Raw genomic sequence first — 72,089 nt, forward strand, 5'->3', positions numbered from 1 at the left:
AATACTCAAGAGCTTTCTCCTCTCCTTTCTCTTCTCTAACTTTCAACTATGATGAACAAAGATGGACAAAACTTTGTTCTTTTCACCCTTTTTTCTTTTAATAAAACTTCATATTTCATCCATTTAATTCTTTAATACAAAAGACATGATATTCTTATCATGAAACATTTACCTAACCCATTATCATGAAACATTTACCTAATCCATTATCATGGAACATTTACCTAACCTATTATCATGAAACATTTACCTAACCCATTATCATGGAACATTTACCTAACCTATTATCAATTTGTATCAATTTGTACCATAAATTATGGATATCAAGTGTACATTTTGTCTACAACAACATGATGGTTGGCCACTTCATGTAAAAAGGGAGGTTTATCATGCAAATCCTCCTATTTTGCACTCCTATTTATTTGGCCACTTCAATTTAGCCTATAGCATTTTCAAACATTTTCACATAGGTCCTATTTCATAATTTCACTCACAAATGACAAAATCAAAGCATGAAATTTTGTCAACATTCACAGAATTCCCGAAAATTGGGGCGTTACATGATCTATTCTACTGCAACTTCAAAGAAATAAGATCTGTAATTTATACCTTCAATCTGTTCCACTGCAACTTCAGGGAAATAAGATTTGCTATCTTCAGCCTGCTCTACTGTAACTTCAGAGAGATGAGACTCGTTTTGACCTGCTCTACTACAACTTCAGAGAGATAGGATCTGTAGTTTATAGCTTCAATCTGTTCCACTGCAACTTCAAGGAAATAAAATTTGCTATTTTCAGTCTGCTCCACTACAATTTCAGGGAGATAAGGCTTGTTTTAATCTATTCTACTGCAACTTCAGAGAAATAAGATCTGTAATTTATAGCTTCAATCTGTTCTACTGCAACTTCAGGGAAATAAGATTTGCTATCTTCACCGCTTCATCAGTAACCCGAGAGATGAGACTCATTTTGACCTGCTCTACTACAACTTCAGAGAGATAGGATCTGTAGTTTATAGCTTCAATTTGTTCCACTTCAACTTCAGGGAAATAAGATTTGCTATTTTCAGTCTGCTCCACTGCAACTTCAGGAAGATAAGGCTTGTTTTGACCTGCTCTACTGCAACTTCAGAGAGATAGGATCTGTAGTTTATAGCTTCAATCTGTTCCACTGCAACTTCAGGGAAATAAGATTTGCTATTTTTGATCTATTCCATTGCAACTTTAGGGAGATAAGATCAATAATTTCAACCTGCTCCGTTGCAACCTCAGGGAGATAAGATTGATGGCTTTAATCTGCTTCATTGCAACTTCAGGAAGATAAGATTCGCCTCAATTCATAGCTTCAGTCGATCTTGCTACACTGTCCTCTGGGGGACATGACTCGTAACATTGATTTCTTGAGCCTATGCTTATGCCAAATGATTAGGATGTCATGAATGAATCAAATTTTCCTAACTGGATGTGTATGGGTGATGTTTGCATGAATGCAAAAATGTTATTTTTCTTTTAATACTTAATTTGATATTACTTGCTGTTCATCAAGGTTTTATCATTGACGCATTACTCTCTTTTTTCCTTCAGTTGGTATCACAATTTGGGGTATTCTTTTCCCAATGTTCTTGAATTTGGGTAATTCAAACTAATTAGTCCCGTTTCAAGTCCTTGTATCATTTAAAATCATTTCAGAGTAATATGCAAAATTCTTTTTGAATGTCATTAGTCCATTAATCGTTATTTCAATGAAAAATACTTGAAAAAGATTATCGTAATGGACAAGACGGAATTTTATTGAGAAAAAACTCGAAATGAATAAGGTAATCAAGATAGCAAATTTTTCTAGGATACAAAATGAATAAAGATGAAAATAGGTGCCCTAGATATTGTAGCATGAGTTTCTCTATCCAAAACTTCTTGAAGACCTTTTGAACTTTGTATTGTTTAGAAGACCAAGAGTACTTTGTTGATGTCCCAAGATGTAGCATCACTCCTTCTTGTTCATTCAGAGAAGACAAAATTATTGTATGCCCCATTTCTGATCAAAATTTGAATTGCCCATTCTTGGGTTTTCAACCCAAAACTCCTCTGGTCTCAAAGCGCCTATTTGCGGGTTTTCACCTTGGCCTCTCCATGTTGTTGTTGTTGTTTTTTTTTATTTTTTTATTTTTTAGGTAAAGTACCTCTTGATCAAATCTGAATTTATGGGGTTAGGCAAGCTTTTGCCATCCATCTCAGTCAAGACCATAGCTCCTCCAGAGAAAGATTTCTTCACCACATAAGGTCCCTCCCAATTTGACTTCCATTTTCCTCTGAAGTCCTTTTGTATGGGGAGAATCTTTTTCAAAACAAGGTCTCCTTCACAAAATTCTCTAGGTTGAACCTTCTTGTTATAAGCCCGCATCATTCGTTTTTGGTACAATTGACCATGGTGAATAGCTTTCAGCCTCTTTTCTTCAATTAAGTTCGACTGATCATACTGTAACTGGATCCATTTTGCTTCATCTAACTTTAATTCTGACAACACTCGTAGAGAAGGAATTTCAACTTCGATAGATAAGACTGCCTCCATTCCATAAACCAAAGAGAAAGGTGTTGCCTCGGTAGAGGTTCTGACTGATGTTCGGTAGGCGTAAAGGGCGAATGGTAACTTCTCATGCCAGTCTTTATAAGTTTCAGTCATTTTTCCCACAATCTTCTTAATGTTCTTATTGGCCGCTTCTACCGTGCCATTCATTTTTGGTGTTTGATCTTGAATTGGCTACAGACTTCCGCTATCATACTGTTATTCAAGTTCAGCGCATTGTCTGATATGATCCTTTCAGGCATTCCATATCGACATATGATCTCTTTCTTTAAGAACTTGCTGACTGCTGATTTCGTGTCGTTTGCATAAGAAGTGGCTTCTACCCACTTGGTGAAGTAATCGATGACCACAAAAATGAATAGATGCCCGTTAGATGCTTTCGGCGAGATCAACCCTATGACATCCATGCCCCACATAGAAAAAGGCCATGGAAAATTCATGACATGAAGAGGTAAAAGCGGTGCATGAATCTTATCTCCATAAATTTGACATTTATGGCACTTCTTGGCATAATTGATGCAATCTCCCTCCATAGTGGACCAATAATATTCGAATCTCATGATTTGTCTGGCCATTGTGAAACCATTAGTGTGTGTTCCGCAGACACCCTCATGGACCTCTTCAAAGATTTGTTTAGCCTCGACAGCATCCACACATCTTAAGAGCACCTGATCCTTCCTTTTTTTATATAGGATCTCTCCGTCTAAGACATAGTCACTGACTAGCCTTCTCAATATCCTTTTATCATTTTCTGTTGCTTGGCCTGCGTATTCACGATTTCTCATATATCGCAATATATCCTGATACCAAGGGTGATCGTCTTTTTTTTTTCTTCATCAATGTTGTAACAATGAGCCGGAGTCTCATAGATACTCATTTGGATAGGTTTCATATCATCTTGCTTATTTACTTTGATCATTGAAGCTAAAGTTTCCAAGGTATCAGCCATTTGGTTTTCATCTCGTGGGAGGTAATAGAAAGTAATATCGTCAAACTCCTCAATTAACTCTAGAACCAGCCTTCGGTAATTGATCAACTTAGGGTCTCTTATCTCCCATTCACCTTTGAGCTGATAGATCACTAATGCCGAATCCCCGTATACTTCTAACATCTTAATTTTACGTTCAATGGCCGTACAGATTCCCATGATACATGCCTCGTACTCTGCCATGTTATTTGTGTAATCAAAATCCAGTTTACTAGTGAAGGGATAATGATCTCCGTTTGGGGATATCAAAACTGCCCCGATTCCATTACCCACAGCATTTGAGGCTCTGTCAAAATTCAGTCTCCAAGGATGTTCTTCTTGAAAATCTTCTTCAGTGGTTCGACATACATTATATCTTCATTTGGGAAATCAAAGCTCAAAGGCTCATAATCTTCTAAAGCCCTATTAGCCAAAAAATCTGCTATGGTGCTCCCTTTTATAGACTTCTGATTCATGTAGACTATATCAAACTCAAAAAGTAAAATTTGCCAACAAGCCATTCTTCCGTTCAAAGTATTTGACTTCATCATGTACTTTAGAGGGTCTAGTTTTGAGATGAGCCAAGTTGTGTGGTATAACATATATTGTCTCAGTCTCCGGGTTGTCCAAATCAAAGCACAACACAATTTCTCAATCGGTAAATATCTTGACTCACATTCGGTGAATTTCTTACTGAGATAATATATCACTTTCTCTTTTCTTCCTGACTCATCATGTTGGCCTAACACGCATCCATGGAGTTTTCAAACACTGCCAAATACAATATCAGTGGCTTATATGGGCAAGGTGGCATTAGCACTGGGACATTGACAGGTAATGCTTGACCTTATCAAAATTTCTTTGGCACTCCTCATCCCATACACCTAGGTTATGTTTCGTAAGGAGACGGAATATCGGATCACACTTCTCCGTTAGTTGTGAAATGAACCGAGCGATGTAGTTTAACCTTCCTAGGAAGCCTCAAACTTTTTTTTGAGTGCGTGGTGGAGGTAATTCTTGTATGGCCTTGACTTTATCTGGGTCAATCTCAATCCCCTTTTCACTGACTACGAATCCTAACAGCTTTCCTGACCTGTCGCCAAAGGAACATTTCGCAGGATTGAGCTTTAGCTGGAACTTTCTTAATCTTAAAAATAGTTTCTTCAAGACTTGTATGTGCTCCTTTTCTATTCTGGATTTTGCAATCATATCATAGACGTAAACTTTGATCTCCTTATGCATCATGTCATGGAACAGAGTTACCATGGCTCTCTAATATGTTGCTCCTATGTTCTTCAGTCTGAATGACATTACCTTATAACAAAACGTTCCTCATATGGTCACGAATGTGGTTTTTTCCATGTCTTCGGGATGTATCTTTATCTGGTTGTACCCCGAGAAACCATCCATGAAGGAGAAAAGTGAGTAACCTGCCGTGTTACCACTAATGTATCAATGTGAGGCAACGAGAAATTATCTTTTGGGCTGGCTTTGTTCAGATATCGATAGTCCACGCACATCCGTACTTTTCTATCTTTCTTAGAAACTAGGACTATATTGGCTACCCATTCTGAGTATTTAACGACTTGTAAGAAACCGGCGTCTAATTGTTTCTTGACCTCCTCCTTTATCTTCAACAAAACATCAGGTCTCATTCTTCAGAGTTTCTGTTGAACTGGCTTGCACTCTTCCTTTATAGGGAGTCGGTGTACCACGATATCGGTATTCAACTTGGGCATATCTTGATATGACCATGCGAAGACATCCTTGAATTCTTGTAGTAACTTAATGAGGTCTCGCCTTGTTTTCGCGGCGATACAAACTCCAATCTTCACCTCTTTTCCCTCTCCTAAGCTCACGATTTCTACCGACTCCTTGTGAGGTAGGATTTGTTTCTCATCTTGTTCTACGATTTTTAACAAATCCGGAGATAAGTTACAGTTTCAGTCATCTTCAAAATCCTGAAAATCTTCCTGTACACATATCTTGCTCAAAAGGAGACTCTGAGTCAGTAGCAGCGTTACTCATATCATTGATATCTAGAGACATGTTATAGAGATAAAGAAAAGTCCAAAGAACAAAAGAATCTAAGAATATTTATTGGTGGTATGATTATGAATGAAATAGAAAGAATAAAAGAATATTTACTCAAGATGATACGCAAAGATGTATTTTTATTGAAATAACGATATTGGATAAGAGTCTATTTTACAAAAGGATTCTTATTGCCTCTAGACTTAGAGCAATAAGCTTGTTTTGGACATTACTATAAATTAATTTTAAAAGTTAAAGGGATCTCCTTTGCGGTCTAATTGTTTAAAACGCTCCCAGGCATGTATGGGCAAATGCCTAATTGATCTTCTTCCTTTGTTTCTTCCTCAGATATGGCGTTAATGCTCAAAGCAGACCCTTTCCTTATCAATTTTCCTTCAGAGTAAATGGTCCCTCCTGATACGAATGTTCTGGATATATGAAGAAAGGTCATTGGCTCCCATTTGACCTCTTCCCCACTTAAACGTGCTATTCTCCTCTCTTGTTTCTTCTCTATCTCCTTTTTCTTCTGCCTTGCATCTAGCTTGTGCCTTAAGCCAAAACGGTCTCATTTTTCCATGAGCATGGGTACCTCGATCCTTCCTTGTAGGCTTCTTCCAAGCCCCTTTCCGGGCAAAGCTCATTTCCCAATTGTCAATTGTAAGCCAATCCTTGTAATTTTGGAGATTTTGGGCATTGGGACCTTGTTCCCTTCGACGATGAAGGTCGAGTTCACAAATTGTAATGATCGGAAAGAGAATTCTATTGCTTTATCATCTATCCCCACATAAGGTGCATCGCTGGTAACGGATGCAATAATATCTTCTTCTACATTTATGGTCACCAATCGGCCTTCTGTTATCAATTTGAGCTTTTGATGCAGCGATGACGGCACTGCCCCTACTGAGTGAATCCAGGGCTTCCCTAATAAGCAATTGTAAGAAGGTTTGATGTCCATTACTCAGAAATCCACCTCGTACGTGCTTGGACCAATTAAAAGGGGTATTTCGATCCTTCCCATTACCTTTATCTCAGTGCCATCAAATGACCTTACTATATTTTGGCACCTCTTCATGTGGGAACTATCCACTGGCAACCTATTCAGTGTGGATAGGGGTAGGACATTTAGTGTAGACCCATTCTCAATCAATACTCCCGGTAGTGTATGTCCTTTACAGCGGGTGGTGATGTGTAGCGCCTTTGTTGACCCTATTCCCCCCAGCGGTATTTCATCGTTATTGAAAAATATGAAATTATCGGCGCTTATATTATTGACGAGACGGTTTAGCTTGTTGAGAGAGATATCATCTGCGACGTAGGTTTCGTTTAGTACCTTCATTAATGCGCTCCAATGTATCTCCGAGCTCAAAAGTAAGGCTAGCACTGAGATATGAGCCGACTGCTTATGTAGCTGTTCTACAACGCTATATTCACTGTGCTTTAAAAACTTTAAAAATTCTTTAGCCTCCTTTTCAGTCACCGGCTTATTGACAGGTGATTCAGGTCTGGTTGTCCTTTCCTTCCTTCGCTCATCTATTGGGGTCTTTCCTTTAACAGCCAGCCTCACACCTACGTGATCATAACGCTCTCATTGCGTGTATAGAAACCTACATCTTGGTTCTCCCTTGAAGCGTTAGCCTGGTTCTCCCCACCCGTGATCGTCACATTGCAGTCGTAATTCCAGGGAACCCTTTTACTATCCTTGTAAGTGAAGGATACCAGCTTCTGGATTATGACTCTTGGCGCCATTTTTACTCCTGCTTCATTGTTCTTTGGTCACGAAATTATCACCATAAGATGATTAACTCTTTGGACCCCTTCTGTTGTTCCTTCCTCTGAGGTGTAAAACTCTCCTTCTTCTGATCCTTTGATTTCTTCGTAAAATTTCATCTCCTTATTGTCCATCAGATTTTGTAATGTGGACCTGAACTTATTACACTCTTGGATGTCATGACCCTTAATGGCATGACACTCGCAGTATTTCCTTGCTTCTCTAGGCCTTTCCCCTGAATGTTATGTAATCAAACCTCTATCGATTATTTGTTTCCAAACCCATTTCAACGGGGTTTTTACCTCTGATACATCCATCTTGGTTCTCCTCCTTCCATTTTTAATTATCGAGTTTACCCCTTTGTCTGAATGACTGGGTAGCGGATTCCCTGCCACATTAGGTCCTGTGGGCTCATCGAACTTCACAATGCCCATGTTTATAAGCCTTTCGACTACCTTTTTGAAAGCAGTGCAGTTCTCAATCGTGTGTCCCGAAATTCCAGCATGGTATTCACATTGAGCATTTGCGTCATACCTCTTAGGGAATGGAGGTTGCAGGGGTTTCAAGTAGTAAGGTGACACCACATGGGCATCGAATAAACTTTGATACAACTCTCTATATGACATTGGGATAGGCGTAAACTGGACTCTTTCCGTGTTAAGCCTTGGGTTTGAATCTTGTCTTGCAGATCCCTGATGTCTGGTAGTCATTGTCTTCGATTGGCTCACAGTGACTGGTTTGGAATAACTCTTATTGTATACGCTCGCGTTGTTCACCTCATTTTCTTTCCTTTTTAGAGCTGATTTCTTGGCATTTTCCCCTGTTTCGATCTTCCCACATCTTATCACATTCTCTATCATCTCTCCTGACATTACTATGTCTGAGAAGCTATTAGTAGCGCTTCCTAGCATGTGGTTGATAAATAGAGCTTTCAGAGTGTTGATAAAGAGCATAGTCGTTTCTTTCTCCATAAGAGGTGGTTGGACTTGTGTCGCCACCTCTCTCCATCTTTGGGCGTACTGCTTGAAGCTCTTATTTTGTTTCTTCTCCATGTTTTGTAACGTGATTCAATCGGGTGCTATGTCTGTCACGTGGCCATATTACTTCATGAAAGCTTGTGCCAAGTCTTTCCATGAATGGATTTGAGCGTGACTTAGTTGGTTGTACCATTTGGCCGTAGACCCGACCAAACTGTCTTGGAAGCAGTGGATCAATAGTTGATCATTGTGAATGTACCCTGCCATTCTTCCACAAATCATGGTGATGTGAGCCTCTGGACAGCTAGTTCCATTGTATTTTTTATATTCTGGCATTTTAAACTTAGGGGGAAGGACTAGGTCTGGAACCAAGGTCAAATCTTTAGCGTCGATCCCACAATAATAGTCTGCACTTTCCATCACTCTGAACTTTTCCTCTAGCCACTTGCATTAGTCTTCCAATTCTTTCGAGAGCCCCATTCTTACTCTCTCTTCTTCTGCCATGTTATCCAGATCAGAGATTATAGGATTAATAGGGTTATCCCCTGGATTAGAGCCTGAGCCTGTTTGATAGTTGATTGGCATTGAGGTATCGGCCTGAAATTGCTGGGGCCTGATTGTAACGGACGACCTTCAAGTGTGCAGCTCGGGTTACATTTGAGCATTCGTCAAGGTGAAACCAAGGGATAGAGGGGATCTTCAGTAATGGATGGCCTCTGTGTGTGTGTCTCATGTTGCATTTGAGCGTTTACCGGGGTAAACCCAGGGGGGTAGAGGGAATCTCCATTGTTATTTCCCATATCGGCCATAGAGCCCTTTCCTTTATCCGGCCTACTAGTCAGTAGTCGGGTTAGTTCTTCCATCATATTTTTTTGTGATTCCAGTATCTGGTCCCTCATTTCCTGCTGGATTTTAGCTAACTGTTTTTGCACTTGTGCTTGCACCTGCTCCTGTATCTCTTTCTGCATTTGCTCCAGTCTTTCTAGTTTTTTATCCATTGCTTTAGTTTTTCTTCTTGTGCCGTAAGGATGTGTATTTGAGAGATTTTCGTCGGTTTCCAGATTACTGAAATATTTTTAATTAATTAGAATCTTTTCATGGCCTTTAATGCATATGATGTAATGTAATACAAATTCATGAATGTAAAGGAGGCATCAATTTTGATTCAATTCCATTTAAAAAACTTCACTAGAAAATAAAAGTCTTTATATAAAACTGAGTTACAAATAAGACTTTGCCCTAATGCTCAGAGCCTTAATTTTCCTAAATAATGAGGCTAGCTCCTGCCCCCGATCTGACTCCAACTCGTACTTCACGCTCAGTATGTCCGCTTATACCGTTAAAGCTTACAAGTAATTGGCTACCTCCCGAATCTGGGTCACGGCTTCTCCCATGATGTAATCCCTGTTTCTGACTTGATCTTGCACATGGTGAAGCTGTTCTTTCCAACGCTCCTCACTTGCTTCGAAAAACTGAATCCACATATCACAGTTTTGTAATAACGCTTCTAATTCTCCTACTTTTCCTTTCATTTCTTCTACCTTATTCAAGCTTGCTCTCAACTCCATTGCGGTATTACGGCTTCGGTACTGATGAAGAGACTTATCGAGCTTTGCCACTCTAGCCCTTAATTTACCTCGTTCACTTCTATTTTCTGACAGACTCTTCTCTAAATCCTCATTTAGTGCCTTAGTCTCTCAGAATTTCCTTTCCCATCGGTCGGCTTTGGTCTTTTCCTCTCGAATTTCCTAGCGCCATTGTTCTGAATTTTTACCTAACCCAGCAGTCCTCATAGACAGGTGTAACTTCTTATAATCTATCTTCAAACTGTCCAGATCTTCTTCAGCCTTACTTTTCCCTTTTCTTAACTTTTCAGCTTCTGACCGCTAAACATCAACATCTAATCTCAGATGCATCTTTTCTTCCTCTAATTGTTCGATCTTTTTCCCAAACTCAGAACTCTTCTTCTCGAAGTCTTGCTTTATAATTTCCAGCTCTGACGGGGCGACTTGTAATTGTTCCTCCATTGGTCGAGTGTTTTCTACACTTGGTCTAGGAATATTGTCATTGACTCTTTTTCTAAACCATCTATTATATTCAGGTGTCACCATGGAACCAATAGCCAACCTCTTCATCCAACAAGTTTGCTTCCAAGCATCTGATAGTTCCCGAACTTTCTTCTTATAGTGGTCTCCTTTATAGGAGAATTCACATTGAGCAAGTCCGTAAGTCGTGGGTACAAACTCCCTCGATTTGTATTGCCTTAATGCAAGCAATGTAGTATACCCAGTAGCTCCCAAATTCCTAACAACGACATGCAATCAAAGTTCCCACATCAATATAGGATCTCATCGGGAACCATCCAAAATGCTCTCCACTCTATATCCCCCTCCTTGAGGTTTTGAAGAATTTCCATCCACTTCTTCTCTAAGATATCCTCTCTCCTTTGTATGACTACCTCCTCTTTTAACGGGGAATAAGCTTCAGAAAAGACCCAATAAGAAACCTTGTCCACCTTCCAAAAGTTTCCATGAAACTACACCATCAACAGCTGGGCACATCCAATAAACCGCCCCTCGCCTGACTTTCGACACATGCTCAAGGATCTGAACGTCTCAGCCAATATTGCATGTACAAGTGTGATTCCCTTCTCAAGATGATCGAATAAGTCAGTGACTGCCTCATCTACGTGCCTTAAAGCTTTAGGAAAAATTACTAATCCATGATGCTTAAGGCGAAGATATCGACCTTCTTTCTTTCATCCGGATGTGTTAAAACCAAATCTCTCAAATTCTCCCAAGGGATACATTCACTATCTCCCTTTTGTTGAATCTGAGCAGTGACCCAAGGCTCGCTCATTCCTGAAATATTCATCAATTTCTTCGCGAAAGTTTGACCATTAAAAACCTTGGCATAAGCTTTTCTAACTTGCACTTTCGGACACCTGAGCTGGGTAGTATATTCCTCCACAGTAGACACTAAATCCACTTCCCCAAAAGTGAAACACTTGTAAGTAGAATTCCAAAATTGAACCATAACTCAAAACAGGTGCTTGTTCACCTTAATGTCTAGCAAGTAAGATATATCACCATAGCTTTGATAGAACAATTGTTTGGTTCCTTCATCCCAACGAGCCCAAATATCTCTCAACTCTTGCAACTCATTCTGTACTACATTGACGCGAGTGAATTCTTGTAACTCTGATGTATATCCTTCTGCCAAGCTATCCCTTTTCTCTGATTGTAACTTTTCTAACCATGCGCGGACGGCCGCATTATCCTCAACTTTATTAAGAAATTTATTCTCCATGTTAAACTTTCTAACTTAATAATCGAATACGAATCAACACCTCCTTTAGTATGCAATGTCATGCAAAACACAATCAAAACAAAACACCAATTAGTATCAAATATAAGTGATAAAATACAAGCACAACAAAGATAATTACAACACACATACGGGAAAATACTAAGGCTTGATGCGGCTCTACCCAAGAATAGCTCTTAAGGTTTACTATATGTGGTTCGGTTCTAGAGAGAAGGTACCTGAACCAGCTGATTCCTCAATCCTCACCCATTATATGCTCATATGGATCGAGTTTGGTTCAGGGGAATACATTTCTCTATGACCATGCGGAGATGAAAATCTCACGAAATCATAGGTACGGATGCAACCCGGAAGCAATCCACTAGCCCATACGGAGGTGAAAACCTCACGAAAGCATAGTTTCTTGCCCCCACTTAGAAGGTGTGACCACAGCAGTTGTGCAATGCAATGCAATATCATTCTACAAAATCCGAACCATAACAATCATTCAATCGAATGCAATCGGAAAAAATCATGATTTTTAAAACAAATTTTCAATTCTTTGACAAAGGACAACAAATAATCAATTTTATAGCTTGACTCTCTTGTTCAGTCCCCAATGGAGTCGCTAAGCTGTCGAAACCATTTTTTAAAAAGAAAAACGGGGATCGACTATGGTTTTGGAAATGAAAACGAAAAAAAGGGAGTCGCCACCAATCTTTTTTGTTTAGGTGTGATCGGATCACCTAAAAATTTTGTCATTTTAATAAAACATTTCGATTTACTAAAATAACAATTTTGGTTTATGATATTTGAAAAAACGGGTTCGGGAGCCGGTTACGTACGAGGAAGGGTTAGCACCCTCGTTACGCCTAAAATTGGTACCGAATTGATTAAATACTGCCCTTATGTCTAAGATTTAAAAATATTTTGGAATATGGTTCTTTCTAAAACATTTGGTTCAAGTTGGTCGTCAAAATTCTTTCGTTTCAAAGGCATACATCATCACATCCAGCACGATAGGACACGATTCTTTATACCTTTAAAAACACGATTGATTTTTGACTTCCAAAAGCTTATACATTGAAAATTACAACAGGACGCCCAATTATTTAGCCTAACGAAAAACCAAAACCCAGCATAGTAAGGCACGATTCCTCGAACTTCCAAACATTGGACATTGCCTTGCTTTAAAATTTTCTTTGTTTCTAAAAATTTTATCAAACATGAGTTTTAAAACGACGTGGACTATTTGTTTATGTTAAAATAAAATGATTTATTGGGTAAATGTAACGAGGCTTGATTCATGAGACGATGATATGAAAAAAATATAGTAATAAGCCTAGAGCAATGATACATGAACACAACATTATACGAATAAATAGCGATAATACAAAAATAAGAAAAAACGAATTAAAATACACACAAAGGCAATAATCACATAATATTTAGATAATGACATTGGCAAATAAGAGAATGAATTAAATGATAAAAAGGTATAATGCAAATCAAGATAAATAAGATGTAAACAAATTTTAATGAATTAAATGATAAAAAGATATAAAGCAAATCAAGATAAATAAGATGTAAAAAATTTTAGGATGATAAAAATGAGTTTAAAATAAATAATAAAAAATAATTTTAAAATTTATAATACACAAAGCAAATTTTAAGAAAAAAGGATACCTATGAATAATCTTAAAATAGACAATATGTATATATATAAAAGTGCTAGATTAATAACACATATAAAAATTTAGAATAAAATAATAAAACCTTTTAAAATAAATAAAAGATGTTTAAAATAAAGTAACAATTTAAAACAAATAATAAAACAATAGTACATAAAAACAAGTTTAAAATAACATATAAAGCAAGTTTTAGAATAAGTAGTACGAGATAACTTGAAATAGTTAACACATAATTCAATTTAAAATACAACAAAATGATATATAGTAACCTCAAACGAATAGTTTATATAAAAGAAAACAATTTTAAAATAATGTATAGAAGCTCAAGATAAACAATATATGGAAAAAGAACTTTAAAATAATATATATATATATATATAGAGAGAGAGAGAGAGACTTAGAATGAATAATGATAATAAACAGATTTTTTAGAAATAAATAAATGAATAAATAGATAAATAAATGAGCAAGTTAAACAAACTAAGGACCAGATTAAAATTGGAACAAAATTTGAGTGCTGATTTACAAATAAAAAAGGGCCACTAGGGACTAAATCAAAATGAGCTTAAACTCGCGAGGACAAAATAGGACAATACCCCAAGTCATAATACGCTGCGTTTCATATGTCCAAGCCAAGGATCGAATTGGAAATAAAATAAAATAATTGGGCGAGATTTTAAAAAGGGAAAAAGAGCAAAATGGGACTAAATAAAGGGTTAGAAAAGGCGGAGGGACCAAAGTGGATATTTTCCCACTTAACGGAAATGCGTGGACCCCTTGAAACGGGTCGGGTCGTGCACGGGCCTACTTCAAACAACGCCGTTTCGGCGTAAGAAACCCATGTGCAAAACGGCACCGTTTTTTGCATTATTATTTAAGCCAGTTTTTTATTTTTTTATTTGCTTCCCCTTTTTTTAAAAAATTTCAGAGAACACCCCCCCATTTGCATTTCTTCTCTGCTAGGGTTTTATACCCTTCCTCTTTGAGCCGTCATCAAACCATCGTGAACCCGCCGTGGCTTCCACCGTAAACGGTGGTCCAAAGCCTCATGGAATCGGGTTTTTGACCCTTTTGAAGGGCGATTCGATGGTGAAGCCTCCCCAGATCGAAGAAAACAGAGGAGAAAGAACCCCCCACCTTCTCCTTGCGTTGATTCCGACAACGGGAAAGAAAACTCCAGCGACGCAACCCCAGGTTTGGGTAAGTTTTCTTTCTTTCTCCTTTTATTTATATTTTTGTAAAAAAGAGGATTTAAAAAGTAGAAACATAAGTAAAAAAGGGAACCGAAAGAAAAAAAAGAACAAGAAAATGAGATTTAAAATCAACCTTTTGTTTTTGCTTTTTGATTCCTTAATCGTCTGTAACCTTACAATGTTTTTGTTTCTCGGCTTATATAGGCAAAAATACACTTGATTTAACGTTATTACTATTGCCTATGTCCTTGTTATTTCTTTGCTTCTTTTCTACTTTCTGCTCCGTGGTCTTGTTTTGCTTCTTTTTTTGCTCTCTTTTGCAGGCGTACCATGGGTCAACGGGGCTGTAGGAAGCTGTTTTGGTGCAACAGGGCTAAATCTCGGGTGCCGTGCATGCTTAGGGCACACATGGAGGGGGTACGACACACCCGAGGCAAGCAAAAAGGGAAACGGCACCTAGGGTTTCTTAGTTTAGTTGATGGTGTTTAATTTTTGGGCCAATCGAGCCTTGTAATGTTGAGCTTGTATCTGGATTAGATTTGTAAATGGACTGTCTAATTTTTTTTGGGTTTTATTTTATTTTTTTGTTTTTTTGTTCTTTGTTTATATGGGTCGGGCAAATTTGGGTACTTACAGTACCAAAAGAAGCATTTTATTTTTTCTATACATTTTATTGATTTTTATTTTTATCATTTTTCACCACATGTCACGTTGTGTTTACCACATGTGATGACTTTAATTTTAAAAACTAAGGGTCATTATTTTTATGATTTTTATAAAATTTTACATTTTTTATTTTTAATATTTTATAAAAATATTAAACATTATTAATATTTTATGTTTTATTAAAATTTAATAATTTTTCTAAATTTTTATTAAATTTTTCTAAATTTGTTTATTATTTTTCTAAATTTTAATAGCACCGTGGTTTAATTGCTTTTCTTTGAAGAGATTTAAGGGTATTTTTGAAATTTCAAGTGCTCAATAAAAGAAAGAAAGAACTTATTTATTTTTTAAAAAAAATTGAGGAGGTTTTACAGTTTTAAACCTTTTTATTCCTATTTCCTTTTCCTTTCCCTTTCAATGTTTCAACATATTCTCCTCTTATATATTGTCATAGATAACAACTAGTTTGTATTTTCATGTGATGTAGATGTTGACTTTTATATTAAATTTATAATGTTTTTATAATATTAAAATTTTAATGATTAATCAATTGAAAAGTATTATAATTACAAAATATTTTTAAAAATATTTAGATTGTGTTTAATAAACCATTGAAAATATTTATTTCATTGAAAATGAAAATTTTCAACATTTAATATTTTAAATGTGTTTGATAATTATTTCTAATTTTACTTAATATAAAATGTTTAACATGACATGTTGAATAATATAAGTAAATAAGTAGCTACTTATCACTTAATATAAAAATATTAAGTTAAGTTAATTTTATTTTATTAAAAATTAAAATAAATTATACTTTAAAAAGGGATAATCAAATTGACATATCTATCTTTCATCCAAAACTATTTGAATATTAATATTATATAAATATTTTAAAATTATTATTTACTTTTATAATATTAATATAATTTTTAGTACTAAATATTAATATTATATTAATAAGTTTAAAATTAAAAATTAATAATATTTTAAAAATAAATATTTAGTTTTATTAAAAAATAATTATATTTACTACTTGTATTTAGTAATTTACCAAACAAATTTCTTATATAAATTCAATACTTATAAAATTTAGCAGGAAAAATTTAAAACTTAATTTTTAACACTTAAATTTTCAGTTTATCAAACACATGCTTAATTAATTTAGAATCAATTTTATTTAATTTTAAAATATTTAATATTAAAAATATATAAAAATTCATTATGATTTGAATATTAATATTATAATTTATAATTTAAGTATTATTATTAATAATTTCTTATAGGATACTTGTTTTTTTATATTGTTACATTAATTTATTTTAATGTCAAAATTGTTAATATTCAATTGTTTTAATTTTGTATTTATATTTGTCGAAACCATTTTTTTGAAGAACGGGGAATCGACTAGGGTTTTAAAACTAAAATGGAAAAACGAGAGTCACCGCCAGTCTTTTTTTACTGAGGTATGATAGGGTCACCTCGAAATGTGGTCATTTTTAATAAACAGTTTAATTTATCCAAATAACTATTTTGGTCTACGAAATCCAGAAAATGGGTTCGAGAGTTAGTTACACACGAGGAAGGATTAACACCCTCGATACTCCCAAAATTGGTACCTCGTTGGTTAATTAGTGTCTTTGTGTCGAATGTTTGAAAATTTGGAAGAATTTTAAAATACAATCCCTTTTTATTTAAAAGGCTTGAATAAATTGAAATGAAGTGTTGAAAGCTACTCCTGTCTCGAAGCAATAAAATGTCACGTCCAGTAAGCTAGGATACGACATCTAGAACCTTTAAGAACGAGCATGCTTTTTATTTAAAATTCAAAAGGATATTCGATTACTTAAAGTAAATGAGAAAAATCGAAACCCAGTAAGTTAGGATACGATTTCTCGAATTTTCAAATACTGAATATTGCCTTTGTTTACAAAAATCTTATCTCACGGTAACAAAATGTCATGTCCAGAAAACTAGGGCACAACACCTCAAATCTCTGAGAATAAGCGTTTCGTTCAAAACTCATATTAATTTTACAAGAGTATTCCATCGTTTAGGTTAAATGAGAAAAATTGAAACCCAGTAAGTTAGGGCACGATTCTCTCGAATCCCTAAATACGAAATATCGAATATTTTAAAAAACAAACTTAGTATGTCGAGTAAAAATTTATTCGAACTTGTAAAATGTAAAAGAACTAATGACATGTGCTAATATGCTTAACAAGATTATAATAAAATACAATGATATAAATGACAATAATATGAACAAAGATATCAAAGTAAAAAAGAACAAACTAATTAGAAAAAAGTATAAGTAAAATAAACAAATATAAGTTTTAAATAAAAGATTTGAAAATAAGAAAAACAATATTAGAAAGAATATGAAAAATAAACAAATAAATAAGATACATAATACAATATTAAATTTGATGATTATAAAAGTAAAAGAAATAATAGATTAATAAAGAATAAGTATAAAATTTCAGTATAAAAAAAGGAAAGAATAATAAACAGTAGGTACAAAAGATAAAAATATAGTAAAAGCGATAATAATAATGATACTAAATAATAGTTGTAATAAAATAATAATAACAAATATAACAATAAAATGTAATAATATTGAAAATACTAATAGTAATAACATATTAATAATAATAAAATATACAATAAAAATATGTAAATAATAATAGTAAATGGTAAAAAGAAAGTACCATAAAATAAAAATAAGTATAATAATAATAATAATAAGACAAATAATATAAAATAAATAATAGGACAATTCTAAACAAACAATACTTAAAGAAAAACAAGTTTAAAATAGATGCTATAAAAGCAATCTAAGTAAATGATATAAATTAATTTAAAATAATTATTATGCAACAAATGAGTAAATAAATAAAGTAATATACCTAAAATATATAATAAAAAAGACAAGTTAAAGTAACATATACAAAGTTTAAGACATAATATTTAAAAAATTTAAAAAAGATTTGAAGATGAATGTATAAAAGGATAATATGTATATATATACGTTAAAATGAATAGTGTATATATAAAAACTTGAAACAAATATAAAACAGTTTTTTAAAAGGGAATATATATATACATGTATAAATAAATAATATAATCAATTTTAAAATACCATGTGATATAATTTAAATTAAATAATATATAAAATCTAAAATAGATAATAAATAAAACAACGTATTAATATATAAACAGTTTAAAATAAAAGGGGTCAAGGGTTCAATTGAAATCAAAATAAAAATATGGGGTATTAATCCTCAATAACAAAAGGCCAATAAGAACCCACATGAAACGCGCTTAAACAGGCAGGGGTTCATAGGGAAAATATCCCACACCACTAAACGCACAAGTCTCTTTGGCGAACCAAAAGACCGAATTGAATAAGAAATAAAGTTAAGGGGTCAAATTTAAAAAAAAATAAAGAACTAAATTAAATGATCTAAGAAACACGGAAGGGCCAGGGGGTAAATATCCTATTTAATGGAAATGCACAGGCCCCCTCCTTCCCAAACGCCGTTTGCTTCTGTTTTATAAACAAATTTTGCTTATTTTTTTACTTCACCCCTTTCCTTTTTCTTTTTAAAAAATTTACAGAGCCCACCTCCCTATTTTTTCTTCTTTTCCTCTGCTAGGTTTTCAAAGCCTAGCTTGCGCCGAAATAAAAAGAAGCAAAATAGGTTTTCAATCTTTCTCTGCTAGGGCAAAAGAGTTAGCCCATCCTCGCAGCTGCTCCGTTGTGCGCACACCAACGATGGCGGCCGAAAAAAAAAATCAACGGTAAGGGTATTCCCTCCCTTTTTCTTTTTGATTTTCGAATGTAATAATAAAAAGAAAAAAAAGATGAAAACAGAAATTGAAACCAAACTAAGAGCAAAAGATAACCTTTTGAAATTTTCGTTTTTGATTGATTTTCGTATATTTTTTGAATCCCCCCCATCTTTTTTGCATCCGTTTTTCAGTGGCTTTATAGCCGAAAAATAACAATACAATATTATTCCTCGTTACTGTTTATGTCTAGGTTCTGCTCTCTGTATGCTCTTGTCCTTGCTACTGTTCTATCACTGTTTCTGCCTTTGTTATGGCTACTACTTTCGTTTCTTTTTTGCTCTCCTTGCAGGCTTTGAAGGAGGTAATGGGATGGAGCAGAGGAGTCAAGCCTCGGGACGAAGCGCAGGTGGTGCGCCCGAGGAGGAGCGGCGGTAGCTCTTAGGCTAAGGTTTCTTTTTTTTTTTTTGCTGAAAGTTAAAGTTATGGGCTTTTATGCTAGGTTTAGTTTGGGTTTGGGTGAATTTTAAGATTGGGTTCAATTTCATCAATTGGGCCGGGCGAATTTGGGCCTGTACAATATTTACTCTACTTTAATCAATGAATATAATTAACTCTAATTATATTTGAAAAATATAAATTTATTAATGTGATAAATATTATTAATATGTGTTATTTTAAAACTATATTTTATGCTTAAAAATTTAATATTAATTTATTTTAATATAATAATTTAATTAAGTAAAATCTTAAAATAATGAGACAATTTTTTCCTTATAAATTTTGATATAATTTTGATATTAAATAAATTAAGTAAAAGGTATGAAATAACTTAAAAAATTTAAAATATAAGAAATAAAAGAATAATTTACCTTAATTGTAAATAAATGCTTGAAATAGTAAGTAATATTTATCCAAAAATACAACTGCAACATAAGTATAACTATTTTTTTAACCTCGTATTATTATAATATTTATAAATATGATTAAGTAAATTAATTGATAAAGTAGATTCAATTTATTTTGTTTAATTCATATGTGGATTCAGTTTTAGTTTTAGAAAGGATCAAATCCATTCATTGCTTTTCACATCTAGACTTGTTAGTAGATTGGGTTATCAGTTCAGGTTTGAAAGTCCATTTAAAAAATAAAAAAATTGAATAAAAATACGAAATTCGAAAAATGAGCTTGAATAAAATTTAATGCTTGTTTTTTTTATATGAGTCGGCCTTGGGCAATATTTTTTTGGCTCAACCCTGACCCTATCTCGACTCGAATATATTATATTCTAAAAATAATTATATTAATTATATGTGTTAAATAATAACTATATATATTTATAGCAAGTCACTAACCCAATAGCAATTAAATTTAATTATTACCCAAAACCTAAAAAATTTAACTAACTAAATAACTCAACCCAAAATATAAAATTTATAAATTACATTTAATACAATAAAATATTCATTATATTTATTTGTGTTTTAATATAATAAAATATTTATTATATTTATGGTAGTGTTTTTAATATAAATATTTTTAATGTGTTAGAAAACTTTTATTTTAGTCTTGTTTAGTACATTTAGTGTATTAAATATATATTTTAAAAATTAAATAAGTACTAATCTAAAAAAATCAATCAAATATGGGCGAGCTCGATAGGACTTGAGTTTATCTTCCTTAAATTGGGCTAGGCTTGGGCAAAAATGTAAGCCCATTTTTCAGGTCGGTTGAGCCCGAGCTTATAAAACTGATTTAGATACCTTGCATGGGCCTAACCCATGAACACCTCTAATTACACCCATCCTCCCGTTGTCAGAGCCTTCTCTTAAATCGATAATAATAAAATATATGTTACTCTACCCAACTTCAATATATATAGGGTAAATTATCTAGTTGGTCATCCAATTTTTAGAGCACTTTCATTTTAGTCATCTAAGTGCTAAATCTCTAACGGTAGTTAACTATATACACCACATCATGTTTGCACTTTCATTTTTGTCGCCAAACTTTTAGGTCGTTTTCATTTTGGTCACCCCAAAAATGTATTTTTTTTAAGTATTGATTTGAGTAGAAAAAATCAAGAATTAAAGTGAAAATGTGGTAGAAACTAACAATAATACGCATAAATTATACTTGTTTATCCCATTGCTGAAAATTCTAAAACTGGGTTTTGAAATATAAATTTTAAATATTAAGATTCAAAATTATAGTAGCAAATTGGTTGACATTATCAATGGATAAAAAGGTTCAACCATTTATTTGATTTATTTTGATGTTTTGAAATTATTTTAAAAATTATCAATGAAAATTAATGTCTTTAGTAGTTGTCTATGAAACCCAAATTTCTTTTGATTATATGATGTTGAATCTTCTATGCTAAGTTAAAAGTAAAGACAAATCCTTCTAATTAATTAAATTAATTAATTTTATCTTCCATTCCAAACAAAACTCATAATTTTTTATCACTTCTTTACCAAAACGAAGAACAAACAATTAATTTAATTAATTGCAATTATATTATTTTGTTAAGGATAATCTAGAAACATAAAATAAAATTTTAAAAGATGAAATTAACTAATTTTAATATTATAGTAACAAATCCGTTGACATTATTAATGGACAAAGGATTTTAAAATTTTACTAAATATATTTTGATGTTTTGAAATTTAAAACTTCAATATTAAAAAATTAGAATTTCGCAATAGGATAAAAAAGTACAATTTGATAATTTTTGTGTATTGTTTTAGTATCTATCGCCTTTTCACTTTAATCATTGATTTTTTTTACTCTGATCAATACTTAAAAAAATATAATTTTGGTGACCAAAATGAAAATAACCGAAAAGTTGAGGGACCAAAATGAAAGTATAAACATGATGCAACGTGTACAGTTAATCGCCGTCAAAGATTTAACGCTTGGCTGACTAAAATGAAAACACCCTAAAATAAAATAAAATGCCCTAAAAGTTGTGTCAACATGTATATATGTGTATATATATATGCTACCTTTTAACATGTGATTGTTTTGAACACAAGAGTCATGATAGAAAATACCTCAACAATATAATAGGAATGTGACCGACATGAGAAAAAGACCAAAATATGATATAAACGAGGGTAAACAAATAGGAATACATGGATTTGGTTAATCGTTTTACAAACGTCTTCTTTTATACATGAATAAATGAAATCATTGGTGCTTGTTTATGAGAAATTGGTATTCTTGTTCGCTTTAACCAACTCCAACACCTATAGTATTTTGAGTTAAAAGTGTAGTATTTTAGATGCAAAATGCGTGCTTTGACTTGTAATTAAATCTCAACTATGAAGTAAATACTTTTCTAGAAGACTAAAGGGTATGCTTATTTTAGGCTTAATTAACAATTTTGAGCTAAGCTGGTAGTATTTTAGATACAAAATGCATGTTTTGAACTTGTAATCATATCTCAACAACGAAATAAACAATTTTCTAGAAAACCAAAAGGTATGCTTCTTTTAGTGGAGATAAAATGCTGGTTTATACACTAAAGGCATACCAACACGATCATAGCACATTATCATCATCTTCTCTGCCTTTTCCACAGAAGGAACACTGAATATCATTTGTTAAATGTTTCCTACCTCTCTCCATTTGTAAAGGGTTTATTACAAAATTGACCAAAGGAAAACTCTTATTTTTTGTGGCCCTTTGAAGTTCCATATCCTCTTCATCTTGGACCAAAATCCAACTTAGGGTGTCATCTCTATTTGTAGGCTAATTTCAATGAAGAAATCCCTTTCTCATCCCACCGCCACCCAAGAGTATCATTAGCACCAGTTTCAACAAGAGGCATAATGGCTGCTATTTCTTTCACCATTGTTTGGGGGTAGATCAGCCCTTATTTTATTCCAGTCCCACTCTCCTTCAAAATTAATCATTGATGCCATTGGGGTGAAGACCCTTAAATTTGTATTAAAAGACAAATCACTAGGAATCAAGGGACCATAATCACGGATTCCACAATCATCCAAAAACTTGTTGTTCAACCATTGCTAATATGCCATAAAATTCTATTTCTAACAATGTCCCATGCTTGGTTAATTCCTTTATCCCAATTTCATCAAGAATCCATTCTTTTAAACCCAAGCCACCTTCCAAACTATATTTACAAACATCATTCCACTTCACCAAATGAATGGTCCAATGCTCTTCCAAATTACCTCAAATAAAGCTTCAAATGATTCTCTTCATCTCCATACATACTCCCTCTTATAATATTGAAGTTTCCATTGCATAAGTAGGAATAGAGGCTAGAATTGGTTTGGCAAATGCAATCCGCTCAACTTGTTAGAGTATGCCCAAAGACCAATGATGAGATGATTGTAAGAACATACTTGTTTTACCTTATTTATTAATATAAGACATTATCATTATTATTTCTATTTCTTTTTTGTGTATATAAATAAACTGTTTTATAATAATGTCCTGAGAATAATATGATGACAAAGTGTTGTCATTGACATTGGATGTCAAAATCAATACATGAGTATGTGCGTTTGAGAACAACATATTGGACTGACCTGTTACGAGTATTTTTTTTTTGGATTATTATGTAATAATCACAACATTACTTATAGTGATTACTATGTATACGATCCTTAGACTTGAGATCATCATTATCCTAACATCATGAGTTGTATATTTGATACAATCAAACGTCCACCATAATTGATTATTCTATAAAGGCTGATGTTGGATATACCACAATCTACGTAGTGGGATATGATTGATCAATATAGGATTTGTCCCTCCTACATAATGGGAGCAATATCTTCGGCCACTTGATTGAGTGAGACTACAATGAATGACTATGCTCGAATTAGTTTATATGAGATATCATACTTATTTGTTTATCATAGTCTACTTAGGATATCAAGAAACATTAGATGGACTATGCAAGTGTGACTATTCCATGACTTGTGCCCATTCTAGATATAAAGGACAAAATGATTTAATACATGAAGGGTTAATCACAAAGAGGTTATGTCGAATCATGACTTCTTGTAACTTAGGTAGCAATGATGCATTGCTAGATGCCACTCATTGTTTGTAATAATAGAATCATTCTAGTATTACTGCTAATATTGCAAGAATCTACAGGGTCACACTCTATGGTTGAAATGAACGGAATCGAAACATAGTTGGTATTGTATTTAGCTGTCACATGAATTAAATTGATTATAGGATTAATTTAATTAGGCAATTAAATATCGAATGAATTATATGTACAAGTATGTTGTACACATAATGAGAACATGGTTAAATTAATATATATGAATTTGACTCATATAAAATTTGACTAAATATAATTTACCAAAATCCTTGTTATAATTATGTAATTATAATTTACGATTAAATATTATTATAATTATTGTAATTGTAATTTTTTAATAAACATTATTATAATTATTATATTCGGTTAATTATTAAAATGAATTTTGATTCATATTAAAATATCAAATATTCTCAAATTAGAAAATATAGGGTTTTAAGAAAACCAAATATACCTAAAAAAAAAGTATAAGGTCTAGCAGTCGTTATATAGTGAATTCTCTCTAAAATTTTTAAGAGAGTTCTTGTCATTCGTTGTCACATCGGGTGGATTACGTAGAGGCCGAAACTTTTCATAGCGGCTTGGAATTGACATACAATTACGTAATCAGTTTCACAACAATTATCTTTGGTTTTCTAGACGATTAAAGGTAATCGTTCATACCCTTCTCACCTCAATTCGGTCCTCGTACATGGATCCTTGTATGTGATCACCGCCATAGGGTGTACCGATGTTCTTACACAACTAACAAAAGCGGCATTATTATTGGTTAATCTGTGGTTTACTCAATAATTTAGCATGAAAGGCTTGGGTGAAGCTAATTATATTCTAAGAATTCGAATACTTATGGATTGAAAGAACAAAATGATACATTTATCACAAACTTCATACATAAATAAGATTTTGGAACATTTTGCAATGGCTAATGCGAAGAAAGGCATACAACCTTCTGTGTTAGGTTTTCATGTTGGGCCCCAAACTTGGTCGAGACGGTTTGACCCGAATCTGGAACATCACATTAGTCACTAACGTGACCATGCCACATACCACCATTTACACCATAACATGTACAGGCATAATAATCAATCAACAGTTAAGGTTAAACATACATGTAATAGTTCGTTTTCAGTGGTGTTAGAAACAGTGATTTCAGGACCACAATTTTGACCAGTGAGTCAGTAAATATTATTTATTTAATATTTATAGGTCATTAGAGTATCATATTAAAATTTGTCTAGTAATTTTGGTGTTTGGATAGTTAATTTTAAGAAAAGACTAAATCGTAAAAGATGTAAAAGTTAATTGCTATTAGTTTATATATGTTAAATGGATATGAAAACATGAATTAAGGGATTTCAAAGGTAATTATACCTAAATGATTATAGTGGATGATTATGTACATTGTATAATAGTTATAATGTATGATTAAGAAAAGGGTAATTAAGTAAATAAATAAATATTAAAAATATGATAAAACATAAGAAAAAAACCATCATCTTTTAGTTTTCTTCTTTTGCCGAATTTTTAACACCATTGTTAAGGAAGAAAAGCTTCAAAACCACAAGACATTCAACCATTTCATGTGAGTTTTTTCTAAGTCCATTTTTAGTAATTTTTATGTTTTTTGAGATCATTGTAGCTTAATCTAGCTAACTCAAGGACTATTTTGTAAAATTTTTAAATGCTTTGGAATGTGCCATTTATTATTTTTGATGTTCCTGAAGTTAAATGATATGTTTATAAGCTTGGTTGTTAAATAAGACTATTTTGTAACGTGAATTTGGTAAGTTTTAAGTTTAGGGACTAAAATGATAAAATAATAAATTTAGGGTGGAACTATTGTAAAATTTCATTAATTATGGGTTGTAAGAGAGTTAAGGAGAATTCGGCTATCATAAATTGGGCTTGATTGTAATAAATGTGTAAGTTTCGGTTTTAAGGACTAAATTGAAAAAAAAAGTAAAAGTGTAAGTAATAATGTCAAATGTTGTTAAAGGATCAAATACATGAATTTAGACATTTTAAGGTCCTGGAATTGGTTAATTGAGTTAAATAATTGTATAGATCAAGAAACGGATCAATCGATCGATAACCGTAGGAAAGGAAAAGTCATCAAGTAGTCCTCGATGTGGCGTTTGTAGTTGTTTCGTTAGGTAAGTTCGTATTAGGTTTATTTCAGTTATTGATTGTTTGAATTCAAACTGCATACGTGTTTACATATATTTGACATGGTGTATTGAGGTAAGTAATGAATATGGAGATGAAGAATTGAATTGTAAAGTATGTCAAATGTAAATGTATGAATTGAATTGTATAATCATATGAAATGTATACAGTCAAGTTAAATATGGTATAATGTCAAAGATGAAAAGAGTATGAGATATGAATTAAGGCTCATGTGAACTTAGTGAATGATTATGATACAAATGACATGTCAGTAGGGTTATCAGACATTATGTGCCGGTGATTATAGTTATCAGGTACTTTGTATTGGTGTTACAGTTATTAGACACTCACTGTCGATGTTATATTATTAGGTATTATGTACCGATGATGGATACTATACCGATGGCTAGAATCTAGCATTTGTTGCATATTCTTAACAGCTTGTGTAAATAGCATCAAGTATTAGTTAATGTCCCAATTGGCAACTTGTGTGAGCATTATTTCTCGTGTATCCAAAGTGAATTTACTATAGTTATCAAGGCAAAACAGTTCATGAAATGAATAGAAACAGAATCTTATGGCATGAAATGTTATGTAGTTTTTGGTTGTGATTTGGTATGTAAGTTATGCTATCTTGAGATCTTGATGATGTTATATTTTCATATCTAATCATTTGATATGGTAGGAAATCTAAAACATGGCAAGGAATACTAGTTATATGTTAATTTTGAATTGTATGCATTAAATGACAGGTATGCGATGTTTAGTTTTATGACCTTACTAAGCTTTAAGGCAGCTTACCTCGTTTCGTTTTCTTCATTGTAAATTGTTAGATTCAAGCTATTGATGGGATTGTCTTTGGAGATCACATTATCTGTCAACTCTTTTGGTAGCTATTTACTTATTTTGGCCCAGTTATAAGTGGCATGTAAATAAGGTTATAGTAATGTAAGTATAAGAAAACTTTGGTTAAGCTTTATGTGATCTTGAATATGAATTACGTATTTGGATGTAAACCTTTGTTGGTTATTTTAGTTGGTTGTGGTGTTTGATGGCATAGGCTTGATTTGGTACATATAATGCATTTTGGCTTGTTGAATTGACATTTATGTTTTAGGTAACTTGTGAACTTTGGTTGGTGTTATGTTAGTAATGGAAACAATGATATTATGTGATTGATTAAGTATTAGCTTATTAGTATGTATGATATTGAATGCTCAATGGTAAATGTTTGAATTGAAGTGTCAATTGTGGCATATTGGTTAGGCACTTAGGATGGATGTTATTTGGTATATTTTGGCAGGTTCTTAATGCATTTGGTATATTTTAAATGGTTGATATTGTATGACTTGTGGAATAAGTGAACATAGGTGTGATTGCTTGGTTTAGAAGGCATGTTTAGGTGCACACGAATTGTGACATAGCTTGTCACATGGCCGCATGCCATACATGGATGCAGGGCACGTCTATGTGGATTGTTGAATTTAGGTGCAAGACGATCCACACGATCATAGTCTATTACACGGCTTGTTGACACGACCGTGTAACCTAGGATTACATAGTTAGGCAACACAACCATGTCACATGACTTCACACGGTCATGTGACCCCTATTTTCACTTTTCAACCAAATTTTTTTTTATAAAAGTTTCAGATTAGTCATGTTTTGTTCCCAGGCTAGTTTAAGAGCTTTGTAAGCTCAATTAAGACTCGTTTTTTATTGAAAATCATTGGATACTTGTATTTATAACGAATTATAGATTGATTGATTAATTATGTGGAATTTATGGACATTATTGATAGTTGACTATCGTAATACCTTATAATTTGATTCCAATGATTGGACCGGGTATAGGGTGTTACAATACAAACCCTATAATCATACGTTTCTAGTAAAAATCATCAAAATAACACTCTGGGGTAAAGTTGTCATTTTTACATACAATATGCAAAATATTCGTAAGACATCAAATTTGCATGCAATCAATTTTTAACACCTATATAAAAGACAATATTTGAAAGAATAAACTAAAACAAAAAGGTAAAACTTAATTACTTTTAAAACAAAGGTTTAAGGACCCAATCATAAATTTAGTAAAATATTCAAAAAACTCTTTTTGCAAAATTGAAAAGTAGAATCATGAAGTTAAACATATAAAACTTAGTCATGCAAATTTTCATAACATTTCATGACATTGAAGGACTCCAATTACATTGTATAAAAATCAGGACTCAATTACAAAGATAAAAAACATGGTTTAAACACTCAGTGTGTCACATCATGATGACGCAATCGCCATGTCGCAACGTGCTTTCGTAAACACTTCTAGTCCAAACGACGCAAAAAAGAATGTCCTGACATCGATCCCTCATCGTGATGTCATACAAACGTTGTTACGATGTCATTTGCAATTTCTGCAGAAATAGCTTAGCAATCTGCATATGACACTCTGGTACAATACTAAACATACCATTTCGTGTATTTTGACCAATTTCTCACTTCAAACATGTTATATAGCATGCAAATATCATTCAAAACATACTCACTTACTATATAAAATAGAATATCTAAATTGGACACCCTAATTATTTAGCTATGCTAACATGCATCTCTAAGTTCACATCTTAATTACTCATCAACATATCAAATTTTGCATTCCATGCATTTCAACTGTTATTCCAAGTCAATAAAACATCCACAAAACCAAGTATAAAAGTCCTTAAACAGTCTATAATGTCCATTTACACTAACAAAAAGTTAATGCCTAAACCCCTTAAGTATTGTCCCACATTGCCTTTATTTTGCTAGTTGGAAAACATCTCACATGCTTTAACACTTAGCCTTGTTTTGAATCACTTGGCTCACACACTTCTCCATCCTCGAATGCACGATTTCTTTGCAAAAATTTCAACACGGTGTGAGCTTAACAAAGCTCAGTGAGTGCTCAAGAAATCTACAATTAAACACACTATCAAATGTTAAAAAGAAGCATGCTAAAGCAATAATTATGATTGTGCTTTAAGCAATAATTCATATCATTTCAAGTTGATATATTGGCATTTTGTGTATATGAAACATGTATAAAACATAATGCATTGGATAAACGGATCTCAAACACACCAATAACTTAGAGAGTCTAACGTAATTGTAGCACGAAGCTAACACTTCCCAAACACACCATGCAATCTCGGTGAATGGAGTAGAGCTCATTATTCTCTTATCTCTCCAAACACATCTTAGGACCTCAACACCCTAGCATGAATATATGTGTGATTACTCACTTATCTTAAGGCATGCCAACTATATCCAATGGTTCCAAAAAACTATAATGCCAACATATATTTTTATGCACCTTTTACTCATTGTTTTATGCACACTATCACTTGTCAAAATCACATTTGCACATCACTATCACAATTAATTTTAATGCATATACAAGTTCTAACACATTTCTCAAAGAGCCATATTCACTATAGATCACATAAGTGTGCATAAAACCAACATGCCACGTATAATATTATCTCACAAACACATACCATTTGTTGTCATATCTCACCATATATCATGTATCACTTTATGCATACATTATTTACAAAATAACATAAATTAAAATAAGAAATCTTAAAATTTGAACTTAGGATAGGTGATTAGGCTAACCTAAGCTCCTATTTAACACATTGAATTGTGCTTAGAAGTAGCGATTCCAATCCACTCACCAATTCACTTTTGCTCAATTGCCAAAAACTCAATCGAGCTTTTTCTTGCCCTTCGATTTGTTCGTAGAAGCTCCTAATGGATTTGAAACTTTGCATCATAGTAAACTCAATATATACACATCATTTACAACCTTAATCACAACCAAACGGTCACAAAAATGTAGATCTATCATATTCTTTCTTAAACCAAAAATCTAACTAGTTTTATTGAAATCTTTGATTTTATCACTCATCTGTTGTTTATAATCCCTAAGCATGTTTCTAAACATCTAAATTATCATATTAGAGTATATATAAATCTTTATTTCCATCTAATTTATTGGATCTAACTTTTTCGAAAAATTTATCATGCATAAACATTAAAAGAGAGAAAACTCTCAATTCTTAAAACTCCTTGAACGATTTATTAAATTGAGTTTACCAACCTTCTATTTAGTTCAAAACAAGTTTAAAATCATTTAAAACCCGCAATTTAACTTAGAATTTCAGATTTCACCATTTTTAGCTAAATTTCAATTCAAAACTTTAGATCTATGTAATTCTCAACATAGTTAATTAAATTTCGAATTGTAAAAACAACAAGCTTAAATTTATCATTAGGAATTAGAGTATTACATCAATTGAATAAAAATGACGAATTTATTCTCTAATTTGATGAAAACATATGACTAGGAATGAAGAGATTGATGAACACAAGGATTTTCTTTAAAATTGAAAGGAATTTTGGTGTTTGGAAAGCAAGAAAATCAGATTTTTTTTGGTTAATTTGAGAGAAAAATTCTAATTTCTATTTGAGAAAATTTTTGAATGAAAGATGAAAAAAAAAGGGAAGAGACGTGGGTTGTTTTAAATAGGCAAGGTGAGGAAAACAAATTTTAAATTTAGGGAAATTTACTTTTGAAAAAATTTCAGTTTTATCCCTTTTCCAAATCAATCCTTATTTAATCACCTTTTTTTAATTATCTTAAAATTCAATTTCATTTTTAAAATACGTTTTAAAATAATTAATTACCAAACACTTAATCATAATTTCTTAATCTAAATTTTTAAAACCAAATTATTTTTATAATATTTTATTTAATTATACAAATAATTTCTAACCTAATCTCAATATTTGAATTGAATATCCGGTTCACTAACCCGATTTTACTAACCTGATTTTTGGGATGCAACATTTCATATTTTTTTCGGATGATTGTCCTAAGATATCTACTTTGTAATAGGATTGGTAAGTCAACAATAGTTGACTCCTAATGTTAGACACTAGGATTAATAAATCAATTATATGCTTGTATATTCTAGAGGGGACCTAACACCTATTGGAAATACAGATTCAAACTTCTAGTTATGTAGGGATTCAAGGAAATCGATATTGGACTATGTTTTTGTCCTAAGTGATGGAGTCATAGTTTGGAGAAGTGTCAAGCAAAGTTATATTGTTGTCTCCACTATGGAGGCCAAATATGTGGCTACTTCTAATGTTATAAAAGAAGCAATCAAGCTTTGAAAGTTCTTAACAGATCTTGAATTCATTCCTAGTATGGAAAAAGTCATTTCATTGTATTGCGATAATAGTGTGGCAATTACTAATTCTAAGGAAATAAGGAATTATAAGAGGACAAAACACTTTGATCTTAAGTATCATATAATACGAAAGGTAGTAATAGACAGAATAGTAAATGTAGTTAAAGTCACATTTGAGGACAACCTTGCAAATTTGTTTACCCAGACTTTGGCAGTTAGGAGTTTTGAAAAACATGTAGAAGGTGTGAGAATAGGAAATATGAGTCATTTACTTCACTAGGGCAAGTGGGAGATTGTTAGAATTTTGTTTCATTAATGTAGTGATGTCGTTATTATGCTTGTAACTTTTTGAACAATTTAGATAAAAAAAAAAGTTCCATAATTAATTTATTATCTTTCGCATGATTGTCCTCAATGGTTTTTTGTATGAAAAGAAAATTGAAAAAGAAAGGAAATATAGGCTCATTGATTACTTAAGACTTAACTAATATTAAGTTGCATTATAATGATGTATTATGATATGAGAAGACAACTTATATTAGTAGGCAATCTAAGTAGATTTTAGCCTGAAGAATCAAAATGAGTAATTGATTCGAGGGACTAGTATGTTTTCTATCTAGTCCAATTTGAGAGATACATTGTCTTGGGTACTGAAGCGTATGACAACCAAAAGATAGACATAAGTGTGATTGTCTGGATTAACAATACATCAGATAGGACCCAAGTTGAATTTATCATGGATCCATTTATGGATTTATTCACTTGTGACATTCATAGTGTGGCTTACTTCAATATTGAGTATGTGACTGACCATTTGTACCTAGCTCATATATTTTAATACATTGAGAGTTTGTGTTTAATTAGTATTAGAGCCAAAAGTTGGTATGTTGGGTATATGACTTAGGTATGACATGGTTTCACTTATAATAGTGGAATTCATAGCTTGATGAAAGATTAAATGATATCCTCTCATTGATATTGCATGAATTATGGAAAAAGAACATGGCTATGAGTCTTTTTTCAGGGACGATTGGTTGTTATTACTATCTGTTAGTAATCTTTTTCATTGTAGAAGATAAGATAAGATCATATTGGGTGAATGGATTTAACCCATAGAGATTAAAAATATCCTATAAGGGTAACACACTAATGACAAGGTCATTGGACAAAGCATAAGTATAAGTTGTCTTGGTAATGGTATATAATGGGAAGATCAATCATTGTACTTTTTGTGGATTGACTTTATGCCTAAGTAATATTGTAATTAATAAACAAAGAGTCGAAACTTAATTACAAATTATTTAGACCCAAATTATATGTATCCAATTAGTCCCTCTACTAGCTCAAAACAACATTGTTTTCTTTGCGAATTAGAATTGATACGATAAATGAATGAAAATGATGAATGAGAAAAACATTGCATGAATTACTATATGTAATAAATGTATTTTCTCGTAAGGAACAAGAGATAACTCAAAATTAACTTAATTTCTTTGAATTATTATTTAAATGATTGTAATTAAATATTGAGTACAAAGTGAAAATTAAATTAATTAGTCGTCAGTAGTTTTATTTAATAGGACAAATAAATTTATTTATTCATAAATTCTAATGTGATAAAGTCGTAATGGCTTTGATGAATTATAATTGTGTTGAAAAATAATTTAATTAAATTAATTTAAAATAAATAAATAAATAATATTTTGTGAGTAAAAACTTCTTGTTAAGTTGAATAATTATATGAACATGTATAATTGCACCTAATGTATGAAAGACCCAATGAGGCTATTACCATTAAGGGGTGGGCACATACTTGGAGAATCTCAATGCGTGTGTTGTCCAACATATTGAGTCCTAGATAACTCTGGATTTTCTACTAAGATATTATTTTTCCTTCTTTTCTCATTTGTTCTAGTAAAACTCTTATGTTTTTTCCCTGTATATAAGGACTATGGGGTAGCAAAAAAAATATATAAGTAATATGTAGATTTTTTGTCGAAATTTAGAGAAAATTTATTTAGCCTCAAATAAATTCTATTTTTCATGAGTATTTGAGATACAAATTTTAGTTTTGGTTTCACGTAGAGAATGTAAACTTTTTTTATTGGAAAGTTACGATTTTCATTCTATATTTAGTTTTAAATAAGAGTCTAATTTCTTAACAATCGAGAGTTCAAGAATAATAGAAAAAATTATTTAGTCAAAAATCATAATTTGGTAGGACTCCTTAACTCAGACACGCATATGCTAAATTTGATAAATTTTATTACCATAAATAATACAATAAAAATTCGATTTAATTTTTAAAATTTTACCCTACAACAAAACGCTTTTTATAAATAATTTTTCCAATGCAGAGTTGTGGTCTTCCATTAAAATGTCCTTTCCTAGACTCGTTCCCCGGATTTCTCGGTTTTCTTCTACATTCATTCCCCAGACAGCTTCACCTTCCTTATTGTTCATAGGTTGCACATCACCTTCTGTTACATACTTCGATTGTTAAAATCTATATATATATATATATATCAATTTGTAAAATAATAAAATATAAAATTATAAAAATATAAATCTATCTGTAAAACAACCTCCACTCCTTCATCAAGCCTCTCAATTGCGGTACCATCGCTACCATTGTTTCATCCCCTCAATTTTGACAACAAACTTGAACTTTCCATCATAGAGAAACACCGCCTTGCAACAACTCTTCATCATCCAACAACAATTACAACCTTTGACCTTGATGATCACGAAAAGCTTGTCGTTCAGTTTTGATGTTGAAGCTTTTACGTTCTTTAAACAACATATAGATTTGGGTATGTGGGTTATGAATTCCAGGCTCATCGAAACGCCTTTTTCTACATGTTATCATCTTGAAAACAGTAAAACATGTATTTTTCGAACATTTCGTGCTTAGTGGTGTAACGTGACATTAGGTTTTAGGATATAATTCAATTTTTAAATTTTTTTTTAGGTAAATTGCATAAGTTTTCCAAAAATTTTAAAAAGCCTAATTACATTTTTCCAAAATTTGAAGGTGGCCATAAATCTTACATTCCGCCTCTATCTGCACCAGCGAAACCACAATAGAGGTCGGCCAGTGTGTGAGGAAAATCTAGGAGACTGGTCTACGAGGGATGCTTGTTTACACTGTCAAACATACGAGCGATAGCGTCGGTTTTTTTTTTTTTAATTATCAGAATTAGGAAGCTTTTTACAGAGTGTTGAATTTGCCAAGTCGAGTCCACCTTCATCCGTAATTCTTTAAGTTTTCATTAGCCTATGCTCATCGGATTTTCATTTTGTCAATAATCTTTTTCTAAAAAAATACAAATACTAGTGTCGAAACCTTTTTTTTTTTGAAAAACAGAGGTCGACTTTAAAACGAAAATGGAGTCGCCACCAATCCTTTTTGTTTAGGTGTGATTGAGTCACCTTGTGATCGATCATTTTAATAAAGCATTTCGGTTTATTAAAACAACATTTTTGGTCTACGAAAAACTAGAAAATTGATTCGGGAGTCAATTACCCGCGAGGAAGGATTAGCACCTTCGCAACACCCAAAATTGGTACCGTATTGATCAATTAACATCCTAATGTTGAAAATTTGAAAAAGATTTTAAAATACAATTCTTTTAAAACGTTTAGATAACTTGAATTGGATATTGAGATTCTCTCGCTTAGAAGGAATAAAATATCATATCCAGCACGATAGGACACAACATTTCAAACCCTCGATACAAGATCATCTTATAATTTCCAAAACTCATGCATTTGAAATTTCAAAAGGATATTTGACTATCTGGTCAAACGGTAAGTCGAAACCCAGCACGATTGGGCACGATTTCTCGAATTTCCAAACACAAAATATTGCCTCGTTTTAATTTAAGAGAACATGGACGAAATTTCAAAAGGATATTCATTTATTCGGTTGAATGAAAAATCGAAACCCAGCACGATTGGGCACGATTTCTCGAATTTCCAAACACGAAATATTTTCTTATTTTTTAGAAATCCTTTTCTCGGAATACAAAATGTCATATCCAGTGAGTTAGGACACAACACCTCGAATTCCTGAGAATAAGCTTTTATTTGAAACTTATACGTTTTGATTGAAAAAGAGTACCCAGTTACTTAGATTCAACGAGGAAAATTGGAACCCAGTAAGTTAGGGCACAATCTTCTCGAAGATGCCAAATACCGAGTATTGCCTTATTTTGAAAACTTTTGAATAAAATAATTTTACAACTTAATTAATGCTATTAAAACACGTCCCTTTAGCGAATAAAATGCAATGGAATAATAATGTACAACGCAAAGTAATAATTCATATACAAAATGTTATAATAATAAATCACAAATAACAAATAAATACAAAGTAAGAAAATCTAAAATAAAATATAAAACAATTCTAAGCAAATAATACATAAAAAGGATTTAAAATGGATGTTATAAAAGCAATCTAAAGTATATAAAATAATTTAAAAAATAGTATTCATTCAAGATAAAATAATGTATAAAACTCTTTAAAAATATTATATAAACAATTCAAAATATATAATGTGTAAAAAGTTTGAAATACATAATATATGAAAATATTAAAGTAAATAATGTATAAAATTGAAAAGAGTGTTATATAAAAAGCTAAAATAGATAATAACAAAAATGTAAAATAAATAAATAAATAAATAGAATGTTAATAACAAGAGTAAAAAACATATATAAGAAAAAAGTAATAATGAAAATAATATTAGTATATAAATAGAAATAAAAATATAATAAATAGAAATATAATAATAGTAGAAATATAAATAGATAAATAATAATTAGATAAATAATAATAGTATTAGAATAACAAAATAAATATAAATAGAAACATAAAAATAATAGGAATAATATATTAAATTAGTTAATTTAATAATAAAATAGTGAAAATAAAAAAGGATTAAATCGAACCTTAAAGCAAAATTCTAGGGCAAAATAGAAATAAATAAAAGAAAATGGACCAATTTGAACGTGCGAATAACGAGGGACCAAAAGGGAAATAATCCCCACCCTTCAAAACACACAGCTTCAAGGAAGACCAAAATATAGTCAAAACAAATTTTAGGGCAAAAATTAAGAATAATGAAAACTTAATTGCAAAACAAATAAAAACAGAAGGGCTAAAAGCAATAGGACGAATTTAGAAAAACAAAGAAATTGAAATTAAATGGACAAAATTTCCACGTAATTGAGAGAGAAAAGAAAATAATTCAATTTTAATGGAAATAGGAAAAGAGAGAATAATCCAATTTCAAATTGAAGTAGGAATACCAAAAGTCCTCCAAAAGTAATTTGTTTCTTTCAAAGAACAAAATACCCCTATTTATATACATGCCGTTTACTAAAAATAGCCTAACTAATTTAATAATATAATAAAATAAAATAAAAATAATATCTTCCTATTTTTAGCCTTTTACCAAGTCAACAAAATTTGATAACCCATTGGGTTTCTCCATCTTTTTTATTTGGCCACAATTTAATGATTGTCTTTCAATTTGACCCTTTTTGGCTTGTTTTTTACCGATTACATCTTTTGGCTTCAGTTATTATTTTTTCGGGCCCAGGCCAAAATTGACCTATTACAACTGCCCCTCTTTGCTCATTGTCGTGTAACGAGAATGGAGCAAAGACTATAAAAGGGCCAATTTTGCCTGGACCTGCTGAGTCTCAACTTCTTGATGCTTCCTTTCTTCAAGTAGCCTCGATTGCAACTTCAGGAATGTGGGACTTATATCTTCAACTAAAGTTTCAAGGGGAAGAGACTTGTAGCTTCGATCTACTCCACTGGAACTTAAAGGGGATAAAATTTGGTAATCTTCAATCTGCTCCACTACTGCTTAGGGAGATAAGATCTGTAATTTTTAGCCTGCTCCACTACTACTCAGGGAGATAAGGCTTACCATTTTCGATTTGCTCCGCTACTACTTAGGGAGATAAGATCTGTAATTTTCAACTTGTTTCCCTATTACTTAGGGAGATAAGATTTGTAATTTCAGTCTGTTTCCCACTGCTTAGGGAGATAAGGCTCACCGTCCTAGATCTGCTCCACTACTGCTTAGGGAGATAAGATCTGTAATTTTCAGCCTGTTACCCTACTGCTTAGGTGGTTAAAGCTCACTGTCTTCGATCTACTCCACTACTACTTAGGGAGATAAGATCTGTAATTTTTAGCCTGTTACCCTATTGCTTAGAGAGTTAAGGCTCACCATCTTCGATCTGCTCCACTACTGCTTAGGGAGATAAGGTCTGTAATTTTCAGCCTGTTACCTTACTGCTTAGGGGGTTAAGGCTCACCATCTTCAATCTACTCCACTACTGCTTAGGGAGATAAGATCTGTAATTTTCAGCCTGTTACCCTACTGCTTAGGGGGTTGAAGCTCGCTGTCTTCGATCTGCTCCACTACTGTTTAGGGGAGATATTTATTTTCCAGCCTGTTACCCTACTGCTTAGGGGGTTAAGGTTTGCTGTCTTCGATCTGCTCCACTATTGTTTAGGGGAGATCTGTATTTTTCAGTCTACTCCATAGCCGATATATGAAGATAAGACCTGCAATTTTGAACCTGCTCTCCTGCTACCTCAGAGAGATAAGGTTGGTGGCTAAAATCTGCTCCATAGCTGATACATGGAGATAGGACTCGCCATTTTCGATCTACTCCATAGCTGATACATGGAGATAAGATCTGTAATTCTCAGTCTGCTCTATAGCTGATACATGGAAATAAGACCTGCATTTTTCAACCTGCTCTCTTACTACTTCAGAGAGATAAGACTGGTGGCTAAAATCTGCTCCATAGCCGATACATGGAGATAAGACTTGCCATTATCGATCTGCTCCATAGCCGATACATGGAGATAAGATCTGTAATTTTCAGTCTGCTTCCTTGCTACCTTAGGAAGATAAGACTTGTATCTTTAACCTGCTCTCTTGCTACCTCAGAGAGATAAGGTTGGTGGCTAAAATCTGCTCCATTGCCGATACATAGAGATAAGATCTATAATTTTCAGTCTGCTTCCTTGCTACCTTAGGAAGATAAGACTTGTATCCTCAACCTACTCTCTTGTTACCTTAGAGAGATAAGACCGGTGGTTAAAATCTGCTCCATAGCCGATACATAGAGATAAGATCTGTAATTTTTAGCCTGTTACCCTACTGCTTAGGGGGTTAAGGCTCGTATCTTCAACCTACTCTCTTACTACCTTAGAGAGATAAGGCCGGTGGCTAAAATCTGCTCCATAGCTGATAAATGGAGATAAGACTCGCCATTTCTGATCTGCTACATAGACGATACTAGAGATAAGATCTGTAATTTTCAGTCTACTTTCTTGCTACCTCAGGAAGATAAGACTTGTGAATTCACCGATGTCGCTACACTGTCCTCTAGGAAGTATGCCCTGTAGGCTCAGTTTCATATGCCTATGTTTATGCCAAATGATTAAGATGCTATGATCAAAATGAATCAGATGCCCCTAATCAAATGTGCTATGAATGATATGATTGTAAAAATGTTATGAGAATAATTCCTTTTTTAAAAGCTTAAAGTATCATCACTCGTTATTCATCAGAGTTTTATTACTGTTGCATTATGCTGCCTACTTACTCGGCTAGCCTTTTCCAACAGAAAACCTGTAGAAACAACCTATTTTGCTCAACTGGCTTACCCCACTGTAGTTTCAAAGTCTCTTCCACTGTACCTTCTGGGACATAAAGTTTGTATTTCCCACTGCAACTTTAGGGGAATAACATTTGGTTTCTTCTATCCATCCTGCTGCAACTCAGGGGTATAGGATTCGTACCATCTTCTTTAATCAAACAATCTGCTACACCCCTCTCTGGGTAACATGACCAGATGCGTATACAGAATATCAATTTTATTTTTTGAGCTGATCCCATCTAATGCTTGGGCGAACATTGCTCATAATTCATCGAGGTTGTATCACAATTGCAATATCTTGTATCTAATACTTTTAATAAAAAATCTAAAGAGATAGTCACAATTTAGACTCATCTTTCCAACCCTTAAGTTTGGTAAGTTCTAAGCAACAATCCTATTTCAAGTTCCTGTATTATTTAGAAGCTTCTAAAGTAATATGTAGAACCTCTTTTGTAAAGGTATTATTAGTCTATTAATTATTATTTCAATGCAAAATGCTTGAAAAAAATCATAACAATGGATAAGAGAGAAAATAATTGGGAGCATAGCTCAAAACAAATATGTTAATCAAAAGATAGCAAATGTAATAAGAAGGAAATTTATTGAGGCGTATCTTGAAAAGAATAAGGTAATCAAAGATATCAAATCCCAAAAATGGGTAAAATGAAACGCTAGGTGCCCCAGATATCCCAGCTTAAGCTTATCTATACCAACTTCTTGAGGACCACTTTGAGCTCAATCTGTGTTTAGGGGATCCGGAACACTTTGTCGATGCCCTCAGACGTAGTATACTTCTTCATAGCAAGACCACTGTATGCCCCACTTTGATCCAAATTTGAGTTGTCCTTTTTGAGTTTTCAACTTAGATCCCCTTTGGCCTCAAGGCGCCCTTTGCGGGTTTTCGCCTTGGCCTCTCCTGTTTCTTTTTCTTTTCTTTTGTGTTTTTTTTTCAAACTGTTAACTGTGACTGAATCTGAGTTCACCAAATTGGGCAGGTCCTTTCCATCCATATCAGACAATATCAATGCTCCTCTAGAACAGGCCTTCTTTACTACATAAGGTCCTTCCTAGTTTGACATCCACTTTCCTCTAAAGTCCTTTTGTATAGAAAGGATCTTCTTCAATTCCAGGTCCCCAATTCTCTAGGATGAACCCTCCTTTTGTCACAAGCCTGCATCATCTGACAGTGTCAGACATCCTTCAAATTCGACTGATCATATCGGGATTGGATCCATTCTATCTCATCTAACATTTAGTTTTGGAAAGACTTGAAGAAAAGAAATAATGGACAAAACGCTTCCAAAACCAATGAGAAAGGTGTTGCCCCGATGAAGGTTTTAGTCGACTTTGATAAGAATAGAAGGTAAACGGTAACTTCTTTATGTCAATGTTTACAAGTCTCAGTCACCTTCCACAATATTTTTTGTTGTTTTTGTTTTTTCTTTCTTTTTGGCTACCTTTGCTGCACTATGATATGTTGTCTGATCCTTGAACAAACTGTAATCTTTTAACATTGTGCAGTTGTATTAGACATGATCTTTTTTGATATTACCTGTCGGTACCCCTTTTTTATGACTATCGACCTTGTAACATTGGCATATGAAGCGACCTTCACCCTCTTCGTGAAGACATTGATGACTACCAGGATGAGTCGGTGTATATTAGATGAGAATGTCCTGATAACATCCATGCCCACATATAAAAAATCTGTGAAGAAATGGAGATGGCACATAAGTCTTCTCTTCCTTCATTTGGCATTTATGGCATAACTGATACAATCCCCTTTCATGGTGGATCAACAGTACCCAAACCTGATGATTAACCTGGCTAACGTAAAACCTTTAGCATGTGTCTTTTGAGCACCCTATAACATCCTTACGTTTTAGTAGCCTAGGCATATCTTGATGTGATCATGCGAAAACCTCTTTGAATTGGGAATAACCCAATGATGTCTCGTTTTGTCTTTGTGGTGAGCTAGGCTTCGACCTTCATCTCTTTCCTAGGTTCGCAATGTCCACTGACCCTTTGTAGTATAGAATCTGTTTTTCATTTTGTTTTACCATTCTTAACAAATTAGGATGTAGGCTACAATATCTGTTATCTTTAAAGTCTTGAGATTCGCTTAAACACATATCTCACCCCAAAAGGGAGTCAGTTACAACATTGCTCATGTCGTTGATATCTGGGGACATATTGTAGGTACAAAGACATATTTCCAAAGAATAAATGATTCTAAGGATGATTATTTATATGATATGATCATGAATGAAGAATAAAAGAATATTTAGAAGATAATCCAAAGAACAAAAGAATGTATATTATGAAATGGAAAAAATAAAAAAATATTTACTCGTCAAAATGCATTTTATTGAAATAAAAATTCTGGACACAAGCCTATGTCACAAAAGGATTCTTATTGCCTCTACGCTTAAAACAACAAGCGTGTTTTGAATATTACTCTAGATTAGCTCTAAAAATACAGAGATCTCTTCCACAATCCTATTATTCAAAATGCCCCCAAGTACATAAGGGTTTGGAAACTTTTATTCTTCGATTCCCTTTTTGGATATGTCATTCAGATTTCCAGATATTCCTTCTAGGCTTTTGACTTGTTCAAGGCGTCACAACTCTTTTGTACCCACTTTCAAACATCGCATTTACTTCATTGTCAGCATGATTAAGTTCTAAGGAATCATCAAACTTTACAATTCCCATTTCAATGAACCTTTTGACCAACGTTTTAAAGGTAGTGTAATTTTCAATAGTGCCATATTATTCCCGCGTGGTATTCGCAATGAGCATTCTCATTATACCATTTTGAGAATGGAGGTTGAACGGGTTCCGAGTAGAGCGGGGACACCACATGCACATCAAAAAGATTCTGATACAATTTCTTATATGACATTGAGATAGGCGTAAACTTTGGCCTCAAGTTAAATTCCGCCTTGAAGAGCCTTGATAACTAGTGGTTACAGCCCTTGGCTGGCTTACATTGACTAATTTGGAAGGCATGCTCATGATATTTACTTCATTTTCCTTGTTTCTCGGGGTTGACCTTTTGGCGCTTTCTTCCGTATCTATCTTCCCACTTTTTACCGCATTTTCAATCATTTCACCGATCATTACTATATCTGAAAAGCTCAGAGTAGCGCTTCCCAACATATGGTTAATGAACGGGCTTTCAGAGTATTGATAAAAAGTATCATGGTTGCCTTTTCCAAAAAAGGCGGCTGGACTTGTGTTGCTACCTCTCTCTATCTTTGGGCATATTACCTGAAGCTTTCATTTGGCTTTTTTTTCCATATTCTGTAAAGTGATCCTATCAGGAGTCATATCTGTCACATGATTATACTATTTCATGAAAGCTTGTGCTAGATCTTTCCATGAATTGATCTAGGTATGACTCAATTGGTTGTACCATTTGGATGCTGCCCTGACCAGACTTTCTTGGAAACAGTGAATCAATAATTGGTAATTATTGACATAGCCTGCCATTAGTCTGCAGAACATGGTGATGTGAGCTTCGAGATAGCTAGTCCCGTTGTACTTCTTAAACTTTAGAGTTTCGAATTTGGGGGAAGCACTAAGTCTAGAATTAAGCTCAAATCCTTAGCATCAATTCCACGATAATAGTCAATACTTTCCATCGCTTTGAACTTTTCTTCTAACCACTTGCATCGGTATTCTAATTGTTTCGAGGGCTCTACCCTTGTCTTTTCTGTTTCTTCATCGAGATCGGAGACAATGGGATTAATTGAGTTATTCCCCGGATTAGAGCCTGAGCCATCTTGGTAATTCATAGGCACTGAATCACCAACCTGAAACTGTTGGGGCCTGATTGTAATAGATGGCCTTCGTGTATACGCCTCAGGTTGTGTCTAAACATTTGTCGGGGTAAAACTCGTGGGGTAGAGAGGCTACTCATTATCCTCTCCAGCATTGATCATAGAGCTTTTCCTTTTTTCTAGCCTCTTAGTCAGCAATTGGGACAATTGATTCATCATATTCCTTTGAGACTCTAGCACTTGGTCTCTCACATCTTGCCGTATCCTTACCAGTTGCTCTTGCATTTGCATTTGTAACTGGACTTGCATCTCTCTTTGCATTTGTTTAAGTCTTTCCAATCTTTGGTCCATATCTTTTGTCTTAGCATGGGTACCGTAACGACGCTTGGTTGGTAAGTTTTTTATCGGTTTCCAGATTAACTGAAAGGATTTCAATTAATTAGGGTCCTTTTTGTAAAAATCTAATGCAAATGATACAGTGCAATGCAAATGCATGGAATGAATGCAAAAGAAAGAAAGTCGTCGATTTTGAATTCAATTCTATTAGAACAACTTTTCTAGAAAACAAATTCCTTTACATAAAACGGATTACATATGGTGCTTTGCCCTCATATTCCCAAGCGAAAACACCGATCCCTTTTCTTCGTAAAAGTCAAAGCTCGCATGCTTCCAATAAATGCTTCCATTAACTCCTTTTGCTTGATCTAGGCCACGACTTATTATCCTTGCGATGTTGACTAGCTCCTTTAAGAAAGTCGGGACATGACAGCTCTTGAACAATCTTTATCAGCTTGAATCCTCGGGCAAAGTCTTATTTTCCTCCGCAAACTATCAGCCTTCTTTTATTGTGTTTACTTGGACCATATTCAGACAACCGTATTATAATCCACTTTATCAAAAATGTTGTGTTTATTCGTTTTCTCATGACAAACTGTTCTATTTAGCAATCAAATATGAATCAACACCTCCTTTCTATGATGATGCAATGCAATGTAGTCATAAATAAAGTAAAAACAAAACATGTTAGTACAGAATAAACAAATAACAAATGAAGCACCTATTCGGGTGACCAATAAATTTGGGCATGGCTCTACCTAAGGTGGGCTCCTAAGTCTCTCTATATGTGGTTCGGTTCTAGAGAAAAGGGTACCTGAACTAGCAGATTCCTCAATCCTCACCCATTATAGGCTCATATGGACCGAGTTCAGTTCAGAGGAATACATTTCCCTATGGCTGCACGGAGGTGAAAACCTCACGGAGACATAGGTACAGATGTATCCCGAAAGTAATCCACTATCCTGCACAGAGGTGAAAACCTCACGAAGGAAATGGTTTCTCACTCCCACTTAAAAGGTGTGACCATAATGGTCATGCAATGCAATGCAAAAGTATTCTATGGCACTTGAACCAAAACGAATGCAGTAAAAGGATCATCTGTTAAAAACCAAATTTTAAATTTTCGACAAAACGACAGAAAATAGTCAATTTTGTTGCTTGACTCTCTTATTGTCCCTAGCGGAGTCGCCAAGCTGTCGAAACCATTTTTATTTTGAAAAACGGAGGTCGACTTTAAAACGAAAATGGAGTCGCCACCAATCCTTTTTGTTTATGTGTGATCGGGTCACCTTGTGATTGATCATTTTAATAAAGCATTTCGGTTTGTTAAAACAACATTTTTGGTCTACGAAAAACTAGAAAACAGATTCAGGAGTCAGTTACGCGCGAGGAAGGATTAGCCCCCTCACAACACCCAAAATTGGTACCGTATTGATTAATTAACGTCCTAATGTTGAAAATTTGAAAAAGATTTTTAAATACAATTCCTTTAAAACGTTTGGATAACTTGAATTGGATATTGAGATTCTCTCGCTTAGAAGGAATAAAATATCATATCCAGCACGATAGGACACAACATTTCAAACCCTCGATACAAGATCATCTTATAATTTCCAAAACTCATGCATTTGAAACTTCAAAAGGATATTTGGCTGTCTGGTCAAATGGTAAGTCGAAACCCAGCACGATTGGGCACGATTTCTCGAATTTTCAAACACAAAATATTACCTCGTTTTAATTTAAGAGAACATGGACGAAATTTTAAAAGGATATTCATTTATTCGGTTGAATGAAAAATCGAAACCCAGCACGATTGGGCACGATTTCTCTAATTTCTAAACACGAAATATTTTCTTATTTTTTAGAAAGCCTTATCTCGGAATACAAAATGCCATATCCAGTGAGTTAGGACACAACACCTCAAATTCCTGAGAATAAGCTTTTATTTGAAACTTATACGTTTTGATTGAAAAAGGGTACCCAGTTACTTAGATTCAACGAGAAAAATTGGAACCCAGTAAGTTAGGGCACAATCTTCTCGAAGATGCCAAATACCGAGTATTGCCTTATTTTGAAAACTTTTGAATAAAATGATTTTACAACATAATTAATGCTATTAAAACACGACCCTTTAAGTGAATAAAATGCGATGGAATAATAATGTACAGTATAAGTAATAATTCATAAACAAAATGTTATAATAATAAATCACAAATAACAAATAAATACAAAGTAAGAAAATCTAAAATAAAATATAAAATAATTCTAAGCAAATAATACATAAAAAGGATTTAAAATGGATGTTATAAAAGCGATCTAAAGTATATAAAATAATTTAAAAAATTAGTATCCATTCAAGATAAAATAATGTATAAAACTCTTTAAAAATATTATATAAACAATTCAAAATATATAATGTGTAAAAAGTTTGAAATACATAATATATGAAAATATTAAAGTAAATAATGTATAAAATTGAAATGGACGTTATATAAAAAGCTAAAATAGATAATAACAAAAATGTAAAATAAATAAATAAACAAATGAATAAATAGAATGTTAATAACAAGAGTAAAAACATATATAAGAAAAAAGTAATAATGTAAATAATATTAGTATATAAATAGAAATAAAAATATAATAAATAGAAATATAATAATAGTAGAATTATAAATAGATAAATAAAAGTAGATAAATAATAATATTATTAGAATAACAAAATAAATATAAATAGAAACATAAAAATAATAGGAATAATATATTAAATTAGTTAATTTGATAATAAAATAGCGAAAATAAAAAAGGATTAAATCGAACCTTAAAGCAAAATTCTGGGGCAAATCAGAAACAAATAAAAGAAAATGGACCAATTTGAATGTGCGAATAACAAGGAGGAACCAAAAGGGAAATAATCCCCACCCTCCAAAACACACAGCTTTAAGGAAGACCAAAATGTAGTCAAAATAAATTTTAGGGTAAAAATTAAGAATAATGAAAACTTAATTGCAAAACAAATAAAAATAGAAGGGTTAAAAGCAATCGGACGAATTTAGAAAAACCAAGAAATTGAAATGAAATGGACAGAATTCCCACGTAATTGAGAGAGAGAAAAAAAAATAATTCAATTTTAATGGAAATAGGAAAAGAGAGAATAATCCAATTCAAAATTGAAGTAGGAATATCAAAAGTCCTCCAAAAGTAATTCGTTTCCTTTCAAAGAACAAAATACCTCTATTTATATACATGAAGTTTACTAAAAATAGCTTAACTAATTTAATAATATAATAAAATAAAATAAAAATAATATCTTCCTATTTTTAGCCTTTTACCAAGTCAACAAAATTTGATAACCCCTTGGCTTTCTCTATCTTTTTTATTTGGCCACAATTTAATGATTGTCTTTCAATTTGGCCCTTTTTGGCTTGTTTTCGACCGACTGCATCCTTTGGCTTTAGTTATTATTTTTTGGGCTCAGGCCAAAATTGGCCTATTACAACTAGAAATCAATAGTCAAGTTTATAACTAATTTATGAGGTATTCAAATGAAGATTTCTCTACCAACACATAAATAGGGCCGAAACCAGAAATTTTTTAGGAGTTAAAATTAAATTGTAATTTTTACAATAGCAAAAAATACAATTCCACTATTTTTATAGTCAATATCTTTATAATTTTTAATAGATTAAATCAAATTTTTATATTTTTAAAAGGGTTAAAGTATAATTTTACTTTTATTAATTTAAAATTTTAAAATTTTGAAAGGTCTAAATGAAAATTTTTTCATTTTAAGGGCCCTGCCAACCCCTAGTTTTGCCCCTGCACATAAACTTCAAAAATTCTAAATTAAGATCTTCATTTCCCTTTAAATCATTTACTGTGTTTAATTCTATTTAGGAATATTCAAGGAAAACAAAGGGTTCAGTAAATTTATAAATTTTAAATTAAAATTTTAACTAATTTTTATAATTTTAATTTTTTAGAATTTATATTTCTTTTCTTATAATTTTCTAAATTTTAAAATTTTGAATTTTTATATATTTGTTTTTGGATTTTTAGATTTGTCTAAAATATATTATCAATTTTTTCAATCTTCTATAATTTATTTGAAATGTTAACTATTTTTATTTTTATAAAATTCTTTTGAATATATATTTTAGATATTTTAAAAGATTTATATAATCATCGATGAGGTGAAAAGATATTACATGACAGATTTTAATACAATCCAACAACTTTTTTTTAATGCAGTTAACTCGATGAATTAAAATGATGAATAAAATTAAATTTTAAATAAAAATTAAGACACCAAAATTAAAAGAAAAATCCAAATCACGAATAAAGCATTATTTTGAAGGAGTTGAAGCAATAATAAGATTGAAATTGAGTGACAAAATTATGTTTACTATTATTTCTTGGCCCAAGCAAGAAGGCAGGAGAGTTAAGGAACATAATATTTGTCATCGTAGGTCCATGAGTCAGGGCACGTGTTTTCCCATTGGCTCTAAGAGGCCCATTATCCTTTTCAGATAATATGGCTCTATTCGTGTTAACATAAAAAAATTGTACAAAAAATATTTTCAGCTTTCTTCATATCTATTTCATTTAAAATAGAATGGTCAACATAAAAGATTTTCCAATAAACATAAGATTATCCCTTTATTCTTATAAACTGTCTTACCATTTTTTTTTTCGTAAGTCATTTTTCAAACTGATAAGGCTGTTCACTGTAATACCCCCATACCTGACCCAAAATTGGATCAAAACACCGGGATGATACATTCTATACTACCTTCTTCACTTATCAAATATTTTCTTGTAAACTTTCATAACTTTTCTATTTAGTCCTTTTTTGTCATAAAAGTTCAATATTTACTAATTAATTATATTAAATCAATTTTTTTTTGTTAAACTTTAATCACATAATCTACCTCAATGCCTTGTTTTACATATCAAATTTATATGTATTTCAGTTCTATTATTTCATCCACATATTTTCTCAAGTTTAACAATATAGTCATTGTCATCATAAAAATTCTATATTTTTCATAATTTCACTTTTACAATACTTTATGCATAACTCATCTTCTCATAACACATTCATTAAACTTTTATCATAATTTCCTTATTCACATATTAAATTTTTTCACACTTAAACACTTATACAATTTTCAATTTAGACCCTATTGTCATGTAATTTATTTTTCATCATATAAGCACTTTAATCAAATAATTCATTATAATATCTTATTTCACATAACAAATTTTCATGCATATCATTTCTCTTGTTTCAATTATAAATTTTACAAAATTTACAATTTAATCCTTAACATCAAGAAGATTCATTATTTACTATAATTTCACTTTAATATCACTTTGTAATCAATTCACTACTTCATTTAAACTCTTTATCATAAATCTCAAATGTATGTTTGTTTTATTGAAAACAACTTTTATTAAATATTTTCAGAAATCTACCAAACAACATAAAATATTAACTTTTTAGAAAAGTAAGTCATTTTCAGTTAAACAAACTAAGCCTAAATATGAAATGGACTTATGTTGTAAAATGAAATCAACTCAGCTGTAAATTGGTTGGAAATCTAAATTTTCACAAGCCAATACGATGTTTTGATCTTTTCACTCTCATTAAGTATATATATCATTTTAAATTTATCGAATACAAAAAATATAAATACTATCAAAATAATTTTTTATTTTGTAAAATAAATGAGCTTTTAATAATATTCTAATTGAATTGAGATTTGATTGAAGAGTAACACTAATTTAATCAATCTTTTAATATATAGTATAAATAAATCAATATTATTATTAAAATAATTTTTTCCTTTTCCATATAAACAATTGTGAAAAATAGAATGTTGGCAATGACAATATATTGCAAAGAAAAGAGAAATAAAAATAAAGAACGCATAGATTTTTATGTGGAAACCCTTTCGGGAAAAAAACCACGGGCAGAGGAGAAGAAAATTCACTATGTCGAATTTGAATAATTAGAAGAGGAGTAGACTATGTCTATTTATAGGCTTGTAAAACCATATTCTAATAGAAGTGTAGTAAGATTGAAACACCTTATTCTAATCAATATCAAATAGATAGACTTTAATAAGGTTTAAAAAATCTTATTCTAAAATAAAATAAAAGAATTGTAGTTCTACATGGATTTTACTTTTATTTTATTTTATTTTACCACTATATTTTATTTAAATAAGGACTCGGGTCACTTAATTCTAACAATCTCCACCTTGACACGAATTCTCATGAACAAGTTTTTCATCGCGAACTCTCAACGAACAAGTTCCCCACCTCTTCCATAAAACCCTTTAAGGGTTTAACTTCAACAATGAACACCAACTAAGTCTAAACAATGCTCAAACTTGGTTACAGAAAGTGACTTAGTCATCATATCTGAATGATTTTTATGAGTACTAATTTTTCTCACAATAATATCGCCATGAGCAATAATATCACGAACAAAATGATATCGAACATCAATGTGCTTTGTTCTCTCGTGAAACATTTGATCTTTTGTAAGGAAGATGGCACTCTGACTGCCACAAAACACTGTACTGATTTAAAGGTCTTCATTGAGTTCACTAAAGAATCCCTTCAACCAAATAGCTTCTTTACATGCCTCAGTAATTGCCATGTACTCACCTTCAGTGGTGGACAAAGCGTCTGTAGTTTGCAAAGTGACTTTCCAACTGATTGCACAACCTCTGATTGTAAAAACATAACCTGTGAGAGATCTTCTTCTATCAAGGTCTCCAGCAAATTTAGGATCAACATACCCAATGATTCCATCTCTAGTTCTTCCAAACTGTCAGCAAACATCAGTAGTACCTTGCAAGTATCTTAAAATCTATTGAACTGCTTTTCAATTTTCTTTACCAGAATTCGACATATATCTGCTAACTACAATGACTGCATATGATAAATCTGGATGTGAACAAACCATAGCATACATGAAAGATCCCACTATACTAGAGTAGGGAACATGTGACATATACTTAATCTCATCATCTAATTGTGATGAAAAAGTCGATAAAAGTCTGAAATGGGCTGCTAAAGGAGAACTAACAAGCTTAGCACTCTGCATATTAAACCTGCAGAGAACTTTCTCAATGTACCCCTTCTGACTTAGGTACAATTTACTTGCTTTTCTATCTTTAAAAATCTTTATACCAAGTATCTCCTTTGCTGGTCCCAAATCTTTCATCTTGAATTCTTCACTTAGTTGGGCTTTGACTTTTCTTATCTGTCATTTATCTTTCACTGCTATCAACATGTCATCAACATAAAGGAGTAGATACATAAAAGAGCCATCACTGTTTTTTTTAAAGTAAACACAACTATCAAAGTTACTTCTTTTGAAATCATGAGAAGTCATAAAGGAATCAAACTTTTTGTACCACTGTCTTGGTGACTTTTTCAAACCGTAGAGGGACTTTTTTAGCAAGCAAACATAGTCTTCTTTTTTTGAGACTGTAAAACCCTCTGGTTGTTGCATGTAAATATCCTATTTAAGTTCTCCATGCACAAATATAGTTTTTACATCTAACTGCTCAAGCTCTAAATCATGCATGGCCATAATACCAAGCAAAGCTCGAATCGAACTATGCTTCACAACTGGGGAGAATACATCTTTGAAGTCCACTCTTGGAATTTGACTGTAACCCTTTGCAACAAGTCTTGCTTTATATCTGGGTTCTTCAACTCCTAGAGTCTCTTCTTTCTTTTTAAACACTCATTTACAATGAAAAACCTTTTTATCTTTAGGAAGTTTCGCAAGATCCTATGTTCTGTTTTTGTGGAGTGATTCCATTTCCTATTGCATAGCAAACATCCACTTTTCTGAGTCTTCGCAACTAACCGCCTCAGAATAATTAGATGGCTCTTGATTTGCATTTATATTTTCAGCCACATTTAAAGCATAAGTAACTAGATCAGCCTCGCCATACTTCTTTGAAGGTTTCATTTTTCTTTTAGTTCTGTTTTTGGCGATTGAGTATTGTGGTGAATAAGCAACTCTATTCTAAATTTTTGTACTAGCTTGAGGAGTCGACTCTGTTGTAGATTATGGATTAATCTGATGCTCAACCTGCTTTTGATTTTTTTTATTGGAAGAGTTTTTAAGAGATAAGTTAGGTAGCATAGCAGCTTCATAAAAAAACAACATCTCTGTTAATCACAACTTTTCTATTTTCAGGACACCATAACTTAAACCCTTTTACACTTGATTTATAACTAAGAAATATACATTTAGTGGATCTCGGTTCCAATTTTCCATTATCAACATGAGCATACGCAGGACAACCAAAGATCTTTAAATTAGAATAGTCAGCAGGATTACCAAACCATACCTCTTGTGGAGTCTTTTTCTCAATGGTAACGGATGGAGATCGATTTATCAAAAAACATGCAATAGAGGCTGCTTCGGCCCAAAATGACTTTGGTAAGTTGGCATTTGACAACATACATCAAACTTTCTCTATAATCGTTCTGTTCATTTGTTCTACAATGTCGTTTTGCTATGGAGTATGACAAACTGTCAAGTGTCTCACAATCCTTTCTGACTTGCACAACTTATTAAACTCATCAGAACAAAACTCTAAGCCATTATCTGTGCGGTGGTATTTTATTTATTTTCTCATATGTTTTTCAATAATAGTTTTCCAAGACTTAAATGTGGAAAACACATTGCTTGTCTTCTCCAAGAAGGACACTCAAACTTTTTTGGAAAAATCATCAATAAAAGTTAGCATATAATTAGCTCCACCTCTCGAAGGCACTCTAGATGGGCCCACAGTTCAGAATGAATATACTCTAACATTTTTTTTCGTGTGATGGATTCCTCTAGTGAATCGAAATCTCTTTTTCTTCCCAAAAATGCAGTGCTCACAGAACTTTAGTTTGCAAATTCCTTGTCCATCAAGAAGTCCTCTTTTGCTCAATTCTACCATGCCATTCTCACTCATATTCTCTAGGCGCATATGCCAAAGTTTAGTAATATCATCATCTGACAAGGAAGACGAAGCGACAGCTGCATCACCAGTAACAGTAGACCTTGCAAAACATATAACTTGGCAGTCTTTCTCTGCTTTTTCATCACAGCAAACGAAACCTTTAGAAATCTTCAAAACCCCACTTTCAGCTGTGTATCTGTACCTTTTTGAATCAAGAGTACTTAACAAAATTAAATTTCTCTTCAATTTTGGAACATGTCACACACGTCACTAAGTGTTTTGAAAACTTAGTTAAATATCTTAACTTTAATTATTCCAACACCTACAATTTTACACGAAGTATTTTTTCCCATCAAAACAACACCTTCAGACATTGTTTCATAAGTTGTAAACAAATCCCGACTAGAACTCATGTGAAAGGTGCGGCCCAAATCAAGGATGCACTCCTCGCTCACTTTAGAATTGTTGATAGAAGTGACTAGAAGTTCACCATCGTTGTAGTCTTCTACAACATCAGTTTCACTGGATTTTTTTGGTTGTTTTCCCTTTTGATTCGTAGCCTCCCATTTGATCTTGTTCTGTGATGCATAGTACTCAGATTTATTGTGCCTTTTTTTTTGCAAAAGATACAAGTTTTACCTCTACTTGAAAACTTTGATCTACCCTTAGATTTACTGCAAGGACTCTGTTCCTATGTCCTTCTACAATTATCATTAGTATTCCATCTTATCTCCCACGAACAATGAGACCCTCTCCTTGAGAGTCGGTTTTAACCACAAGATGCTTCATCTTATCATACAAGGTTAAAGAATCATAAACCTCATCATAAGACGGGGGCAACAAACAAAGTAGAATCAACCTTAGATCTTTCTTATCATACTGAACCTTCATGGCCTCTAAGTTTTAGAGAATTTCTTTAAACATTGTTAAGTGTTCATGCACAGACGCACCTTTCTCCAAACGATGAACATAAAGACGTTGCTTCAAATGCAACTTGCTGGTTAGAGTTTTTGACATACATATTTTTTCTAGTGTCTTCCATAATGCAGCGACGTCTCCTCCTTTATTATATCCTGAAAAATTTCGTTAGACAAATGCAGATGTAATTGTGTTAATGCATTTTGATCCTTATGCTTCTTCTCTTCATCTGTTAATATCGAACGCATCTTATCTATCCCTAGTAGGGCATCCTCTAGATCCATTTGCGCAAGAACTACTTGCATCTTAATCTGCCACAACGCAAAACTGGTGTTGCGATCCAACAGCGAAATTTCATACTTCAAAGATGCCATTACCATGATTGAGATAAACAACCCAGAAGCTCTGATACCAATTTGTGAAAAATAGAATGTCGGTAATGACAATATATCATAAAGAAAAGAGAAATAAAAATAAAGAACACACAGATTTTTACGTGGAAACCCTTTCGAGAAAAAAAAAAGGGCAGAGGAGAAGAAAATTCACTACGTCAAATTCAAATAATTACAAAAGGAGTAGAGAAACACCTTATTCTAATCAATATCAAATAGATAGAGTTTAATAAGGTTTAAAAAACTTATTCTAAAATAAAATAAAAAGTGTAGTTTTATATGAATTTTACTTTTATTTTATTTTACCACTATATTTTATTTAAATAAGGATTCAGATCACTTAATTCTAACAACAATTACATTAGAAACATAAAATAAGAAAGGAAAATGAATTACAAATACAATGATAGAATCCAAAATCAAACATCCATCAAACGTGAGCAATACATGTTGTCATTAGATCATTACCTAGGTCGGCATCTATTTAACTTTACAATCTTTTAGAAAATTTTAAATGTTACTAAGTATTGAAAAAATAAATCTTTAAAATAATTTAAGTATTCAATTTTTTGATGAAAACAAAAAATCCTAAATTTACTCGACCAAAACTAATATTCACCTGCCCTACTATTCAGACAATTTCTTAAAAGATATTCTGAATTACTATTCCTAAACAAATCCCACCTACTAATTGCGTTATACTACTTTGCCCAACTTTTTGACATTTTAATGGCTTCCACAGAACTCCATGTGAGCCCTTGGAAAACAAAAAGATTCCTATTTTTCCATATACGCCAAGCTAGTTTACCAAAAGCGTTGACCAAGGGGCTCCATGCCTCAGTAGTCGCCTATGATTTCCTAGATTTGTTTTGACTCATTCTAATAAGTTATTAGAGAAAAAATGAGACCAACTTACTTTTGAAAAATTAATTTCCACATATCTTCAACTACCAAACACTCTCGGAGAACATGTAATATATCTTTTGCTTCATATTGGCACATTGGATAGGCTCCGTTTAAACTAATACCTTCTCTAACCCGTTCAAGTTTAGTAAGCAATCGTTGTTTATACACTAGCCATAAGAAAAATTAGACTCGTTGTGGGCCTTGGAATTTTTAGACACCCTTTCATTTTCCATCCTGCTCATTCCATGTGGTTTCTTTTATCATTCGATACACATATTTGACTGAGAAACCCCCGTTGGACGTATGTATCCAAAAAAATTGTCTAGGCCTGCTAAAGGGTGCAGGGGATGAATGCTTGCAATCTTTCTAATTATTTCTTCTTGTAGCCAATCTTTGAATGCCTCCAAATTCCAAGCTTCCTCTTCTGTTACCACGTCCTTGAATAGACAGTTTGTATTTGATCTTACCATTAGCAGTGTATGTGTTTTAAGCTGGCTGATCACTTGATTTCGTGATAGATTTTAAATATTTATAATTACTCCTTCTTGAACTAACTATTATCGCGATGAAGGCAAGCGTACCTATCGAACAGTAGTATAGTTTTAGCAAGATCAGATTGTCAAACCCAAAGGAACTAAAAGTACTAGTAGTGACTGTCTTTTTATTATCTAGCCTAAGAATAGAGAGGTTTTTGTTTTAATTAACTAATTATCTAAACTAAGAACTCACAGAGAAAAGAATTGGGGAATTGCGTTTGGGGAAAATCGATTGACTTAAGACAGTACCTAGGGAAAAATAAACCTAGACTTTACTTGTTATTCTGGCTCCGAATCGGACGATTTATTCATTCAACTTGTTTCATAAAGATCCCTAAGTTATGTTATTATCCCTATTCAAGACTAATAATGTCTAATCCCTAGATTGAATAACCGAGATTTTCTCTAATTAACATTTTAGGGTTGCATTAACTCGATCTATGGATCCCCTTATTAGGTTTCACCTTAATCTGGCAAAATCTTGTCACCCCATTTCTAGGCGTGCAATCAACTCCGCTTAATTATAACAGATGTACTCTTAGACAAGGTCTATTCCTCCTCTAAATAAGAGCTTATCTTGAATCAGTATCCTGGGATATCAAAACAAGAATTAAGAACACATAATTAAGAACAAGTTAAATATTTATCATACGATTGAGAAAATAATAACAAGATTCGTCTTAGGTTTCATTCCCCTTAGGTATTTAGGGGATTTAGTTCATAACTAAATAAGAAAACATCCCAAAATAATAAAGAATACAAAACATAAAGAAAACCCAAATCTCCTGAGGGGAAATTGAAGAGAGATCTTCAGTCTTGATGATGAATCCGACTTCTGAGATGGATCAATTGGCTTCCTTGGAGTAATTCCTTACCCCCTATTCTCCGTGTCTCTTTTCTTCCTCCTCTAGGGTGTATTTATAGGCTTTGGAATGCCTAAGAGCCCTCGAAATTAGCTTTTTCTGAATTGGACTCAACTTGGGCTCGGCAAGGGCACGCCCGTGTAACACGCCCATGTTCGATTACTTCAAGCCGTGCTCGAGCCTGCCAAATTGACACGGTCGTGTGGTCTGCCCGTGTGAGGCGGTCCAGGCCGTGTTGATTTCGTACTTTGGCTCATTTTCTCCGTTTTTGGCCCGTTTCTCGTTCCTTTTGCTCTCTTATGCTCTCCTAAGTATAAAACATGAAATTAAAGCATTAGGAGCATCGAATTCACCAATTTTAATGGGAAATCATCCATAAAATGCATTAACCATGGGTTAAAAATATGTATAAGTTACGGTTTATCAAATACCCCCGCACTTAAGCATTTGTTTGTCCTCAAGTAAAATTCTCAACTTATAATCAAAATAAATTCTTCTCAACTTATAATTTCTATCAATAATATCTCAAAATAATTCATAGGTAATCATACATTGAGAATTCAAGTAAAAGAATATAAAAGTTTCAAACATTCCAAGTTAAGCATTTTATTCTGAAAACATAGGTGTCTCCCTTCATCTAATTAATTACCTTCGATTCAGAATATCACAGAGTTTTACATCCTTACTAAAGATTCACTCAAATCACTCGAGGTGTTTAAGAGCAATAAATGAAGCACTCAATAGTCAATAATGAAAGTCGTTACCATAGGCTTGCATGAAAATAAAATCTCCACCACTGTAATTTAAGATGATACATCAATCTAAAGGTCTTTAGAGGGTTGTAATGAGGCTTGGTTAGGGGGTGTGGTCACAGGCTGAAAGAAAAGGTTAGAATCGAGATTGAATTGAAAAGTTACCTAACTAGAAAAGAGTTAATCATCACTTGCATAGAACAGAGCTTCTTCTCAAACTAAGGAATTTAACTTCTGAAGCTTACAAACAGAAGATCACTACTACTATGTATACATGTTTTTTTTTTCTTAAGAACAAGTTAAATAATATAGACTAAATAGAAGAAAACATAGCTATGCAACTTTTCCTACTCAGATCTCGACAAAAATAGTGATTAAATTAATTTGAGGGATTTCAACAATAATGGTTTGAGGGTTAATATCAAGGGTAATACAAGGAATGGCTTGTTAGGCTCAAGGGGGTTTACTAGGGGTTAATCGTGGAGGTAGGCTTTTCATAGCATGAGTGGGTTAATCTTAAGTGCCTTAATCATTTTGACATAACAAATCAAATGGTATGGTCTCAACATGCATAATCAAGCAAGTTCTAGCATAATATTTCAATACTGACGCACTCAAAGCAATAATAAAAGTGAGCATGAAAGAATTAATATATGCTCAAAAGGCTAAAAATCCCACAAAAATTATGGCTTTTTGATGTTTAAAACTTGTGAATTCCAATTCAAAGTAATACCTAAACTTTGGGGAAATAACCTAAGATTTTAATATCTTGAAAATCAACTTATCATGTTTGATTCTCTAATGTCTTAAAGTTTAAGCAATCAATGAATAATTGCCTACGTTTTAATTCAAGATATATCAATCAAAATCATAAATCAATCAAAATTTATCCTAAATATGATATGAGAGCTTTTTAAGAGAGCAAGGCAATCATTTACAGATTTTTCTGATAATGAAATAAATATCCCCCCACACTTAAGATGTACATTGCCCTCAATGTATAAAGATAGGTATTAGTGTATAAGAATAAGATATGGAGAGAAGTGAAACTTCCTGTATTAAGAATGGATGATATTCTTGGATTGCTGAGATCGAGTATTGGAAATAAATCTGGATATCAAGAAAAGGTCACAAAGATAAGCCGTGTTGAAAAGGAAAGCAAATGAATCTTAAAAACTTAATGAAAGGAAAATAAAATAAAATAATTATTCTAATTTCTCAAATGGCACGGCCGGTGCACACGCCCGTGTGGGCCGCGGCTCGGTCGTGCTCTTCGCGAATTAAGATATCGGCACATAGCCTTCTGGCATGCCCTGTGTAATGTAATTCGCTTTTCCCACGGTCGTGTAGCCCAACACATGCCCGTATTATTTTGATAGCGTTGTCCACGGGTGCTAGACATGGGCGTGATTCATTTGACATATTGGACCACGGCCATGTCGCACGGCCGTGGCATTTTATCGCAGCCCGTGTTTGGGGAAATCTTTTACACTATTTTCACACGGCCGTGTTTCCATCTGTGTTTTTCACACGACCTTAAGAACGGTCGTGTGATCGGCCGTGTGGAGTTGGGAACCTGTACTTCAAATACGCTGTTAGTGACCTAAATGTTTAAAACTTGAATTTTAAATAATTTAAAATCATAAATACTCGGGTTGCCTCCCGAGAATGCTTATCTATAGTCTAAGCTAGACTTACCTCTCCGTTGAATAATCATGGTGGTTTGAGGAGTTTATTCTCCTCATTCCTGTTATCAATCTCATCAAAATAAGGTTTTAAAAGGGTGTTGTTTACCTTGAAAGTGCCGAACTCGGGATGACTCACCTCGACCGTACCGAATTGGAAAATGCTGAGTACCATAAGAGGGATTTCTTCATTCGGTGTGGTAGTGACAATGTGGGGATCTGCGGCATCTAATAAGACTTTATCTCCAACTTTAAGTTGATTTGGAGAGGTATCAAGCTCGTTCTGGCGTAGTTTTGATTTAATGTGTTCGTCATTCATCTAGCTCCTCTATTTGCAGCCTTCGTTCTTCATGAATAGATCCTTTACTATTGTTTGAAAGTGGCTCATGCACTGCCTTCAGACTTATCTCCTGGAAAGTGGGTTGTATCATGTGGTCAGTTTTAATAGAATGGTTTAGACGATCACCTTCAATTTCCGATGTGTTGTCAGAATTGTGAGCTTAAAGGGTAAGTGTTTCGTCTCCTACGCGAAGCGTGAGCTCACCTGTGCCAATATCAACAATTGTTTTAGCAGTTGCTAAAAAAGGCCTTCCTAGAATTAAATGAGTGTTGCTATCCTCCTCTATGTCTAAAACGATGAAGTCAACGGGAAATATAAATTTGTCGATTTTTACTAGCATATTTTCAATAATACCCCTAGGAAATCTTATAGTTTTATCTGCTAATTGAATACTCATCCTAGTCTGTTTGGGTTTCCCGAGACCTATTTGTTTAAACATTTTATAAGGTATTACGTTGATACTAGCCCCTAAATCAGCTAATGCATTATAAACATCTAAACTACCAATTAAGCAAGGAATCGTAAAACTCCTTGGATCTTTTAGTTTGTTCGGTAACTTATTTTTTAGAATAGCTGAGCACACTGCGTTTAACTCCACATGTGACGCCTCGTCTAACTTTCGCTTATTTGCTAAAAGCTCTTTTAAGAATTTCATTGCGTTTGGCATCTGTGATAGGGCTTCAATAAACGGTAAGTTAATATGTAATTTTTTTAAAAGTTTAAGGAATTTACCAAATTGTTCATATGAGCAGTCTTTTCTTGTCGCGTTAGGGTATGGCACACGAGGTTTATATTCGACATTCACCGATTTGCTTGTATTTTGATCTACCTCACCTTGACCTTTGCTTACCATAGTTTCTTGCCTCGATTCCGTTTCAGGCTCAACGACTCCTTCGTCATTTTGAATATTAATTGCATTGAGTTGTTCCCTTAGGTTAGGTTCGGTATTACTTAGCAAACTACCTTGTGGTCGTTCGGAGATTAGTTTGGAAAGCTGGCCTATCTGAGCTTCGAGCCCTTGAATCGACGCTTGTTGATTTTTAAGTGCTGCCTCGGTGTTCTGAAAATGGGTTTCTGACACCGATATAAACTTTGAGAGCATCTCTTCAAGGTTCAGCTTCTTGTCTTGTTGGTAGGGTGGTTGCTAAAAACTCGGAGGATGTTGTGGTGTTTGATTTCCTTGATCGCCCCATGAAAAATTGGGATAGTTCCTCCAGCCTGCATTGTAAGTGTTATTATAGGGATTGTTTTGAGGTCGAGAATTATTACCCATGTAATTTAATTGCTCGTTATCCATGTTGCGGCCATAAGGTTGGTATTCCGAATGGCTTGTTCCACTGCTACTTACTTCGCACTGCATTATTGGGTGAACCTGTGAAAAACTAAAAAAAACCATCAATCTTTTTATTTAATAGTTCTACCTGATTAGAGAGTATGGTGACCGAATCGACGTTATAAACTCCGGATGTTTTCGTTGGCTTTGTCCTCATGACTTGCCACTGATAGTTATTCAGTGACATCTCCTCAATAAACTCATAGGCATCTTCAGGTGTTTTATTGTTTATGGTTCCGCCAGCAGTTACATCAACCATTTGCCGAGTCGAAGGATTCAGACCATTGTGGAATGTTTGTACTTAGAGACAAAGCGGTAACCCATGGTGAGGGCACCTTCTCAGTAAGTCCTTGTATCTCTCCCATGCATCGTAGAGTGTTTCTAAATCCATCTGCACAAAAGAAGAGATATCATTACGTAATTTAGCCGTTTTAGCCGGCGAAAAATATTTTAGTAAGGATTTTTTAGTCATTTGTTCCCAAGTAGTGATTGACCCTCGTGGTAACGAGTTCAACCACTATTTAGCTTTGTTCTACAATGAAAAGGGAAACAACCAAAGACGTATGGCATCATCAGAAACGCCATTGATTTTAAATGTATCGTATAGTTCCAAAAAGTTGGCTAAATGAGTGTTAGGATCCTCATCCTGTAAACCATCAAACTGAACAAATTTCTGTATCATTTGAATAGTGTTAGGTTTGAATTCAAAAGTATTTGCAGCTACACGTTCTATCTATGCTTGATTCAGTTCTTGTTAAGGAAGGTTTAACATAATCATACATAGTGCGTGAAGCAGGATTTTGATTAGCCGCAATTGCAGGGGGTAGCTGATTGCCTTGGTTTTCAGCCATCTCTTCGGTTGGGAGTTGAGTATCTTCTTCTTACTTGTTCTCTGTGCATTGTAAACTTCACCTTATTTCTCTTTGATTTCTGCGAATTGTACGATTGATTTCTTTGTCAAAAAGTAATGGTTCTGACGGGTTTCTTCTAGTCATAAACTATAAAAACCTGCCAAGAGAGGAAAAAAGTAAATTAATAAATAATAATAAAAAATTAAATTAAATTAAAATGCAAGAAAAATAAATAGCTAAAGTAATAAAAATTGAGCATTCCTAATATCTTAGTTCCCCGGCAACGGCTCCAAAAACTTGATCGCGTGATTTCGTGATAGGTTTTAAATATTTATAATTACTCATTCTTGAACTAACTACTATCACGATGAAGGCAAGCGTACCTATCGAACAGTAGTATAGTTTTAGCAAGACCGGATTGTCGAACTCGAAGGAACTAAAAGTACTAGTAGTGACTGTCTTTTTATTATCTAGCCTAAGAATAGAGAGGTTTTTGTTTTAATTAACTAATTATCTAAACTAAAAACTCACAGAGAAAAGAATTGGGGAATTGTTTTTGGGGAAAATCGATTGACTTAAGACAATACCTAAGGAAAAATCCACCAGACTTTACTTGTTATTCTGGCTCTGAACCGAACGATTTATTCATTCAACTTGTTCCTTAGAGATCCCTAAGTTATGTTATTATCCCTATTCAAGACTAATAACGTCTAATCCCTAGATTGACTAACCGAGACTTTTCTCTAATTAACACTCTAGGGTTGCATTAACTCGATCTATGGATCCCCTTATTAGGTTTCACCCTAATCCGGCAAAATCTTGTCACCCTATTTCTAGGTGCACAATTAACTCCGCTTAATTATGATAGATGTACTCTTAGACAGGGTCTATTCCTCCTCTGAATAAGAGCTTATCTTGAATCAGTATCCTGGGATATCAAAACAAGAATTAAGAACACATAATTAAGAACAAGTTAAATATTTATCATACGATTGAGAAAATGATAACAAGATTCGTCTTAGGTTTCATTCCCCTTAGGTATTTAGGGGATTTAGTTCATAACTAAATAAGAAAACATCCCAGAATAATAAAGAATACAAAACATAAAGAAAACTGAAATCTCCTGAGGGGAAATTGAGGAGAGATCTTCAGTCTTGATGATGAATCTGGCGCCTGAGATGGATCAATCGGCTTCCTTCGAGTAATTCCTTACCCCCTATTCTCCGTGTCTCTTTTTGTATTTATAGGCTTTGGAATGTCTAAGAGCCCTCAAAATTAGCCTTTGCCGAATTGGACTCAACTTGGGCTCGGCAGGGACACGCCCGTGTTCAATTATTTCAAGCCGTGCTCGAGCCTGCAAAATTGACACAGCCGTGTGGTCTACCCGTGTGAGGCGGTCCAGGCCGTGTTGATTTTGTACTTTAGCCTATTTTCTCCATTTTTGGCCTGTTTCTCCTTCCTTTTGCTTTACTATGCTCTCCTAAGTATAAAACATGAAATTAAAGCATTAGGAGCATCGAATTCACCAATTTTAATGGGAAATCATCCATAAAATGCATTAAACATGGGGTAAAAATATGTATAAATTACGGTTTATCACTGGCCTATTTTTAGAACCTAGGGGTCCTTTCAGCATCAGATTGCTGAATCTATTCCATTAGACCAGCATAGCTTTTCTTTTAGTAATGACCATACTTTCGCTATTCCTCTCCAAACTGGTGAGCAATTTTCACACATAATATTTCCAGGGACCATCTATTTCATTCGATATATGGAACATAGGACTCGTACCCATAGACTATTTCCTTTAGAGACAAGGTTGAAACCTAACTTCAGTAGGAAAGAGGCAATTTGATCCTTTAGTCGTTAAATGCCCAAGCCGCCACACTTACGAGGTTGACATATAGATCCCCAATCAACTAGTGCCATTTTTTGGTTTCGATGTTAAATCTCCAAATGAATTGTCTTGCCAGTTATTCAATCTCCTTACATATTCCTTTTGGGACTTGCATGGACTACATAAAATAATTTGGGATAGAGAAGAGAACTAACTGTGCTAAAGTGAGCCTTCCTGCGATAGCTATTCCACAAAACCTGTATAGTAGACGTTGAGATAGATGACATAATTACATTTAGTAGAAAGCCTGGAATACCTGCTGCTTGAATAAAGTTTTCAATAAAGTCCTAGCAGACCTTATCATAGGATTTTTCTAGATCTATTTTAATTTTCATCCACTTCATATTCTTCCCTCGCATGGAATGAATGACTTCTTGAGTAATGATAATATTATTAGAAATATTCCGACCAGTAATAAACCTGACTTGTTCTTGTGAAATGATATTTGGGAATACCATCTTGAGCCTGTTGGCTATAATTTTTATAATTAACTTATAAAGAACTAAGTAGAGACTAATGAGTCTAAAATGAGATATCTCCTCAAGTTGAGCTACTTTTTGGTATAAGCATGATAAGTGTATTATTTAACTCAAGATCAATAGGCTTGCCTTTGAAAATGTCTTTGACCTAGTCACAAATTGCACTCCCAGTATTGTTCCATTGGTTTTAGAAGAAGAAAGCATGGTACACATCACTTCCTAGGGCTTTTAAAGGAGCCAAATAAAAAAGGGCATTTTTAATTTCGTCATTTGAGACTTCTTTCCCTAAAAAATCTATTTTTTTGTCCTAGTTGGGGAAAACGGTTAGGGGGTAAGTCATCTGTCCTGTTCGGCTTTTCTCCATATAACTTTTAGAAATACCTTATTTCTTCTAATTGAATATCATCTGGATCATATAGCCAATCTCTACTCGTATTACGGTGCATTGATGTAGTTGACCTTTTGTCTATGGATTGTCCTATTATGAAAAAACTTTGTGTTCCTGTCTCTTAACTTAAGCCATTCACATCTTGATTTTTGCTTCTAAAGTAGCTTTTCATGGTTAAGCACTTATTTAAACTCCTCTGTTATCTCCATCTCTTTTTGTATTAGTGTGTTTAAATTCACCCTTTTCCATATTTTTGCTGGATCTTACTTAAGGATTACACTAATTCCTGCTTACGAGCTCTAATATGTCCGTAAATTTTTTTGTTCCATTCTTTTAGTACCATGGTAAGCTTTTCCGGAGTGTTAGACATATCCCTATTGTATTCCCATAATTAGGATATAGTACTCGAGAAACTCTAATGTTGAACCCATCAAGAACTGGAAGGGATGTCTTTTTGCGACGTTGAATTCTAAGCATAGGTCAATTAGTAGAGGTTGATGGTCAAATTTAATTCTAAATAGATGTGTCACTAAGCACTTTAGAAAAGTTTCAATCTAAGAAGCATTACTAAGTGTTCGGTCTAGCCTTTCAAGCACCCCTTCTCCTTGCCATGTGAAGGATGGCCTTCAAAATCCCATATCATATAGGTTGTTTTCTTCAAAAAACTCCTCAAAGTAAGGACATCGTCTCTTAATAGTACCTCCTCTTTTTTTTTTATCATTCCTAGATAGAATAGGGTTGAAGTTACCTACTGCCATCTAAGGGACAATAGTGGTAAGTATAGTCTCTTTTAATGCTTTCCATAGTAATATTCTCTTTATTTCATTTGGGCTTCCATACACGAAAACAATTAGGACCGTTTGTATGAGGATTCTAAAAGAAACTCATACTAGGATGAATTGAGGGTGGTTTCAGATAATTTCAAGACTAACTAAGTTTTTCCAACCAATCTAGATTCTCCCTGAGAACCTTCTAGCTTCTATTCGATATGAGTAGTACAACCTTAATTTTGCAATTATCTCATCAGCTTTGTGGCCACTGACTTTTGGTTCTAACAAGCTAAAAATATTTGGCTTATGCTTCATATTATATTCTCTAAAAATGTGAGGAAACTTCTTGCTCACACATCATTGACAATTCTAAGAAAAAATTGAAAGTGAAGAGTTCATTATTAAAAAGCACGGTAAATGAATAAAAGTCCTCACAGTTACTGACCAGCTCCTACCTGCTCTCCTGACTTTTAATCCATCACTTTGGGAACTTTGTTCACCAACCCCAGCGAGAACTGGCTTTGTAGTAACTTGACCATATTGCTAACTGATTCGACAAGTGGGAGTTTTGAAGGAGAAGCCTTAAAGGGCTACCTTTTTCCTTAATGACTTTATTGAGCTTCCTGCCTTTTCGGCTACCATTGGCCTTCACACTACCTCGCATTGAAGAAAATTCTATTGGATGTCCTCTTGTTCTGATTTTGCTTCTTTGTATGGTCTCCCTAGTTTTACGCCGGATGTTCTCTTTAAAAAAAAACCACCAAATGTTTTGTGTCGTCAAGAACACCTATCGTCGGAATCGCTAAGATTTCCTACAAATCCCTTATCCTTGGTTGCTTATTATGATAGGTGACAACCCCTGAAACGCCATCATAGGAGCATCCCTCACTGGGTTCTTTGCTTCGCTGCTCCCCCGTGTGCTCTATGCTCATCGACTGGTCAGTGCTAGTCAAAAACCCTTAGATGTTCTCTTCAAGGTCCACTGATTTACGTGAGAGCCACATTCCTCTGATCTCCAGGTTCGAATTCTTTCCCTAAATCTCTAATTGTCACTTCTCTTGGGCCTTGCCTAATAAAATTAACCCAGTCCACCAAAGGTACTCCAATATTACCCATGTTTTCTAAAATGGGCCTTGTCGTGGCCTAACCCTCCGTTGTCCAGCCTTGTTCCCATGGGCTGATGTTAGTCCAAACCTTGTGACTTTGTACCCACTGACTTGCCTTTTTCTAGAGCCAAAGGTCATTGTCTTAGTTTGGCTTCACCGATCTTTAGCCCAAACTTACTTGCAATCTAAATGTGGCCCGATGCTTGGTTAGCCAAGCTTGACCCAGCCTTTTGCCGCTAGGTTTGGCTTATGTGCGAAGGGCTTTTTTCCCCTCTTGGGCTTAACACTAAAGGGCTTAAAACTCCTTGGCCTAGGTCCACTTTTGACCCAACCACATGAACCTGCAAATCTCCTTCGCCAACTAGGTTTTCCAAAACCTGGAACCTAGAGTTGTTCGCCAATTATGCCTGAATCTCACCACTGTCCTTCCTTCCAATTCTCACCGTGTGTTTGCCCCACCTCTCGGCAAGCATCCACGGCCTATAAGTTTCTGGATTTGGCGGTGCCTCTTCTTTATTTACCCCTGAACTTTGCCTCTGTTCTCTCCTATTCCTTATAATGCCTATGCCAAATTCCTTCGATCCCGTCACTCCTTTAGGGCAGATCTCCTTCATATGTCCATAGTGGCTGCACAATAAACAAAAGGTCAGTAAGTGTTCATATTCAATCTACTGAATAACTCCGTTTACCAAGACCTGAGTGATCAAAGCCCTATCCAAATTGATGAACACTGCTATTCTTACAAACCTCCCTCTATCACTGTTGTCAGTATTGAAATCCAATTTTGCAACTTTCCCGATCATCCCCCTATTTCCTGCAAGATTTTCAGCTTATACATATGCCCAGGTAACCCAGGAAGTCAGATCCATGCCATAACTGTGCTTGGATACGGCTGAGCTGGATTAAAATCCATAGTCAATGACTGTACTGTTAAGTACTGCCCAAACACGACCCAGGAACCATGACACAAGACCCTCTCGTAATCCTTCGAGTTTTTAAATTTGGCCAAATATTAGTCGTGCTCCACATCCATTAAACGGAATGGTTTGGGTGATTTTCAGAGTGAAAAAAAACCTTGTTTTGAAGTGCAGCGTCCCCTATACTTCTTCCCAAAAGGTTGACTACTACTGTGTGTTCCATGTGTTTGATAAGGATTTGGTTTACGTGTTTTGAAAAATTAATCGAAGGAATACCGTTGACCGACAAGCGCTCCACATCCTCCTCTAATAGTTCGAATGCTTCTTCTCCATCCAACCCATTCGAAGTTGTCGTTCTCTCATCTGTTTGGAGTCCCGTACCTACCAGTCAGTCTTTCCAAGAAAGGACCTTTTCAGCGGCTGGTGTTGTATCCATTACAACATCCTGATCTTCCTCTATTTGCCGAATTCGTACTTTCTTTGTTGAGCGATTCACCAAATCACCCTCATCGCCACCTTCGCATTCTGTGCTCTCCATTGTAATCAATATGGAATGTTAATGTTCCCCAAACAACTCATTTAATTAATTAAGTATTTAATTTAATTTATAAAATCTATTTAATATATTTTTAAAATTAAGTATGGAATACTATTAGATTGTTTGATAAATGTATTTCTAAAATTTTAAAGCTAAAGTATTTAAATAAATATAATATTAAAAAATAAAATAAAATAAAAAGAATTTAAAATATTCTACTTTAAGTGATAAGTATTTATTTCTCTACTTATAATTTTTACAACTTTTCATTGAAAATAGATTCTATGGTTTATTTTTATTATGAATTATTAAAGTGTGCTTAAAAATTAAATCATTAAAAATATTAATATTGAGTTGATTTAATTTTTCAAATTGATTACACTCAAACTACTATTAAAAAACTTACTAGTGATTTAAAATAGATATTTACGTTATATATTTTAGTTGACCCACATAATTTCACCCTTATAATCAATGTGATCACACAGAAATACAAATAGAGACCATAACAAAGATATCTCATCACAAGAACGTATACACCATAAAAGCTTACAATTAAAGAAACAAAACAAAGACAGCTAACTGAGAGGGAGATCATAATCCCACCAGCACATGAAATTCTCATATCTATTTCGTACCAGCTTTTGCTAAAGCAAGCAAAACCATTGCAATCTCTCAAAGTTTTAGAGGAACTGACCTTCCTTATGGTTACAATTCCCAACACCAAATCAGTTTCGTATAAAGACTGCCATCTTCAAGAATGTCCATATTATATCCATTCAACAATCAATCTCCATTGTCAGCTGACAAACATTCCCAACCCAATTTTTTATAGCCAATAGTTGAGCAGTGTTTGAATCATGGATATAGACAATATTGTGGTCGGCATGCCTTAGCACACCACCACAATTGGGTCGAAGAGATGGTTTTGCGGTTCAAAAGTATATAATTAAAGATTTTAGTTGGAAAAATTGTAGCCCAGAAAAACTGTTTGAGAAGTTTAAATGAAACCATAACTATGACGCTGTTAGAGATATGAAAGGACTAGGTACTTATAGCATCAAATGTCAAATTTCACTGATATCGCCACCAATCGAATTTCATCCAAATTAAACTATGGTATCTTTTCTATTCAATCTACGAATATACCAATAACAAAATGTCACATCAGTTGGTTTGTCCAGGTTGTCATATGTCAATTCAGTTAACATTTTCTTTCTTTAATTAAATAATATAGGCACCAATATAAATTCACCTTTAAAGTCAATAGAAAATTTGCTTTCTTCTCAACTGTCAATAAAAGCGTCCATTTGTCGAGCTTTTGTTTTTAATTTCTCACCATGCATTTTTTTAAGGGTTACATGGTTTTTTTTTTTATCGATATCTACAAATTTGTTGTTGAAGAAGTACAATTCAAGAAAATGTATGGAGTTCCAACTAAAGATTATTGATTACTGCTCTTCATCTATTAGTATTAATATCTATTAGTATTAATGTCTTTAGCTTGACTTCGACATTCATAAATATCAAAGTTCAACAAATGATATTTAGAGAATATTTATTTCATGTAGGCCAATCACTTGAATTAATTTTTGGTGGTTTGACCTCGACATCCAATATAACTATTTCCTCTTCATTATTTTTAACCCTAAACATAAACTTTAAATTCTCTCCTCAATCTTAAAAGATATTGATCACAAGTCTCCATCTATTAGTATTAATGTCTTTAGCTTGACTTCGACATTCATAAGTATCAAAGTTATATTGACAAAATATTTATTTCATATAGGCCCAACCACTTGAATTAAATTTTGGCGGTTGGACCTTGACACCCAATATAACCATTTTCTCTTCATTATTTTTAACTCTAAACTTGAACTCTAAATTCTCTCCTCAATCTTAAATTTTCCTACCTAATGTTCCTTACCAAAATGTCTTCATTAAGATTCCAAAATTAATACATAGCTTCTCAAGCTACAACCACGACAAAATATTTACTCACATTATTATTAGATTTTGTTATTATCAAATTCTATTTTGATTACAATGTAAATATTAATTCTTTTAGCAAGTCTATGGATACGTGATACTAAGAGAACATGTATTCCTGGTGCTGCTACTACTTTATGGACTATTGATTTCAGTTCTTGAATAGAAGAAAGATCTTAATGGGTGTCTTGTTTCATTCAATTGATTCAAAACACTACTCGAGCAGTCTTCAACTAACCATAGAGTGGTCTGTAACAGCTTGTTTTTAGTCGAATCAGAATAGTAGTTTCGGGACCATAAATCTGAGGTCAAAATAATTATATTATTATTATTATAATGTCTACAGCGTGATAGTATGATTGTGTGAAAATTTTGTTAAGAAATTTTATCGTTTGAATGCTCAATTGGATAAAAAAGACTAAATCGCATAAAGTGTAAAACTTGAGTTCTATTAGCTAAAGGTATCTAATAGCTATAGAACCTTAAAGTGAAGGTCCTTGTGTGGTAATTAGCCCATTAATTAGATAGTAGATGATATTGGCTTGATATTTTTGAAATTTGTAATAATTTTAAAGGTTAATTTTGGTATTTAGTAAATAAAGGTTAATTAAATAAAACAAAACAAAATTTTGTGCTCATATCATCTTCTACAACTGAGTTTTAGGGCTTGAGAAGCCATTTTTATTCTTTCAAGTTTTGGCAACTTCATTTCTTGCAATTAGGTATGATTTTTGTCTCGTTTTTTTAATTATTTCTATGTTTTTGAGATCGTTGCAGCTTAATCTAGCTAGCCTACAGATTAATTTGCAAAAATGTTAAAGGTTTAGGGTTTTTTCATTGATGAATATAGGTGTATTTTGATGTTTGATGATAGAAAATAAATGGTTGTTGTTAGATAAACAACATTTGTTAAGAGATTTTTGGTAAAATTGTCAATTAGGGATTAAATTGTGAAATGTGAAATGGTAGAAATGTGGATTAAATGAAAAATATGAGCTGCTATGATAATAAGGAAAATTAGGCTAGCATGGGTAGAGACTTAATTGTATGAATTTTTATTTTTATGAGCTAAGGACTAAATTGTAAAGATGTTGAAATATTAGGGGAAAAAGTGTAAAATTGCCTTAATATACATTTTTGGGCTAAATTGAATAAATTGATAATTGAATACATATATATTAAGAAAAGCGAAGTTCAAATCTAGATCGAGGGAAAAATAAAGTATCGGACTGGTCGATTCATTTTGTTGTTTTTGTGAATCGAGGTAAGTTCGTATGTTAATAAGAATTATTGTAATTGTGTTTAATGCTTTATATTTGAATTGTTGATGAATATGATTGTACGAAAATGTTTGATGAAGATTCGACAATGAAAAATACCTATTGAACCTTAGAAATAGATTACGATATGAATGACATGTCATTAGGGATTATGTGATTTGGGTGCTGGTGCGTACGTCCTACCGGTGGTTGTGTTATTCGGCATGTGTTTTGGATTCTTGTCAGCTTCTGTGAGCAGCACCATGTAGCTATGTCATGACCGTCAGCTTGTGTAAGTAGACCCGTAGATAGCTCGAGAGTGAGCATTATATGAGATATGAGATATGAGATTGAGATAGCTTTGGCTATGTATTGGCACTTAGGGTGCGAGACTCCCGAGTATCCGATAGAATTCCAAATGGTTCAACGATTATATCAAAGATATGAAATGATGAGAGAGAGATACGTATCAACACAGGTATGTACGAAAACTATATGAGCATTGAACCTATGAAAGATGTGAGTTCATGATTACTTATGTGATTGAATATTTATTAACCTTATGATTTAATGATTTTGTAGTATATTATGTTCATATTACTTGATTGATGAATGAATAGTGAGTTTTACTTATTAATTATACGAGCTTACTAAGCTTTATAGCTTACTCTGTTTACTTTTCCATGTTTTATAGTGATTAACGAAGCTAGCTCGGATTGGGAGTCGTTGGAGATTGCATCACACTATTGAGCTTCCACTTTGGTACTTTTGAGCTTATGTATTTGGTTATATGGCATGTATAAGAGTTATGGTCATTTTGGTATATAGTTTGGTAATGGATTTAGCCATTTGAATTGGCTTGTAAATGATAAATGTTTGTTAAGTATATAGCCATGTGACTTGGCTTATTTTGGTTGATTTGGTTGTGTATATATATATATATGCAAATGTCCTTTGTTATGCATTTGGTAATTGCTATGTAAATGCTTGTGGTGAAGGGTTGTTTGTAAATCGGTAATGTAACACCCCCTAACCCCAAGCTGTCACCGGAATAGGGCTAAGAGGCATTACCGGACTTATACACTAATATTTATACAAAATCGAGTCATAAACTTTACATTCCAAATCAATTTTTATCAAATTTCATCTTAAACTCCTTAATACAGGCCTACGGGGCCCAATATATGTTTTAAAAGTGATTCGGAACTAAATTGACAACTTTAGAAATTTTTCCTTGAAGATAGGGCACATGCCCGTATGGCCTGGGACACGCCCGTGTGGCTTGGAACATGCCCGTGTGGCCTGCCCGTGGGTAGATTCTGACTTATTCACACGGCTGTGGAACTAACCTATAGCCAATTCTGACTTTTCCACACGGCCTGGGCATACGCCCATGTGACTTGGCCATGTGAAAACATAATTTTTGACCATTTTAAAGCTATTTCACATACTAAACACACCCTATTCATGCCCAAAACATTTACTTGTATATCTTGATCAAATAACATTCATCAAACCTTTCAAACTTAGCAAATTCTCATTCATTCATTTCATTACCTCTTAAGGATTATGCACCACATTTACATTCAAAATATAAAACATTTACAAGTGACAAACACCAAACCTAGTACATGCCACATTTCTAAAAGATAGATGCATCACCAAAATTGAGCTGAGGTCGGGATTGACTCGGATGCTTGACTGAACTTCAACTTTACCTAACCTACAGACGGAAAACAACCTTACACTGAGTATTGGAAATACTCAGTGCTATTATCATAATTCAAATTATAACAACAATAAAATATCATAATATACATAGATAATTAGCAAATCATTCATACAAATCATACATATAAATTCATACTAAACTATCATATTTCCATTATATCA

General features: G+C 33.3%; 2 long non-coding RNA genes and 1 other non-coding gene across 3 annotated transcripts; 2 read left to right on the forward strand and 1 right to left on the reverse strand.

The window, feature by feature from the left end:
- The first annotated feature begins 18,636 nt into the window (after nucleotides 1-18,636).
- LOC108482032 (uncharacterized) lies at nucleotides 18,637-19,616 on the forward strand. Its single transcript, XR_001870808.2, has 2 exons — nucleotides 18,637-18,988; nucleotides 19,329-19,616. It is a non-coding gene; the product is annotated as an uncharacterized LOC108482032 (long non-coding RNA).
- A 14,106-nt stretch (nucleotides 19,617-33,722) lies between these two features.
- On the reverse strand, nucleotides 33,723-34,338 carry LOC128289120 (uncharacterized). The gene is made up of 2 exons (XR_008278873.1): nucleotides 34,063-34,338; nucleotides 33,723-33,957 (listed from the first exon to the last, which is right to left on the reverse strand). It is a non-coding gene; the product is annotated as an uncharacterized LOC128289120 (long non-coding RNA).
- A 25,981-nt stretch (nucleotides 34,339-60,319) lies between these two features.
- On the forward strand, nucleotides 60,320-60,426 carry LOC128282014 (small nucleolar RNA R71). The gene has a single exon (XR_008272321.1). It is a non-coding gene; the product is annotated as a small nucleolar RNA R71 (small nucleolar RNA).
- The last annotated feature ends 11,663 nt before the right edge of the window (nucleotides 60,427-72,089 follow it).

This window comes from Gossypium arboreum, chromosome 1, assembly GCF_025698485.1.
Source record: "Gossypium arboreum isolate Shixiya-1 chromosome 1, ASM2569848v2, whole genome shotgun sequence".
NCBI lineage: Eukaryota > Viridiplantae > Streptophyta > Magnoliopsida > Malvales > Malvaceae > Gossypium > Gossypium arboreum.